Source organism: Saccostrea cucullata, unplaced genomic scaffold (genome assembly GCF_032062105.1).
Source record: "Saccostrea cucullata isolate Sc308-1 unplaced genomic scaffold, CSIRO_AGI_Scuc_v1 ctg468, whole genome shotgun sequence".
NCBI classification, from domain to species: Eukaryota; Metazoa; Mollusca; class Bivalvia; order Ostreida; family Ostreidae; genus Saccostrea; species Saccostrea cuccullata.
The window spans coordinates 217659-289747 of NW_026926068.1; the positions used below are offsets into that span (position 1 = coordinate 217659).

Below are 72089 nucleotides of genomic sequence, written 5' to 3' on the forward strand. Positions count from 1 at the left end.
CCTTAAAAGAAGATCATCCATATCTGTTCTTTTTATTAACAAAGAACAAGGATAATAAAACTTCCCCCCAAAAGATTTAAATTACCCAACATCCTATTCCTTAAAAAACACACGACCTACCGGTATACGACAGCTCAATTAAATACACGCCTTAAATTGCCTATCGTTTTCAATAATTGAATAGAAAAGATATGCTTAAAGTTCCGGAAAAGTGCTTCTACTGTTTAACAAGAACATTGTTCCAAGGGTTAATTTACAAAGACAGAAACTGTATTGTGTTAACAAGACTGATAGTTACGTACATTTGATATACTGTTGACAATCAATTTTCCTGTCAACTGCCATTTTAAGTAAAAAGTGATTAACAAAGCGTTTTCAAACAACATGTCTGGGACACCATTGATGCCAGTTCCACAGCAACAACCTGCCACAGACACGAGATCTCCTGTAACCTACCATACCCACAATAGAGGGCCTAAGCCCGAGTCCAGTTTGCCTTTTCTTAAAGAGGACCAATACACTGATACCATATTAGTGGTAGAGGGAAAGAAGTTGTTCATTAACAGATGCATTCTGGGATACGCTTCGCCTCATTTCCAAAAACTCCTAGACGCTGCCAATAAGGCAGCCCTGGCGGAGAAGAAGACCAAGGCGGAGGTGAAAATCAGTGACAAGAGTTACTCTGACTTTGTTGAGCTTCTGACTTATCTACATCCGTCAACCAGCAAAGAATTAACAGGTATTATTAATGTTCTATTGTTAATGTAAATCTTTCCAGAAATGCAATGTGCTGACAATGCATGAAAAGATGTGTGTTCTTAAGATAAAATTTGAAACAACGTCAAACTAGATTACTATGTTCAGTACATGCATCACTATGTATCTGATTACTTTGTAAAAAATATCAAAATAACGAGGACAAAAATCGAAGATACATTACAGGCCGTCTCTAAAATCAAAGCCTTATGAAATATTAAATCTATTTTTTTAATGCATTTGTTATGTGAAAAAATGATATATCACGATGTATGAATGTGTTATTTACTCATGGACATTCTTTCATTACAGAAAAGGCAGCTATAAAACTGTTACCTCTTGCAAATGAGTATGAAATGATTCAACTCAAAGAAAAATGTGAAAAGGTACTCATTGGAAGTCTTCGAAAATCACCTTCAAATCCTAAAGTCTCCAAAGGACCTCCAGCATTTAAACACCGGCGGGACAATGCCCCTGAAATTCTCCTAAAATGCATAAAATCTGCTGATGCCGGTTCATCGAAACCACTCTTGGAAGAGTGTGTTCGAATTTTCTCCAATCCTGAAATACCTCTAAAAGATCTCAAAGCCAGCACAGAAATTTCCGACCAAGTGAAGGCACGGATCTACGAAAACCGGATGGATAATACTTCTAATAAGATGTCAAAGTTAGCCAACGAGCTTGAGAAGGAGAGAAACGAAAAGGAAAAACTTCGGTCACAGTTGAACGACCGATACGCAACCAATACCAAGAGCCGAATGAGTCGTCTAACCAGGTTTGGTTCGGATCCCTCTCTGGATAAACCAAGTAATCAGATAATGAACCAAGTTCCGCCAACTCACCATCACCACCACTCACACCGGCCAAGTAACGTGAACAGTCAAGGACGCGAGAAGTTTTCGAGATTTACTACTGCAAAATAGCTATCGTACCAGGGGAAAATGGAGTTGTTTTGTTAAAAATATTAAGGTTATGGTTATATACGATATGGAAATGCATATGTAAACTCTTTTGTTTCATTTTTCAGAAACTGACTCTATTTCACTTAATCTGTTAGATATAAAGAAATCGTAAGTATGCTTTGCTGCTTAGATATGCGCCATTTGTCGTTTTATACAATTCTATACAAAATTTTGCACACATTTTTAACAGAGTCACAATCTTATAATATTCTGCCACTTTGCCTCGCAATCATTATTCATGTCACATATCTGAATATGGATCTATAAAATATTGCTGATTTCTAAAGAAAAACGACTGTTTTGTGTTATTTGTCCAAGTCATCGGTGTTCCTAGGAATCAATGTGACTGCTCCGTGTCCCCGATACTTGTTTCGGCCGATCAACTTCTTTCAGCCGACAAGAACAAAAAAATTTAGTCGCCCGACCGTCGGTTTAAATGTGACCTATGCATAACAATGATACAATAATAGTGCGCTTTGCTTTTTATAATTCTGCATCATTGCTCTTTTAAAGATCTGAATATGATTTGGAGTGTCTACATGATTCTGAAATTCCAATATTCACCATTATAGGACCGAAATAATTTTTCTCTTCTTACAACTCTAACAAGAAGTTGCCATGAAATCATATACTAGTAATAATAAGACAAGTTGCACTGCTAAGAGAAAGAAAGGTGTAAATATCATCATGAATTTTAATTCTTTTGAAGTATTTATATTATGTATACAGTGTACTCCTACCTCAGTAAAATCTTTTCAAACAAATCTTGGCAATATTTCTCGTTGTCAACAACAGTATGTGCCAAAAAAATACATAAGATACGTTTTGTCGCCCATTCTGAAAAGAGATGTCATATGTCGGCCAATATTGCTGTTTTCGTCTATAATACGTATTTATGACCTACAATATGTGCAAGGATAGTAAGATATCCTTGTTTCATCTACTTGTTAAATTTTTTCAAAAGTTTGTTTTGATCTAGAAATGGGTCGTACGTAGGTCATGTTCTTGAGTATGGAATCAAGAAGAAATCAAAACCTTTATATGCTGGCGATCGCGATCAGCGCATATTGCTGTATAAATAAGGAAATTAGACAGTAGAAAAGTTGAAATCATCAAGTTTATCAAAAGCTATTATTTACGATCTTGCCATTAACATTTTTGTTGTAAGATATCCAAATATGAAACAGATTTGCCAGACTCTGTGGTATCTTTATTTTTGCATTCATATCAAGCAGAATTTATACAAATTCCTCTACACTATAAGAAGAAAACACTTGCTGTGGCATTCAGTTCGACATTTAGATATATCGACGACATATTTTCAATAAACTATTAATATATCCATTAATATGTCGACACCACATTGCATAAATTCTAGTAAGCTTGAAATAGACGATGTCACAGAGTATGACACGTTTGTTTCATATTTGGATATTTTCCAATAAAACTACGTAACCAAACAACAAAGCTTTTTGATAAACGCGATGAGTTTATCTTTTCAGTTGTCATATTTCCCTAATTATGTGCACTTTATGTCCCTCACATGGTTCTATATCCAAGAACATGCTCAACATATGAGAAATTTCTATTACGAGGCAATTGACAAACAATTTGATGAAAGAAGAATATCAAATGGCTCATGTAAAGCCAATTGCAATATATCCTAAGTCCTATGGTAGATACCAGCACAATGATCTTGTCAGCAAATACAATCTATCATTACTAACTAAGTCATATTACTAACTTAAGTTTTCATACTAATTGTTAGACCATTTGCATTACTTACACTTCTTGTGATTTTCCGATCATTACAAGAAGCATATGAAGGTACGGTGTAACAAGTCGTTAGTGGATGCTCACTCCTCCATGGCACCTGATCCCACCTCTGATGCTTTAAAGGTCCATGTTTGCTCTGCCCATGCTATTTTTGAGTGGACTTTTAAGATTGAATACTGTTCATTATCTCTATAAATTTCATTTTATTTAAAGTACATTTGGATTCAATATCGATTTTTAGTCAGCGTATGAGTGAAAGTAAATAACTTTTGTTTATAATTCTATTGATAAAAATCACGTCGTCGATATATAAAAGAGAGTAATTTTTATCCTCATTTGTCATGTTTATAATATATTTCGCTTTTACTTAAATAAGAATACAAAAATAGGTTTGTTTATAAAATACAAATGGCAATTCAGACAATTGGTTGGAAGACCTGCAAATCTACACAGATATTGTCAATCAGAAACATTTTTGATATCAACTTCGGTATACTTTTGTGTATAATCAGTAAGTTTTTAACATTTTTTTTACAAAATAATTTTAAAATGACATGATAAGGTACATATGTAAGCACATGTAATAGGAAATTTACCACTTCATTTTTATTCACTATACAAACCTTTTCTCTTTTAGATCTCTAAAAGCCTTTTCAAATCACCGTGTACATGAAGTGATTATATTTAAGTTTTTTTTTCAGCCAGGAAAATACAAACTATAGGGAAAATTTTAAATTACGTAATTTACAAGAACAGTAAACAAGCTGATGTTATCAAGGAAAATAATTTTTTTAAGGATAAAACCGGTCTTAAATTAACTTCAATGTCTTTGTGTGTTCATAAACATCAATATCTTGTTTGGTTTTGGTGCTTACATGTAAATGTGAGAGGAAAAATAACCAACATCTTCGTAATTTCTAATTCCTTCACGCACAATTTGTTTTAACCTAACAATATTTTGAAAATACAAGTTGGGAAAACTGGATTTACTATGAACGATGTCTTTGGGACCAATATTCAACACAGACTTTTAAATCCAAGTTTCATATTTTGAATTTTCCCAAAAAAGCAGCAAAATAAATGATGTTTGATGTTTGAAGCACGCCAGAAAATAAAAAAAAGAATTAAAAAATCAAAAAAAAAAAATAATAAAAAAAAAATAAAAAAAAAAAACAAAAAAAAAAAACAACAAAAAACAAAAAAACAAAAAAAACAAAAACAACTAAAAGCTGATAATTGGAGAATAACAGAAACATTTTTACCTGGAAATAAAGAGCTGTAAATTGTATTAATTTCTATGATTGTTTTCTGTTTTTAATAAAATCCAAGTTTTGATAAACGCGATGAGTTTATCTTTTCAGTTGTCAATTTTCCCTAATTATGTGCACTTTATGTCCCTCACATGGTTCTATATCCAAGAACATGCTCAACATATGAGAAATTTCTATTACGAGGCAATTGACAAACAATTTGATGAAAGAAGAATATCAAATGGCTCATGTAAAGATAATTGCAATATATCCTAAGTCCTATGGTAGATACCAGCACAATGATCTTGTCAGCAAATACAATCTATCATTACTAACTAAGCCATATTACTAACTTAAGTTTTTCATACTAATTGTTAGACCATTATTTACACTTCTTGTGATTTTCCGATCATTACAAGAAGCATATGAAGGTACGATGTAACAAGTCGTTAGTGGATGCTCACTCCTCCATGGCACCTGATCCCACCTCTGATGCTTTAAAGGTCCATGTTTGCTCTGCCCATGCTATTTTTCAGTGAACTTTTAAAATTGAATACTGTTCAATATCTCTATAAATTTCATTTTATTTAAAGTACATTTGGATTCAATGTCGATTTTTAGTCAGCGTATGAGTGAAAGTAAATAACTTTTGTTTATAATTCTATTAGTAAAAATCACGTCGTCGATATATAAAAGAGAGTAATTTTTATCCTCATTTATAATATATTTCGCTTTTACTTAAATAAGAATACAAAAATAGGTTTGTTTATAAAACACAAATGGCAATTCAGACAATTGGTTGGAAGACCTGCAAATCTACACAGATATTGTCAATCAGAAACATTTTTGATATCAACTTCGGTATACTTTTGTGTATAATCAGTAAGTTTTTAACATTTTTTTTTTTTTACAAAATAATTTTAAAATGACATGATAAGGTACATATTTAAGCACATATAATAGGAAATTTACCACTTCATTTTTATTCACTATACAAACCTTTTCTCTTTTAGATCTCTAAAAGCCTTTTCAAATCACCGTGTACATGAAGTGATTATATTTAAGTTTTTTTCAGCCAGGAAAATAAAAACTATAGGGAAAATTTTAAATTACGTAATCTAAAGAACAGTAAACAAGCTGATGTTATCAAGGAAAATAATTTTTTTTGAGGATAAAACCGGTCTTAAATTAACTTCAATGTCTTTGTGTGTTCATAAACATCAATATCTTGTTTGGTTTTGGTGCTTACATGTAAATGTGAGAGGAAAAATAACCAACATCTTCGTAATTTCTAATTCCTTCACACACATTTTGTTTTAACCTAACAATATTTTGAAAATACAAGTTGGGAAAACTGGATTTACTAAGAACGATGTCTTTGGGACCAATATTCAACACAGACTTTTAAATCCAAGTTTCATATTTTGAGTTTTCGCAAAAAAGCAGGAAAATAAATGATGTTTGATGTTTGAAGCACGCCAGAAAAAAAAAGAATTAAAAAATAAAAAAAAAAAAAAAAAAAAAAAAAAAAAAAAAAAAAAAAAAAAAAAATATATATATATATATATAAAAAATAAAAGCTGATAATTGGAGAATAATAGAAACATCTTTACCTGGAAATAAAGAGCTGTAAATATATTAATTTTTATGATTGTTTTCTGTTTTTAATAAATGAAAATGTGCGTGCTTGCTATCAATATTACATATTTGTTGCATTTATTAAGTAAATCATTGTTTGTTAAAGCTCCAATAAAAAATACTATTATATAACATTTAATCGCTCTGTTTAAAATATAAAAAAAAAGCAACGGATGTTAAATTCGAAAAGTATTGTATAAACAAAACAGGCCAGTAGAATCTACAGTTCTTTTTAAAAGAAGAAAATTATTGAATTTCTTGATCAACGTAATCTCACACACCTATGACAACATGTAGCTTATTTATAGCCTTTGGTGAAAAAAAATGAGAAAAACTCTTTAAAATTTAAAAGGTTAAAATCATTAAAGCAAAACGAAATGCAGATCTGATTTATAACTCATCATATATTTATACCCTTAGATGCCTAAAACGAGCCTATCATTAAGTGGTGTTGTCATCTGGAATCTATGAAAAGGTTATTAATTTTTTACATGCAAGTACAATAGATATGAGAAGAATCCCTCGATCATTACATACATCTGACGAACTAAAAAAGTACTGAATTCTTAAATGTTTAGACAGGTTGGTAAATGTGACATTAAACAAGAGGCCCAGGGGCCACATCGCTCACCTGAGCAATTGGCTAGGAAAAAGAAAATATGAGATCAGAACTAAAAATTTACTGGGGGGGGGGGGGGGGCTTGAATTTTAACCCCCAGGGGTCATGATTTGAACAAACTAGAATCTACACTACCCGAGGATGATTCCCTATAAATGTCACTAAGCATGGCTTTGAAGTACTTGAAAAGAAGATTTTAAACGGTTTCCCTACATATTCCTATGTAAAACTTTGATCGGCCATTAGGCCCCACCCTACCCCCGGGGGTTATGATTTGAAAAAACTTGAATCTACACGACATGAGGATGATTCCACAGGAGTTTTATCTTGCATGTCTCAATGAGAAGATTTTTCCTATATATTCCAATGTAAAACTTTGATCTGCCATTGTGGCCCCACCCTACCCCCGGGATTCATGATTTGAACAAATTAGAATCTACACTTTCTGAGGATGATTCCACATGAGTTTCATCTTCCCTGGCCCAGTGGTTCTTGAGAAGAAGATTTTTAAAGAATTTTCCTATATATTCCTATATAAAAATTTGATCGGCCATTTTGGCCCCACCCTACCCCCGAGGTTCATGATTTGAACAAACTTGAATCTACACTACCTGAGGATGATTCCACATGAGTTTCATCTTTCCTGGCCCAGTGGTTCTTGAGAAGAAGATTTTTTAAAAATGTCATTAATTTTTCTCTAATTCATAATTATCTCCCCTTGGAAAAGGGCGTGGCTCTTCATTTGAACAAACTTGAATTCCCTTTACCCAAGGATACTTTGTAGCAAGTTTGGTTGAAATTGGCCCAGTGGTTCTTGAGAAGAAGATAAAAATGTGAAAAGTTTACAGACAACGGACAAATTTTGATCAGAAAAGCTCACTTGAGCCTTTAGCTCAGGTGAGCTAAAAAATAACATTTTCAAATAAGAAGTCTGTAGAATATCCTTCATTTTAAAATCTTTTATCATGAGTCCAACATGTATGTGTACATTTTGTATGAACAAATCGATTGCTGGTGTAAAGACTTTGAATATCGAGGTGGTAATTAATGCTTTATTTCTATTTTGACAAATACATGTATACAGTTTCGCCAGATATGTACTAATTTTTTTTTTAAATGTTAATGTAAAACATAGGCGTCGGTAGCAGATTAAAAGATTACGGGAAGGGTGCTAAACCAACAGAAATTTTCTAGACGAGCACAAACACTAGCTATTTTCAATGGAAATATTATGTCTATCTTTGCAAAACAAAAAAGGAGGCTAAATCTCCCCCCAGACCACAGATTCCGATGCCTTTGTAAAGTGTATAATTCTGTAAATATGCAATCTATGGAAAGGATTATGACCTCCCTCCAATCCTAGATAGCAATGTTTCGTACATGACATTGTTCCCCAGTTCCCGCCATTGATTGGTCACGTGATGCTGTAGCTAGCAGACGAAAGCTGCTGATATACAAGACAGAAGCATGATGGCCGATACCTAAAGTAAAATATATGATGTTCAAAACACAACGATGAGTTGGTGTCTGATGAATTTTATTTTTGGAATATTTATGTTCTCTCATCTCTATGTTGCAGGTAACTGTTTTTGTTTAATCTATTGTTGAAGAATTCTCTATCAATGCGGCATAAGCGTAGCAGTTTTTTTGCTTTTCACTAAGAATATGGCATGTGTTTGGCATAAAGTGCATCTTTTCAATGATGAGAAACCTCTCTTTCAGATTGAATGGGTAATTTTATGCCATATCTGTCATTTCTTCAATCTTTAAATAAAGATCAATGGAGCAATTTCCTTTGAATAACCGAGCAACTTCACTCTTTTAGCACTAAAACTATCTGTGCAAGCATTGCATACATACTAAAAATGTAATTATGTTTGATTCATATAAGAGCAGATAAAGCCGTTTTATCTATAGCTATTTGTAATCGACATATGGTTGTTTAAAAAATCATAGTCTAACTTATTAACTTAGTTAAGAATTAAAAATAAATCAAAGACGAAAACTTTTTTTTACGTTTGCATTATGGATGGTATTGGGATGCCACGTTTCAATTCTAAAATACTCCGTTTTTAAGCGTTCATGTATATAGATTTTACATCCTCGCATAATTATATAAAAGTAATACATATAAATCCCCGAACATATAAATTGTCTCAATACCAATGGCAACCGCGCTTTAATCAATTTATCATTGACACAAAAACCTTGCTATATTAAACAACTGTAGCGGCATGCCATAAGTACAAAGTAAACCTTGCTTGAGCATCGCCTGATTCCACAGGGGCCAAAATCAATTAAAACTTCACTACTTTTGTAATAATGAGATATAAATATTTAACTAAACCCACGGCAATGACATGCTATTGAACAATTTACAGCAGAGAAAGATCTTATTTAACACGCGTACGTATGTTTGCTCGATGTTTGCTCGATAATGATTTATCATTCATCTGTTAATGATATCTAGGAGTTTACAAGTGCATATGTAAATAATAAAAAAGGCTTGTATTTAATATATGGCCCCATTGGGTATCCCAAAATTTGCTACAAGGCAAGGTATCGTACGGTTAATTATATAGTCCATTGTTCAATGTGAAGCATTTATACTAAACACTGAACAGAAAATCAATGATTGAACTTGATTTGGATGATGTATTGTGTAAGCGCTGTGTCCAAAATATAAAATTTTATATTAAAATTAAAGAATGCTTTAATCAAATACTACCAATTTTTTTTTTTTTTTTTTTTTTTTTTTTGGTAGAAGAGCTCAATGACATATTACAAAATTATAAAATTCTGCATACATAAAAGAAATTAAATATCTTTATAGAAAGAGGATATACAATATTTCCATGATTCCTTTTATAAAAGTTACCTTGCATGTAATAATATTTCTTATTTTCTATGAAAAAAAAATGAATTATGATTATAAATGTTTTTCCTCTCTGATCTAAGACAGGGGAGCGCCATAGCTTAGTGAAATTTTAAATTTCACGAAGGGGAACAAAATAGTCTCATATCATGCTCCTCAATTCAGGAACTTGGCAAAGTTTTTCATGTTAAATGTCATTATACTAGTATAGTGTTCAGCACAGTGGAGTAATTGATAAAATTTTATTGATACACAATGCTTGCTGCCAATAATCTTTCTTGCAAGATATACTTAAAAAAGAAAATGAGAAAAATGAAAGAAGAAAACGAAATCAAAATCCATTTTTATTAGAAATTACCTTAGATATATAAAATAATCATACATTGGACTCTGTAATCGAACAAAGCACTCTTCTACAAAATCCAATATCTCATTCCCCGCTGAATTTTATATTCATGTTATTTTGATTGCACAAAGCTTAATTCTATTATTAGGTCGTTATACTTCTGTTCTAAATCGATTACCTCGAGCCGACAAACAGTCCCGCTTTCTGATTCTCTTCAAGCATGTTTCGCAAATTGTGTTTTTTCTTCTCCAGTTCGATCTCTTGTTTTGTGTACTGCTTGGTGTCTTTTGCAATAGACACATGACCGGAAGCATGCTCCAATGTCTTGTTATTGGGATGGTGACTTGATGTGAATCTATTGAAAATTTGCATGCGGAATGATCATTGATTACGTTTTTTCTTCTGAACTTATTCAGCATAATATTCTCTCACTGATAGATTTATAAAGCAAAAAATATTCCTTAAGAGTTCGATCCTTTTGTCGACCACCAATTCTTTGTTAGATTTCGACAAAAGTTATCTGAAGAAGATAATGCCTTTGATTATATTGTAAATGATTTGCATTTTGGAGATGAAGTTTAATTAGAGAAACAAATTTGAAAATTACGACCTTTGCTTGACCTTGCAGATATTATGAACAGAAGAAAAAATGTAACCTCTGAATTGAACAGCAGACATAAATGCCCACGATCAATCTCCCCATAACAGTTTAACAGTCTTGATGTTTTTTTTAAATGAAAACGTTTGCATTCTATAGAAAAGTTTTAAATGCATTGGATATAGCAGCATTGAATGTTTCTCTTATAATGAATTCTTAATTTTGTACAGTTGAAGCAATAAATTGCTACAAATGTTCCTCCAGAAACTTCAGCGATCCTTTTTGTCACGACCCCTTCCACCCAGCCTACAATAACGTAACAGTAGACTGTGGGGAGGGGCGAGAGGGGAGGGTCGGACTTTTCCCAGCGAGGTACTGCACCAAGATCAAAGGCACCAGTTGTAAGTATTTATTAAAATGGGTATTATCTTTTTCTTAAAAAATAATAGCATTTAAAACATTCTGTTAAAAAGCAGTTTTTGAGGACCTAATTTTTAATGTCATCGCCATCGTGGCGCAGTGGTTGGAGTGTCTGCTCTAAAATCTGAAGTAAGAAGTAACCGAGTTGATCCTTACGTCATGGGTTCGAATCCCACTGTGGGACATGGAGGCAGGTCCTTCGGATGAGACCATTTAAACTGTTTAAACCGACATCCCGTGTCGCAGTAGTTGTTGGTGCAAAGAAGATCACTCATTGCTCAATGGCGATGAGTGCAGAGTGTAAGACAAAATTTGTAGCTCTTCACCGGCAAATGTTTGTGTCTCTATGAGTAAAATAATTCTTGAGAGAGACACTTTTAACAAAAACAAGCAAATATTTCCATGTCTTGCATTGTTTACCACTGGTTTATTAGATTAACTAGAGAAATACCTGTAGTTAAATAAGGAGAATATTGAAATGATCAAGGAAATAATCCAAGGAGAATGTGACCTACATGTATCAGCATCCTTAGCGGTCAAACTTCCTCCTTTATGGCATGTGATCCTTTTCTGATTATTTGGAGAGTCCGTCTTTGTTCTACTCCAGATTTATTTTGTTCCAATTGACTGCGAATTTAATTGCCGTATTATACTATACGTTATCTTATTTCACTTTAGAAAGTCAAGAAAGATGAAAGTTTTTAGCAAAGTTTTAGGAAACTGAGTTTTTTTCCCCACTGGGGATGTACAGAGAAATCATCAGTATTTTAACCTGAACTCCATAGCTAACATATCTTTTTGAAAATCAGTGTTTTCAGTGCTATATCGCAATTTGCATTTTTTACTCGCATGTTTGTTTATTGGTGTAAATACAGAATAAAGGTGAGGCATTTTAAAACTTCGTTGGAGTTCATAACCAAATCCCATAACAGGCTTTTCTATAGATACGATGCCGCAGGTGGTTCAATCATTAGCCATCATCTTTGATTTAGATCTTTCTATATACGTGTATCTAATATTTTATTCATCATCTTTCCCCGGGTACCTAATTAAAGCCTGGTCTTCGCTTATAAATCGTGTACCGTAAGACTTAATAATAATTCTCAGCAAGTTTCGTATTAAGGTTTCCTTTTTGGTATGTAAACCATTGTACAGACAGTGTCTTACTGAAAGACAACATATTGATTCAAGCCTGGAAGGCAGAGACTTCTGTTTAAAAGACTGTCTGGAATTGACAAAGCAAGGTTCATTGAATCAAAAATATCGATGGAAGGAAAATGCAACACATCTTAAAACCATTCGCTTAAACAAATTGACTTTCACATGTGACTCATCTTCGCCAGAGTATGCTTTTGTTATTGATTATATTGATTACAAATTTAAAGGGGTCAAGCTTTTAACTGTACATTTAATCAAACATTAAATGGCACTTTAAATTTTCTCCGCTTTCAGCTATAGATGGGACGGAGACAATAATTCGTTCCTGCTCTATCGAGTCGCTGGACGCAAACTGTAATCAATTCAATTTGGAGAATGTTTTGTATGACGGATGTGTATCCTCGTGTGAGACGGATGCATGCAATCCTGGGAGCAGACCAATGACAGATACACTTCAAGTAATCACTGCTGCAATGATCTGTAAATGGTTGTATTACAGCTTTTAAAATGGATGCACGCGATGCTGGATATTAACAACCATCACATGTACGAGATGGTCATGTAATTACCAGTGGAATCATTGTATAATAAGCATGCAGTTTGAGGGAAAATTGAGTGCAAATAACATGATCAATTCCTGACATGACAATCTAATTTAAAGATATTTTTGTATCATACATAAATCAGTATTTAGGATAGAGAAAGAAACACCATTTAATTAAGCCACACATTTTACATTTTTTCAAGAGTTTTTTTTTTAATTAAATGTTTCTTATTTCACTTATTTTCCTCATATTTGATGAAAAAATAGAAAAGTAAAAACTATTGGAATCCACCTATTTTTATATTTTAAAAGCGACGAAAATAAAGATTGGTCTTGATTAAATCAATCTAACATTTTGAATTTGTTATCTAAAGCTGTACTAAACATTTAATATTCAATTACGTACTTACTTTAAGCTTTACAAAAATTGTAATGTAAAGTATTTGATTTCAAGTAGTTTATGTAAATCAAAGAATTTGTAATACGATTTTCCTACATTAGTTTCTAAGCTTGCCTTCAATCTTGCAATGCCATATGCATTGTATGAATGTCCACATTCTGTTTCTACAATGTGCATCAGTGGATTAGAATTAATATTAAATTTTGATACCCTAAATCTGAAAACTAGATCTAGAGATACTTTCAAAGCAAATCAAAATATTCACAATATATATAGTTCTCTATAGTGTATTTTTGTTAAGGTAATACAATTCTGTAATCATTTTCACTTTTATCTACATTTTTATTATTTATATATACTGTTCATGTCGGCTTTGCAGATAATTTCTAGTTAACGCTGTAAATTGAATAAGTCTACATGCTGAACACCTGTTGAATTCTACATTGAAATATTATATTATTTGATTATTTCACAAATTAATGTTTTCTTTTGATTTATTTTTACATACAAACCCTTAATTGTAGTGTGAAATATTGATTATTTTACAAATTGTTAAAATTATATTCCACAAACATGCAAAATTAATTCTATGTTTACATTTGATTTAAATATCTTTGTATGACAGTACATGTCGTGTTCAACAATACTTTCCTTTTTGACAATAAATTGAGGAAATTGATAATTACGAAAAATTACAATGAATTTGAATAGCTTTGATTCGAGATCAGTCTGTATGTTCATGATAGAATGAATTCTTGAAATCTTTCATCGTCCTCTTCATAAATCTGTTCCTCTATTCTTTTGCACAGACAAACAGACATTATCATTCCAATCAACTGAAAGAGAACACCGTCTTTTAAGGATGCTGTGGGCATCAAAAGCAAAATCTCAAGTCAAAATTACTTGGCTTCTGACATAATTTGTTAAATATTTACGTTATTCTGCTCAGGATTAAAGAGAAATAGTTTGGCTCTCTGCCATAAACTTAAGATTAAGCTAACGCTGGTCATTAAATCTAAATAATGAAATTGAAATCACTATCTCGTTTACATATTAATCTTCTTGCTCTACAGATAATCAATACTTGCTTTTACCAATTTTTATGCAACATCGAGAAAAGTTCACATTTAAGAAAGAAAAAACAAAATGCAGAATCTTGATTTTTCTTTAGAGTTCTCTCTCTCTCTCTCTCTCTCTCTCTCTCTCTCTCTCTCTCTCTCTCTCTCTCTCTCTCTCTCTCTCTCTCTCTCTCTCTCTCTCTCTCTCTTGTGAAGAAAGATAACTCACCAACAGAGAAGCTGAAACTGTTCCTAAAATCATGGCCAGCCAGAGTTTATTTTGTACAATGCTTAGCAGCACTGTCCAACATCCCTAAAATTACATTATTTTTGTATTAGTATTATTGATGTACAATTTAACATTTATTTTGTTTTCAAAAAAGTAAAGTATTTGAGATTATAGGTTTAAGAAGAATAACCAGATCATTCACTAGAAACTACATTTGAACTTGCACATGTGCTATGCAGAGAGGACGTCGGTATAGTGTATAAGGGTTATTTTCGCCTAATATTAATTTTCGCCATTTTGTACTTACGACCAACTCTACCCCGTTTAAAATTCGTTCAATCATAGTTTTGTTTAAAGACACTATACTGTATTCGTGATTCCGCCTCGTTTAAAAAAATTCACCCACCTATAATAAGGGCGAAAATAAAACAGGAGCAAAGACACCCCTGATAAACAGTATTTGTATTTACCTGAGTAAAAAGTTGGTCATTCTGCATTATTAATGAGACAGGAGGCCCCACCACAGGGGCTGTGTATCTGTTTTGTAGTCCTATACATTTGGTCACGTTGTTTGTATCATATGGATATTTACAGCAGCTCTCCGGTACATATTGTAGACGTCCTTAAAAATGAGAAAAAGTGAAAATCAACAATGTTTAATTATTGACAAGTAAGCAATCTGACTGACCTTGTCAATGCACCAGTACATATTTTTCTTTGTGTCAGTAAAATTCAATCACAGCCGAAGGCTCAAGAGAGCTTTTGTGATCAAAATTTGTCCGTTGTCTGTTGTCATCGTTTTAAAATTCTCATATTTTCACTTTCTTCTTAGGAACCACGTGGACATTTTTTACCAAACTTGCCATAAAGTTTCCTTAGGTAAGGGAAATCAAGTTTGTTCAATTGAAGGGCCACGTCCTCTTCCAAGGGGAGATAATTATGAATACTATTAAGTAAAAAATAAATGTCATTTAAAAGAATCTTCTTCTCAAGAACCACTGGGCCAGAAAAGATGAAACTCATTTGGAAGCATCCTCAGGTAGTGCATATTCAAGTTTGTTCAAATTATGACCATCGGGGGTAGGGCTGAGCCACAATGGACAGACTAGGGTTTTTTTTTTGTATATAGGAATGTATAAGGAAAATCTTTAAGAATTTTCTTCTCAAGACCAGCAAAGCCATGATTGGTCATTTTATATGTATGCATACTCAGGTGGTGTATAGTCAAGTTTCTTCATATAATTTACCCTGGGGTATAGGGTGGGGTAACAATGGTTGATCTAAGGTTTACATAGGAATATATAGGAAAGATGTTCGTCTCAAGAACAAGCTAGGATTAGTCTTTTTTATATCGAAGCATGATCAGGTGGTGTGTATTCAAGACTGTTCAAATCATGACCCTCAGGGGTAGGGGGGGTCACAATATATGGTGGGGCAAAGATTTTTTTGTTTTTTCCTAGCCAGTGCTCATGTGAGCGATGTGGCCCCTGGACCTCTTGTTAATCTTATTTACACATGCGTTCAATGTAAAAAATGTTTTCGCTCACTAAGACTTGAAAAGATTTTGATGTTTCACATGAAAGATTTCTGTGGCAAGCATGGATATTTATTGATGAACTCCCAAAAGACTGTCATTTCCATTAGTAAATTACTGTGATCTACGATCCCAGAATTTGCATAATTACGCTTATCCGTACGCAAAGTTTTTAATGCAATACTTTTTCATTTTCAATGAGACTTTATCATGAATATTGCAAATCGATTTTATCAAAATGTGTCTTAAGATATCAATTACTTCAGGCAATACTTACTGTGAAAAATCTTACAAGAATCTTCATCTAACAATTTTTATTGAAAGTACCGGGTTTGACCAAGAAGTGAAGAGTATCCTAATTAATCTTATTTACATGTAATTTTGATTACCTTATGACACAGACTTTTAGGTCTATTATGAAACTTTAGGGATAAAAATTCTTACCTACAGTCTGTACTTGGTTTTTATACCAGTCCGTAGATAGTTTATAAAAAGACCAGGAGTAAGTTGAGTTTTCATTTCCTTCTATTCCGCAACAGTGTAGCTGAAAATATTAATAATTAATGTTTAGAAATGTTCATAAGAGCAGTAGACAAATATACATACACCAGCGCTTCACCGTTTACAAGTATAAGAAATTAAGATTTTTTAAAATTAGAAAAGGTAGATTTTAATTATCTACATCTTAAAACATCCAGTTTACTTTTTTTTAATTTTTACTACGTAGAGTAAGTAAAAAAATATTTTGACTTCTAGTATTAAAATATTTTATAACATGCATCACAGGAAAATTTCACTTGCGGTGAAAGTTATATATTTAGTACATGCTAATGATCATACATATACAGTATCAAATAGAAATGCTTCTATAAAAAAATCACTGAACTTGAAAATAATGATACAAATGATACAGATGATAATGAAATGGTGATTTGCCTGTGTATTTGTGTATTACTGTGGATTGTAACTGGTCCCACGCATGCGTGACAAAGTTATCCACACCGTACGAGTTGTTAAGGGATGTCTCCATTTGTAACACGATAGAGGATTCTATCTAAAGGAAAAATATCATTATTAATTATAGAAATTCTTGAAGAAAACGTTTAATGAAAAGTGGAAGTTAATTGAAAAAAAAAATTGTAAACTTAAACCTTTCATAAATTTGACTTTTCTGTTGAACATTTCCTATCAAAGAAATTAAATGAGAAAGTAAATACAACCAAATTTAAAAAAAATACATATATAACTAGTTTAAGAAAAGAAATATTTTACACTTCTTTGAGGAGCAGACCGTCTCTGCATTCTTGAACCACAATACCCGTACCTAAATCTAGGATCACTCACCGTTTCTTTATATTGGTAACCAAGGACTCCTCCTACGAGTAATGCTAGGAACAAACCAAGAAGGAGAAGAAAGTGCTTAAAAAAACAAAATGAAAGGCAATTCAATTCAGAAGAAATATGCATATTTTGAAAGTAAATTATAATAACAGTATAATTAATTTCATTTGAAAGACAAATCAATTCAGAAGAAATATGCATATTTTGAAAGTAAATTATAATAACAGTATAATTAATTTTATTTGAAAGACAAATCAATTCAGAAGAAATATGCATATTTTGAAAGTAAATTATAATAACAGTATAATTAATTTCATTTGAAAGACAAATCAAATTAGAAGAAATATGCATATTTTGAAAGTAAATTATAATAACAGTATAATAAATTTCATTTGAAAGACAAATCAAATTAGAAGAAATATGCATATTTTGAAAGTAAATTATAATAACAGTATAATTAATTTTATTTGAAAGACAAATCAATTCAGAAGAAATATGCATTTTTTGAAAGTAAATCATAACAGTATAATTAATTTCCTTAAGTTATTCATCGCGTCGACAGTTTAAGGCTTATTTTGCCAAACTACAAGATGGACTCTACCTATCTAGATACAATTTTAAGGAATATGGATGCATTTCAAAAGTTTTATTGAATAAAATATGACGGTAACAAACAATATTCATGCTCACAAATCTACATTGATAATAAAATAAGACATAGAGCAAAAATAAATAATTATGTACAAATATTAGAGGTGGGATCAGATGCCATATGGGGGAGAAAAGGTTTCCAACATTAGGTTCATATGTTCCTTAAGGTATATGAGAATACATGTAATCTTATTAATTTAATAAAAAAAAATTGGTTGTTTACAGTAGATTGTATCATTGAGAAGATTTGTTCCAGGAAGAGAAATCTTACCATGGTCAACATGCCTCTTATTTTCTTGATGGCACCACAACAACCAAGAAAGGACACAATGATACAGACAATGGCTGTAATTATCAATATCCATGGAACGGAGAGATGTACATACTCTAGAACTACTGTCAATATACCAAACAGGGATATGTTGTTATCCTTTAAATAGCTCCCGTATCCAAGAAGTGCACAACCTCCCAGCTGAAAATTACGGAGAGTTTTGATGACTTTATATATACATGAATAGTTTATATACTTTAAATAGACATGTTAGAACTGATATAACGGTACATTTACTCTATAACTGTGAGGGAAAGCCCAGTGGGGACGTACTGTGTATTTTTTTTAGTGTAGGTTCTTTTTTCAACCTCTCTATAATGATGTTTTAAAAGATTGTACCATCATTTTCAGAAAAATAATAAAAGCGCTATAAATAATATACATTTACATAGGTATACCGGTGTAATAACAGCAATCAGACAGACTGAGTGATATACAGCAATCAGACAGACTGAGTGATATACATTTACTTACAAATGTCAGAAGGTTGAGAATAAACATCGTGTACTTTACAATTTTTCCACAGCGAGCTAGCCCCATTCTACAAATAAATTGGTTGAAGTATGTTACAAATAAATACATTAAAACATTTCATGTAGTAAAGATGAAATCGATGTATTTCTTGGAATAATTATATAATTTCACATCTAGTAATGTTTAACGGGTATACAAAGAAAGCAATAGAGAGATACGTCAAATTACTTTATTACAGGTTTCAATGAAGTTAACTTATTATGTGTTTACTTCGCAACAAAATTACTTGTTTTCAAAATAATGCATTTGATTTCACTTTTGCGAACTTTATCATGCTTATAGAGCCACAATTATAATGCAGATATTTATATAATTATATATGTGTTAAATAACATATATAACATTCATTTAATATTTCTTTCGATAATGTTCATCTAATAATTTGAAAAATGAAAGAAAGAAAATTAATTATATATAGTAACAAACACTGAACGTTTAACATACCTGTTTCAACCTCTGCATATCTATATTGCCCTGAAACCTCCAAAACCTCTCTGATTCGATACAGTGTTTAATAATGTAAAACAATTTTAAACAGCACGGCTGTAACAGTTTTTGATGCTAATTCTCTATAATAAGCTAAAACTCCCAGGGTCGTTGCCATGGAAACATTCGTCTGCAGCATCTTCACAATCAATGTTTATCTCTTATTTCGTGTTTTGAGTGCATCAATACTCACTTGCTTAGCCGAAAGGAGAGTATATTGTTTATGTTAGCGGTAGTGCCTGGACAATAGCGACTTTTGTTTTTGAAATTACCTCGGTAGATAATAGATACGGCTGATGTAATGAAATAATACGGCACTGAAACAAAACGCAGAGCCAATTTCGCTGCAATTATATTAATTCCGATATTGTGCAATTAATTAAATCTTCATGTAGGTGTATTTCTGCTACCTACATGAGAGATAATTAAATTAGGTAACACACAGGAAAAGTATGTAAATTGCAAAATAATTATGTCCTCATGTATGATATTGTAATAAAAATGCAAGTTACCAATATTTTTAAAGAATATGTATTTAATGTTGGTACATGTAAGCTTAATTACTGACTCTATAGTATAAGACGTAAAAGCAACATAACAAGATCTGATCTCGTTGTGACCAACGAGTGGGTCTACCGTCGAATAATTGATAAGATGTGATAAGATTTTAATTGAGATTTTTGTACAAATATAAAAAAAAACATAAAAAACTGACAAGACGAATAATTTTGCTTCAGTATTGCATGTGTAAAATATAAATATCATTTAGGAGATAAGATTTAATAAGATTTTTTGGCCCCTATTTTGAGAGGCCAGTCGGTTGCTCTTGACAGCAATTTTAAGTTCTCATGATTTTAATATTTTTTGTCCAACGACCGTTAAGCAATTTTTTTTTATGTTTTCTGTGATATTCTCATAGGAAATATTATGGGACCGGTGTAAAGACGAAAAGTGACCCCCGTAGAATATTGACCAGGGGGTCATTTAGAAAAATGACTTAGGATCAATATTCTACAAGTATATCATATTTTGACCGTAGAAAACCATTCCAGACCAGTAATTCTACGACTCCACACACGTTGAAAAATGACTCCCATGGAAATTTGACCCCCTACTTTTTCAGCTCACCAAGTCGTTGTTGTAGTCGTTGTCGTTGTCTTCGTTAACTTTTCAAATTTTCATCTTCTTCTCAAGAACCACTGGGACAATTTTGACCAAACTTGCCACAAAGTTTCCTTGAGTGAAGGGGATTCAAGTTTGTTCAAATGAAGGGCCACCCCTCTTCCAAGGGGAGATAATTATGAATTAGTGACAAATTAATATCATCTTTTAAAAATATTCTTCTCCAGAACCACTGAGCCAGGAAAGATGAAACTCATGTGGAATCATCCTCAGGTAGTGTTGATTCAAGTTTGTTCAAATTATGACAACCGGGGGTAGGGTGGGTCCACAATGGGGTATCAAATTAAAGTTCAACTTAGGAATACATAGGGAAAATCTTTTTTAAAAATTATCCTCTCCAGAACCACTAGGCCAGAAAAGATGAAACTCATGTGGAATCATCCCCAGGTAGCAAAGATTCAAGTTTGTTCAAATCATGACCCCCTGCGGTAGGGTGGGGCCACAATGGGGTATCAAAGTTTAACGTAAGAAGACATAGGAAAAATCTTTAAAAATTATCCTCTCCAGAACCACGGGCCGGGAAAGATGAAACTCATGAAGAATCATCCTCAGGTAGCAAAGATTCAAGTTTGTTCAAATCTTGACACCCAGGGGTAGGGTGGGGCCACAAAGTGGCATCAAATACAACAAAAGAATACATAGGGAAAATCTTTAAAAATTATCCTCTTTAAGACCACTGGGCCAGGAAAGATGAAACTCATATGGAATCATCTCCAGCTAGCAAGGATTCAAGTCTGTTCAAATCATGACCCCCTTGGCTAGGATGGGGCCACAACGGAGTATCAAAGTTTAACATAGGAATACATAGGAAAAATCTTTAAAAATCTTCTTCTCCAAAACCACTGAGCCAGGAAAGATGAAACTCATGCAGAATCATCACCTGTAAAGGAAGATTTAATTTTGTTCAAATTAGGACCCCTAGGGTGTGGCCGCAATGGGTGAATAAGGTTTTACGTAAGAATGCATGGTAAAAATAGTTAAAATTCTTCACAAAACCATCATGATGATTGATCATCAATTTAAAGGCATAAAAATGATAATTTAGATTTAAAATTTAGGAGAATAGAGGAGCCATAAAGTGGACAAGTGAATACAAAGGCTATATCAATGAAGATTTTTATCTTATAAACAAAAACCATAATGTTTAACAAAATCATTCTAAGGAAGTATAGATTTAATTTTGTTTAAATACCCCCTCCCCAGAACCCATTTTAAAAATATTTTAAACTTTTCAATACTGAACTAATTTTTGCTTTTACCTAGCCAGTTGCTCAGGTGAGCGATGTGGCCCCGGGGCCTTCTTTTTATACAATAAACCCTTATATCTGTGTTTCCTGATACATTTTTTTACACTTTCAAATGTAAAGAGGGGGAATGTCTTTTACTCCTTTCCAACATATATTTGATTGCATATCTTATTGGTTGTTTCATAATCCATGAATCGGATATGGATTTTTTTTGGCTTGCAAAATCCTCAAAAATATTAATTTATCGAGGAGCACAAATTAATGATTATATTTTCGGTTATTTCTCATTCAAAGGTTTTGATCCGAAAACGGCATGAAATGAAACTTCTGTTTACCATAAACTCGTAGGGGGCCCCCGAATTAAATTAGCACTTTTAACCATTTTAATTCATTTTTGAAAAATTTTACAAATCCCCAAACATTGCATCGAAGAAAGAAAAGCAACGCAATTTAACTGATATGAATTCAAATCCCTTAGCTCTTACATTTAAACTTAAGGGAAATGCCATACACACCGAGAACATTATTATAATGATATTTTAAAAAAAAAACCCAAAACGGGCAAAAAATTACATATGAGTGAATAATAGTTCAACCATCACAGATATCTATAAATTCATTAAAAAATCCTTATTTCAACACTTTTTAACCCACAGACACCTGCCATATGGTTGCTGTAACCTCTCCCTTTCTTCTGAGATTTTCTTAGACACTAACTTTGTAAATAAAAATGAAAGCTTGGTCTATCATGCCAATACTTCGATATCAAATGCCATTTTCCATTTCTGTTAATTTGTTCAGTTTCAGAATTCACCCTTTTAAAGTAGATAATACACAGGGTGCCCTCTTTCGAGGAAAAAATTTAACACGAATACAGAATTACCAATGAAATTAATGCAAAAGGCATATAAATGAGATTTTTGTTTTAGAAGCCTCTTATAAATTACGTTACACCCATTCATGAGAATTGCTATAGCTTGAACGTAAGGTCGTGGTTTCGAGCCCCGGTTACGGCTCTATTTCGTCGATAAAAAAATATTAGCAACTGCATCTTTCACAGGTGATTAGCACTTTGAAGTGAAAGTTGGGGGTCCTTTGGATAAGACCTTATAACTGAAGTCACATGTAATGGCAGGTCTTAGCATGATAGAGATTTCACTGCTTAATGGGCCTGAGTGTCGATAAAGGTCTAAATTTGAAGCCCTTCACCGATCATATGGCGATATCTCTGTAAGAGTGACAAATTCTCAAACAGGACATAAACCAACATCAATCAATCATCATTTGATGAAGTTCCCAATGCTCTTACACAGTCCAATTGAATATATTTATGAATCAAAGAAAAACTTTCAGCGACAGGAGTTTTAACATCGAACAAAAACTGTGAAACAATCTACCTTTAATTTGCATATTAAACAATCAAATTTTATTGGATTTCAAAACAACTTGAAATATTACTGTGTACAGGGTTATTTTCGCCCCGGGTTATTTTCGTCCTTTCACACTTGCAAACAATTTTGCCCTGTTTTAAATTCGCCCAATCATTGTTTTGTTTATTAAATTATACTGTATGATTTGAGTTCGCCCCGTTTTAAATTCGACCAAATGAGGATTGGGCGAAAGGGGCGAAAATAAAGCTGGGGCGAAAATTTCCCTGTATACAGTACTTCTCTAAGGATTTTGATGCTTTAGTTTAATTATTACTCTCCATGTTTATCTGTATATATTATTGGATTTTTTTCTTTTCAGTTTTACTGTACAATGCCATTGAATACGATTATGTAAAAGAGGGATTTAATCAAATCAGTTTCAGTAAGTTTGTGGCCGATTAAGTGTAAAACAGAATGACAGAAGAGACTAAAAATGTGTCCTCAATCTCAGATGAAGGATCTAAGGGCATAAAAGTACCAATATATTACGTGTTTAACGTTATGATCACCATAGATACACGTAGAATCTTTGTCACCATGCGCATACATATACGCATTATGAAATACTGTGTAAACTCAGGAAGATATTTCGTTGAATCATCCCTATTTTTGAGGTTTGAAACTTCATTCATAGAAAACAAATCATTTAAGAAACCAAAGATCTAATTTTCTAAGCAAACGTTAAAGTTTTGAAAAATGAAAATATATTTGATTATTGTAAATTATATATCCAGGGTAAAATCATAAAGATCTAATTATGAAAAGTTTTGAAGTGTCTTTTCTGACGCCAGTTAGAAAATGACCTTTTTAGGTCACCCATGTCAATAGGGTGACCTATTTCTCTCTGTTTTTGTCAGTCGTCGTCCGTCGTACTCGTCAATCGTTCGTAAACTTTTGAACATTTTCAGCTTCTTCTCTAGAACCACTAAGCCCAATTTCAACCAATTTTGGCATAAAATATCTATGGGTGAAGGGGAACAACAACAACAACAACAATGATGATAATAGTAATAATAATATACGAAGCATATTAACTTCAAATCTGTGTCTATGCATCTTTTTATTATCTATATGATAATTTCCTTTGATGGGAATAAAACCGTTTGTATTATTAATGTTAGGTAATGTATGACTTTGATTTCGTAATTTAAGCTTAAAAGCTTTCATAAATGAACATTTCATATGATAAGTCTACTTGATAATAACCATATGCATTTGCCTATCAAGAATATCCCTACCTAATCGAATGTTTCTGCATCAAAAATGACAAGGGGTCATTATTCTACGGGGTCATTTTTCTACAATACACATGTAGAAAAACGACCCCAAGACCATAATTTCTACAAAAAGGTGGGTCATTTTTCTTCGTAGAAAATTGACCAGGGGGTCAAATTTCTACGTAGAAGAATGATCCCCGGTCAATTTTCTACGGAGGTGACGTTTAGCAAACGTTGAAATATCGCATAATTATTGTTAATAAACATTATTTTTAAATACATGTATTTAATAGAGTATGGCACCTGATCGTACCTCTGATGTTTCGGAGGTCTGTGTTTGCTCTGCTCCTATTTTGTATTGTTTTATGGACTTTGATATTGAATACTGTTCGTTATCTCCATATCGTTTACCTACAACTATTTTTCTCCTTTTCGAGATTAATTGTGTCAAGGTTTTGGCAATCTGATGACCCCTTTTAACCTTTTATTATATAGTCTATTTATAGTCCCCATGTAATCTATACAAACGCAAACAGTTCATAACATTACATATTCACCGGATTTGAGACCGTATTCACTGGAGCGTCAATGTGCTTGCAACGGCATTGTGACGTCACAATCAACGCAACACCTCAAACAACGTTGTAAATAATATTGCAACGGCCATATTTCGCTTTATCCTGTCTCTCATTAAAATCTAGAAATTTCATTGGCTGGGAGCAATACTGTATTTAACGATGTTATACTGTCTACCCACCTTACATTGCTAATGTGCCTCCTCCACGTGACCTATCCACCATTTATTAAAATTTACCAACAACACATCATCAATATATCCTGTTTTCACGTGACCCCACATGGAGCTTCATAACTCACGTTACAATGCGTCTGACGACAACAGTGGATTTGCAACGATTTGCTTCCCTCGGTGAAAGCGTTATATCGATACTATAAATATTTAGTCTTTTAGAGAACCATCGGCAGGTTAAATTCGTTATGAAGACACTTAGAGGGGTAATACGGAAATATGTGGGGTCCCTGAAAAAATACATATTGAGCGAGGCTTACTCCTCGCCCAATATGCATATGAGATCCTTGAAAAAATACATATTGCATTTTTTCAAGGACCCCACATATTTCTGTATTACCCCTCCAAGTGTTTACATAACTAATAATGTATGTAGCAGGAAACTATTAAACAAACGGTGAAGCATCGCAGAATTATTTTTAACATTTGAACGTCTTACAACATGTACAAATGGCGAAACTCGGAAAGGAAAACACGGAGGTTACAAACTTTGATCTAGACTTTTTTTAATTTGCATCAATGGAAGATCGCATATGAAAATGGTGTCGTTATGCAGCCTTCAATGTATTGTTTATTCATATCCCGACTATGTAATAAAACAGTTACCGGTATGGACTCTTTTGGTGTATATGTTTTTTTATTCACCAGAAAAATATCAATATTGACCTCGGCTTCGCCTCGGTCAATATTGATATCTTTCTGGTGAATAAAAAACCATATACAACACCATTTATTATATAGTCCGGATTTGAAAATATAAGACATTGAAGGCCGCATACAACACTATTTTCATTTACGACTTTCCATTTAAAATAGTTCAAGATCGCAGTTTGTAACCTCAATGTTTTCCTTTTCGAGTTTATAAGATGTGTAAGATGTCAAAATGTTTTAAAATAATTTTAGCTAGTCTTACATTTTTCCTACTCAGCTTCTTGTGGCAGTTGCATTCATTGTTTACATCATTGTTTGAGGTACGGAGTGTGACGACGCAATGCCGCTGCACGCGCACTGTCCCTTTTGTGAATACGGCCTAAAATTTGGTGAATATTATACAATTATGGACTTTTTTGGTGTTGAATATGGTTTGTTATTCACCAGAAAAATATTCAAATTGACTGAGGCGAAGCCAAAGTCAATATGAAAATTTTTCTGGTGAATAACAAACTATATTCAACACCAAAAAAGTCCATAATTGTTTTATTATATAGTCCTAATATGAATAAATAAGACATTGAAGGCTAAATGATGACACCATTTTCATTAACGAACTTCTGTCGCTGAAAAAAAAAAATGTCCATATTATTTGTCACTTCCGTGTTTTCCTTTGAGTTTTTTGTGCAAGACGTCCAAATGTTAAAAATAATCCTGCAAATAGACTATATGATAATATACATTTATTGCATGATAGTGAGGGAAAAATGAAGATTGATTCAGCCAAGAAAAATCATATTCCCAGAAGGTTTCACCCTCACTATCAGGCATTGAGTTGTTCATTATACCGGAACCGAAACATGCAATATTTTTTTTTATTAAATAAACATATATTTTTTAATTCGGCACCGCTCTCAAATTCAGTAAATGTAAAGTTGTTGAAACCCTTTGACACATCACTAATCAGCAATTTTGTGAGGTAAATAGGGCTATTATGATGTATTCTACTCTCGGGAGTTTTCTTTCAACGAACGTGTATTATATTGCAGTAAAATGCACTAGATATCCTAAGACTTAGAATATGCAAAGTCTGCCGACGACTATGAAATCTAGAACCAATAAGATAACGCGTTGTGTAGAATGATTACTGTAAATGTATTATATTTGGCGTGTACGATATTTTGCGGAAATTCAATTTGCAACGTTAGCGTGAATTTGAATTAGCGCTGTCTGAATTTACTAGTTATAAAAGTTAATATACAAGACATTTAGCTATGTACTTGAATTAGCAGACTCTGCTTTCCGCCAGAATCGCTAAATAGAATACACCGCTAAGTGTATTACGTTTACAGTATAATGAGGTATGATAAAGAATTTTATAAACTCTATGTTCAACAAGTATTTAGAAAACTGCAAGCAAATTTAATCCATTTCAGTGTTAAACAATGAGTAAACATTCGTTAAACCTAATAAAATATGTATGAAAAAACAAGCAAAATGTCACATTTTCCAGAGCAAATATCACATATGTTTATTTTAAACTGTCACCAAAAATGAAAAGGTTTAAGCATAAATTTGTGATTTGTGTTCTTTAAAATTAAAATTCAAAGTTAATGTACATATGTTTTCAGAGTATGTTTTCGCAAATTTATAAGCGACGGCAGGGGAACATTTCATAACTTAGCTTAAATGTAAAGATGTCTTGTTGCGCACAAAGTAGACATTTATACTTTTGATTTTAATATATTTGCTTTAGCTGGTAAAATCTTTTCCAAAAGTGTAAAAAAAAAATTTTTTTCTTCTTTTCAGCACATGATATTTGTGCTGCAAGTCTTTATAAGATTTTTTAAAGCCAAATGATTGTTTGCTTGCACATGATTGAAAAAAAAATATTTTTGCTTAAAAGCCGTTTTACCCACATAACCTTAAATAAACCTTTTGACTTTACTTTTTATATCAACAACTCAACAACTGGTGCACAGACGGAGTGAAAATAAAATAAAAAAAAACCTTATGATCGTGTGTAACATCTGTATCGTGCAAGGGAGGTCACTGCCTGTGAACCCCCGCGGGCTCGTACCCGTGATAGAAACGGATAGCCCTGAGATGGTGCAAATATGTACAATGCGCAGTCTTAATCACCTGGTACTGCGTTATAAAAGGTCTTTACTGGTAGCGAACAAGTGACACTGGCAGGGAAGTCCACACACCAGCGCACTTCCACAAGAGATAAGCAGGGATGACCGCACACTTGCCCTTGCGCAGTGACAAGCAGGGATGACCGCACACTTGACACTAAGACACGTTCTAGACTAGAAACACTGGTAGGGATGTCCGCACACCAATGCTCAACCACAAGATGCAGGCAGGGATGTTCACACACCTAATCTTGCACAGCAACAAGCAGCGATGTCCGCAAACTTGCTGCTAAGAGATGCTAATTACAGAGTAGGGATGACCACACATTCTGTCAAGCAATCAGAATGGATGACCACACACACCTACTACTTAGAACAGTCCAAATTAAGCAGGGAAGTCCGCATACTTACATGTACATGTACACGCAGAGTCGGTCAAGGACGACCTCTAGAAGCTCAAACGTACAGTGCCAGTAAAAAAAAAAATTTTCTGATACCATATAAAATACTAAGTGATTATTTATTTACAAACAAATTAAAATAACAATTAAGCCTTCAATTAATAAACTTTTATCAATCACACAAAAAAACATACAATGATTATAATTGATAATTTTAATTTGGATTCACAGTAATAAGTTTTTATTTTTAATACATACAGTAAGTAATTAAAAATAACAAGGGCGATAAGTTTCGCTATGATTAAAATATAAGGAAAAAACATCTTTCCGCTTCACATCCAAAATATCTTTATCGATAGAACCGAACTGAATTTGCTTTCATGAATTTCATTTTACAATCAATTCACTTTGTTTTGAAAAATACCGTATAAGCAGAATTTTTAGCGAGGATTTAGTTTTGGCGTTATTAGCGAGGTTGCTGAGATCGCTGAAATTGAATCTCGCTAACAATTATTGCATATAATCAGTAATAGGTTTTGTTATGGACATCACATGTATGAAATCACTAAAATTAGTTATCGCTAAAAATTAATACTAATTAAGACTAAATATCTGAATTTGCCTCTCGCTAAAATTTCCACTTATACCGTACTTGCAAACTGCTGAAATAGGTTGCTCTTAGACTACTCGCACATTCGAGGCAAAAGCATAATCAGGTCAATCGAAATGTCACCCCTATAGGATTTACCCCTCGTAGCTTCGATCAAAATCTGTCAAAATATAAATAAATATATAATCTTTATGAAAAAAAATCAATAAAGCACTTTCAAAAGGATGAGATACATCAGGGACTCATTTTCATTTCTCATCTTTACAACGTTAAATTTGCATTGCATTTTATGTTTCATGACACAAGTAATCATATCCTCCATGGTTAATTTGAATTTTAATTACCATGGAACCTGATCCCACCACTGATGTTTAGGAGGCCCGTGTTTGCTCTGCTCCTATTTTGTATTGTTTTATGGACTTTGATATTGAATACTGTTCGTTATCTCCATATCGTTCTGTAAAATCATTTATTATTTGAGGTCAAATTTTCAAAATGAATTTTTTGGGAATAATTAAATTCCATGGAAGAAGGAGAGTTTACTTCTTATGTGGATTTTCTATATTTTGTGGGGTATATAAATTGTAAGAATCGTCATGCCAAGATAGCAGCACAAATTAAAATCCTTAAAGAAAAGCGATTTGAAAGAAGATAAGTGTTGAAATAAATTATCCTTTACCTTGGTATCTTTTTTTAAAAGGATATCAAAACTGTTCATCTTTTTCCACTTCATTCCTTGCTCACCAGATAATTGTTTTAAGACAACAGGTTTCTTAGAGCTTTCCTTGGTTTTGATGGTAAGATTTCCAATATTTGATCCATGCATGTGATAAAAGAGATAAAGACAGTACCATCTCTCTGGAAAAAAAAAGTATACAGCAGCTTGTTAGAATTTACTTAATACTCTTTTCGTTTTATGTACACTGTAATCCAGGTAGTAAAGTCTGAAACTCATACTTATATTAAAACATAACGGAAGAAAAAAGATCAGCATAGAGTGGTGATAAACGTACCGATTTACGTGAACGTTTTATATTTATTTTTAAAGCAGTTGCAAAAATGGATATTTCAATCTTCTGAACTGTTTTTAGGGGTATTTTTTAAATACTCAATACACAGCAGTAGCACATATAACAGATTAGTAAAATAAGTAAAACTGAATGCATGCTTTATACTTTATTATTTATGCTTTATCTATTATTTAAGACCTATCATCACCAAGAAATGGCCGATTGTTTTGCCGTGTTTCCTCTCCAGCTTTCATTCAATAACTTATATTATATAAAGCGTTTTTGATAAAAAATGTGATTGTATCTATTGTATTAATTATAAGCAAAATCACGTTAAGGAGTTTCTTTCTGTCGTAATTTCAAAATCGTGGTTGTATATCCTTCAAACCTCATTGATAGACTCTACATAGTCTGGATGGATATTGATAAACGATGGATAATAAAAATCAAAGTATTGAAAGAACTGAAAGCCGGGCTTTAATTGCTCGAGTATGTTGTCTGTTCCGGAATTAGTACATAGCTATTTTTTTTGGCCATGGTTTTTTTTTTTGTATGATTATGATTGAAAACAATATCCCATATACCAGTAATTAAAATTAACAGTCCAGACCCCAAAATATGTTATGATTTTAAAATTTAAAAAATAATATTTCCAAGAAATTCTCGCATATTTTCTATTCGATAAGCACTTTTTTTCTCATAATTTAAAAATTCAGTCTTGCAAAAGTTAAAATAATGCACATGTGTATTTTATAAACTTTCTTTTAGTTTAAAAAAAACAGTACTTTTATCGCCAATAAAATATAGAAAAACATACAGGTACATTGTCAAGCGACTTCACTCAATTTAATTCCAATTCACTACATTATTAATTTGCTAAAAAATCAAAACAGAATATAACCGCTATCATAACATCGACGAAAACGATATTAAACATGAAAATCTTCAACAATTGCAACATTTCTGCAATAAAAGCCCCCACTATTGAAAATTTTTCGCTTACAATCAGCAGCGTATGTGCACAAATTGTTAAATCACGATTATCCTGATAAAGCAAATATCTTACTTCTCTTTCAATTTAATTTTAAAGCAAAAATATTGATTATTAACTTTTCCAACGATTGAGATGTTAAAATATTTGTTTGAATATCGTCTGGCAGTGGGACTATTTTGTTTATCGGAAGTGTCTGCTTCGATGCTGCTTGTTTTTTTTTATTTGGTTACCTTGCTATTTATAGTTAGATAGACGATCATTATGACTAGAGCCAAAGCCCGGCTAAAAACCCAATCACCTGCAATAAAAAAAGGTTACACATAACAAGTGTTGCTACGGTAATTATGAGAAATAAATATACCTTGAAATATTTTGTTGCTCTCCAGGATTGCATTATCTCCTAACTTTCGCGGACTAGAGGTTTCAATATACGTATAAAATTTTCCATGATACGCTGAACTTGGTCCCGTATTAGTAGAACTTGTAGACCCCTAGTAAAAAATATCACAAATGAAACATCATGACATCTTGAGACCAGATGAGGCATATTTCTCAAAACAGCATTCAAGAAACGACCATGGATTTAACAAATGCTGACTTGGAACAAAGTTGTTGCAAACCCTGTTACATTTCAATACGAGGGTCATTCAATAAGAAATGCAATATACAGTATATGATAATAATTGATGGTACATTTAACTTTCTTTTTTTTCAGATTTGAAAAGTTCGTTTAAAGAGGTACTAAACACAGAAACCCCCATGAATTTTGTTATTAATATTATATTCTACCACGATTATTGAAAACATCAAAGGAAACCGCCGGACTTTATTCTCCAATGAATCACGAACGTCATCAAAAAATTATCAGATCAGAAACACGTATCAAATTAAAACAATTCAAATGCATGTTTGGCTGAAGAATGAAATACTTGTTTAGACCGCATCGATGTGTCGTCTTTGTAAGAAATAAACACTGTAAATTTCATAAAGTTGCTGATGAAGTCGGTTTTTATAGCTAAGCGGGGCTATTCCACGGACCTCCCTACACATTAAACAACGTGATTTTAGCAGTAAAAAAGGAACATGATTTTGTTATTGTATATTCGTTTTAACTGATCAATACAGATAACGAACAAATTTGTAATTTAAAAAAGGCTATTTTTAATGTAACGAAAGCTCAGATCGTCTGCATTCCATACACAGGTAAGCAAACAAATTTTACCTCTAGTGTTAAATGGAACAGCGTAATCGAGACATGGTGACCTAATTCGTTTCTCTATAGAGGAAGCGATCAGCCGTATTTATCGATCTTGGTAGAATAGAAATAATGTCCTTGTTGTCGTGAATGATGCAGAATAACCTCCTCGGTCTCGAAATGTTGTTTGAAATATAAAAGCCTCGGCTAACGCCTCGGCTTTTATCTTTCAAACAACATTTCTCGACCTCGGAGGTTATTCTGCAACATTCACGAAAACGCGGACTTTATTTCTTAAATAAAATTCACTTTTAAATTAAGCATAGTCACTACACTGAGCAGAAAACTTTTCATAAACAATCTCTCCTAAAAAGATGGAAAAAACAGCGTATTTGAAAACTGCTTTTTACATAAATAGCCAAAGAACTCCTATTAAAGATATGATTTTTATATGTATAAAGAAATGATCTTTATCAATGTATACTTTTCGGATGGATTTAATAATCCAGAAGAAAAAAATGAAAGATTAAATATAACTGTCAATCTGGTTGATTGAAAATTATGGGGTTACCAGTGGATATGATGTTATGTGCCATATGAAGATGCAACATTTACATGACATCGTTAAGATTCTAAACGTTTAACCATCACAGCATTTTTTTTAGAATTATGACAAAGGGGAAAAACTATATCATAATTTCTAGAAGATAGGTGTCTTTTTTTTTTTTTTTTTTTTTTTTTTTTTTTTTTACAAATGCCTTAGAGAAAGCAAGCGTTAAATATACAAATGGCCTTTTAAAAACGAAAGTTTTTAAAAGATAGAAGATTATATTAACTTTCTTGATAAATGACGATACAAAGGTACACTTTTTTAGCCGGAAAATAAGATTAGTAATAAATAAGAAAAGAGGTATCAAAGAAAGTATTTAATTTTATCATGTTACAATGTTTAAGTAGTTTTATTGTATTTAGAGAGATCAGTTAGTACCATATACATACATCAAACCAAAGGACGAGCAAGGTAACTTTCATTTCGAATTGCATCGAGTAAAGTAAAACAGATTTCCTGCAACGGTAGTCCGAATTTCGGTAACCAGGGTATTTTACCTGTGCCTGACAACGCAGTTGAATATTAGTTTAAAGAGTTTGAAGAATTAAAAATAAATAAAACCTTTCCATCTCTTCTATTAGTTAGATCTAAGCCACTGAGAGGTCATTTTATTCCCAAAACACATGAAAACTATCAAATGAAGATTGTCAATGTCAGATATATCATTGGAAATTATATTCATCAGTGTCTTTTGGCCATTCCTAAAGATGAGTATGCTGATGTTTTCTGATCATGGGTACACTGAAACCTAAGGCATGTGTAAAGGGTAACAGGGAATGCCTTGAAGGAACGAAACTATTAAGAATATGTATTACGTGCTTGTCTTATTTTTAGATGACATGTTGCATTTATTGAATGGCCCACGTGTCTGTATGAAACCAGCCTCGGTTTGAAATTTGATCGCACTTGCATCATGCTCATGAGTATCAAAATAGTCTGGAGATTTAAACACAACATGCAGGTGATATCAGAATGTTACTACGTAAATATGGAAAGTTCACTCCTAGTTTGTTTTTATTCAAAGATCGAAAAGGCATCTCAAATGATAGAGTTAATGTTCGAGGTTTTTTATTGTTTAAGCGTGCAGGATATGGAGATAACGAACAAGATTCAATGTCAAAGTCCATAAAACAATACAAAATAGGGGCAGAGCAAACAAAGACCTCCAAAACATCAGAGGTGGGATCAGATGCCATGGACGAGTGAGCATCCCCTGCCGACCGGTCACACCCGCCGTGTGCTCCTTGTCATGATCTGTAAATAACGCAAAAATCCGTCGTCAATTCGGTGTATAAATAATGGATTAACAATTGTAGTTGCTGACAAGTTCATGGTATCGACCATCGACCATAAAACTTATGAAATGATGCTTTTCAACGAGACTGCTGTCAGTCTTCTTTCATCGACTTGTTTGTCAGTAATTTACCTCGTTTAAGAAATTGTTCATACGTACAGCATGCTCTAGCGTATCGAATCTACTGAGATATGTAAACTCCGTATGCAGGTGATGAAGGTATATTACTACATAGGTAAGGGAAGCTGACGATAGAAAAGTGAAAGTCATCACGTTTATCATAGAGCTGGGTTGTCAGATTGCCATTAGTGTCTTTTTCAAGTAAAATTTGTGATATCTCTTATCTCAAGCTCACCAGGATATATCGTATCGACATAGGAATGGATATTACCATTGTTAATTGACAATACGTCGTCGATATATCTAAATGTCGAGTTGAAGGCCACAGTTAGTGTTCTCTTCAACCCACCGGTCACGGTAGTCTAATGGTAGAAGCGTTCGCTTCGTGATCGGAAGGCCCGGTGCAATTCTCGTTGTCGGCGCTGCGTCATACTTAAGACGTAAATACGGAGAGTGACAGTCCTTCGCTAAGCGCTCGGCACTAGAAGTGAAAGTCACGGGTCTTTCGGATATGACCTTAAAGACGCAGGTCCCGGGTCACGGTAGGCGTTGGCACGATAAAGAACCCTTACTGCTTAATGGCCCTTAGCGCCGAGTATGGGACTGGTCTAAATTTGAAGCCTTTCACCGGGATACGGTGACGTCTCCATAGAAGTGAAAAATTCTCGAGATGGATGTTAAACAATATACAATCAATCAATCTCTTCAACCCATGCAATCATTTTACATTTTTTCCCTTTTCTTTCCTCTTCCACCATCATCACAGATAATTTTAATAATACTTGCAATAAATGTACAAATAACTTCAAACTATACGTTGATCGAAGTCACAGCAATACTGAGTATGCTCGAACAATTTGCACGAGAAAATATAAAAGCTTGAAAGTTTTGATTAAGTAAAATATAGGAAAACTTTGTTGTCTGTATTGAAAATCCGGCGAATAGAAAACAAAAGGAAATGTCGTAGGAATTAGCAACAGATTGTAGACTAGAAATACTAAACGGTCAGTTAGTATTTTTGACCAGTATACAGTAACATATATGTATTGATGAAATTCTTTAAAGATATCTAAAGAAGTGTTTCACCAGATTGAATGTAATGTACAATCTTCCGAAACATAGACTGCGCTATGATTTCGGGATACATTTAGAACAAAGTTGCCTAGAGATATCAACAAAGATCTCCCAAATAAGCTCATATATTCGTTGAAAAAATAGAGATATATAAAGACAATGATAATGTTTAGAGAAAACTCTTTTTTTTAAATTTTAAATTGTATTGTAAATTGTATTACGTCCCATTCGAACATTCGGAAATTTTTCACTCATATACAGTGGTCACCATATACCGGTTTAGGGCTTCAAATGTTCACTTTCACAAAGCCATTGGCAATGAGATATCTTTATCATGCCAACGCCTGCCGTTACAAGGGGACTTGATTTTTAAGGTCACATGCGAAGGACCCGCGACTTTCACTTCAAAGTTTCCGGTTCCTGGCGAAGGAACAATTACTACCTATATTTTTTATTTACCTAGGTCCGTCGCGGCCGAGATTCGAACTAATGATTTTCTAATTGCGGTGTAAACGCTCTACCGACTGAGCTTCCGTCACAGTAACGTTACTTTAAGAAAACTATGACATTGATAAAAGTTTGGTGTCTCTACGGTAAATTTTTCTATTATTATTTGAGGGACCGTGACCTCTCATCTTGACCAAAAGACGATCCTAATGCAGTTGGTTTCATGTCTTTATGATTAATTTAAGAAATAAGGTATCATTTTTTTAGTTTAATTGGGATGTAAAACGGGTTGCTCACATGATCAAATCCCATAAAGCCCGGGCTTTATGAAACATTTGATTATGTGCCAATCCGTTTTACATCCCAATAAAACTAAAAAAAAAAATGATATTTTATTACTTATATTTACATTTGCGACTGATTTACTACAAATACTACAGTACTAAAGATTGAAATCCATAAAGGAGTTTTTTTTTATTCAAATTTCAACGGTATAAATTGAATTTGTTGAACACGTCCATCACTTGTGACGTCACTATGAAATTACTTAGATCGCGTTTGACTAAACAATTATTATATATGGACACATGTTGAACGTGTTTTACAGAGATGTAAAAACGCATTGTTCAAATAGTGTCATATATGGGCAAACATGTGCAAAAATGTAAATATATATATTTTTGAACAAGAAAAAAAAACGGATAACAACATATTATACTTTTTAAAGTAAAGATCATATCCTTTCACAATGAGTAGAGACTGCCACTTTCGTATTTCTGTGGTTTACGGTTTTATAGGAAGTAGCTTTGAAAAGGTTTAGCATACAAAGGGACCGAAAAGGGTCATATTTCAAGGTCATTAGGTCAAAAATTTTCATTATTTCTAACAATATTTTCAAATAAGAAAGAAAATCAGTGGAAGATGAATGATAATAGGAAACGAAAAAAAATAATAAAAAGCTATTTTCACGGGACAAAAAACGAACAGTTTATGGAGACGTTCATCGCTTTGAATAATATTTGATGATTTCAAACTGCCAACTATTCCACTATGTAAGAAGAGATTATTTTCATAATAAATTTAAAATAGTTCGGTATTACAAAGAATTATCAGTAGATGTGTATATATTGATAACGTACATTTTTCCTAGTCCAATCAAATGTATCAGATTTTGAATTCTCCAGAAAGCAATTGGGCTCATCAAGCGCTTCAAAGTCGCACATATCTGTTTTTTTAAAGAAAGAAGAAAAATTGTAATTTTTTTATCATTCCAGTCCACAAAAACCCAAGACAGCATGATAGAAATAAACACAATTACATCTTTTTAACAGTGTTGAAATATTACTAAACCAATTTGTTCATTTTACTTACATCCGTCTGGTATAGCCCTAGAGCCACAGATAACAGTGCTTGGATCTTGACACGTCATGCTTATGTCAGAAAACATTTCAGGAGCTGGACAGCGTTGAAGATAAGAATTGTTTTGGCTGAAGTTGTAATAAAAGGGACAAAGTTCCATGTCTTCGAAAACAAAGTGTTTGATGTTCCTACACAGATCCTGCACAGCCCAAGAAAGGAATCCTTAAGTAGAAGGCGAAAAAGTAAACATTTAAAATGTAGGGAAAAATCCATAAAATTTCCATTTATGCATGAAGTTTTAAAATAAGTGCATAAATATATAATTTTTTGATAATCAGCTAAAGCACAAACAATAAAATTTACCTGTGTGTACAACTTTCAGTTCCATTAGCTTAGATTTATATTCTGATAATTCCTTTGACATGTTTTCTTGCAAAATTTGGCTTTGATGTAATCGCTTTTCACAATTTTGCACATTCTCTGTACATACTGATGATTTCAAAGTCTTTGTAAATGTTCCCTGGAACGTACTTTCGTCGTCATAAATTGCTTGGGGATAAACAAAGTGCACGCTATAAAACAGAAAAGGAAGTAGGCAATAAAGAAATAACATAACTGTGCTCACCATCGTGTAGAAATTATCATTTTCCAGGAAGAGAAGCAAGTTAGTAGTATATATTCCTTTTTATATTTAAAGTAGTCATGTGATTTAATTTTCATATTTGAAATAAGGAAGTAAAAGGCATTGTTATAATATTTACGTCAAAAACTTTTTAATGGTCACGGTAGCTCAGCAGGTTGATCAGAAGGTCATGGGTTCCGAACCACGGTAGCTACTGGAATAAAATTTATTTGAAAAATAGGTAGCAACTGTCCCTTTGCCAAGTGCTTGGCACTATGAGTCTGCATCCTGTTCTAGTGTTTTTGACAGCGTATTTTTGCCCAGTTTCAGATTGGTATCGTTATAATTTCTTTAAGTTCGTGTAAATCACAAGCCCGTAAAGGGCCGTTTAAAAAGTAATTTTTGAAAAAGGATTTTATCAATTAAAACATTTTGGGGAAAATTCGTAATAACTGTTGAATGTTTTCTTTTAAAACAGATTTGATAAAATTTGTATAGCAAACTGAATCAATTTCATAACAAATTAACTTTATTCAAACCATAGTTTTCCTTTTAACTAATATCAAATATACAAATTTATTAAGAATTTGAGGTATTTTGCATTCATTGAATGATCCACGTGGAAAGAACAACATAAAAACCTAAAATCTAAATAAAACTGAGTATAGAAATTATGTATGTACAGTGTATTTTGATTTTGTATCGCACTTATGTGATTTTCTGTTTACACCAACTTTAAAACCAAAGTAAGAAATTGTAAATATTTTGCATTAATTTTAATACAATTATATCGAAGTTTGCATCCTCACTAATTATTACATCAAGACGGTTAAATATCATGCACTTATGTCGTCCTTGTCAATTCTGTGCCAGTCGTTGCTTTAAATGTAAGTGGTACTTTTAAAATATGATAAACAAGTAATCTCAAGAGTCCAGAGGGCTTGCGTGCCGGATATTTGGGTATCTATACGAGTAATAGCACAAGGGCTATTGAGGGCTGTTAAAAGTACTTGGACACAGATTTGAAGTTAATATTTTCTCATTTTTTCTGTATAATATCACGAATTATATATTTTAATAGCATTTCACACAAAAATTAATTAAAAACCTTATTTCATTTAAAAGTTATTAAAACTTTAATTTTTTTGGCGGGTTTGATTGACACACCATTGCACTTTCACAAATTTTATCTTTATTCTTAATCCTTAGGAAAAGTGGCAATTTTGATGTGTTTTAATGAGAAATATTTGAATTTTTATCAAGAAAAATAATTTTATTCAGAGTAGAAATGTTAGAAAGCAAAACACCTTCACAAGTATCGTCATTCCGAACTAAGAGATGCGTACAGAATTTAGCAAATCGAGCACACTCGTGTTATGTACACAGTTTTTGTAAACAGGACTCGAGTTCTGTTATTACCGTCTTCCTTGGAAGACGGTATTGTATAGTTGAAGTTTTTTACAGTCTTCGGACTATGCACTTCCTCTCTTTTGTGATTGGTAGAAATTGCCTGATGAGAAAATTTTCAATTATTTCATTGGTAGAAATGTTGTTCAAGGCAAGGGAGATAACTTTCTGATGATCTATTTTTCGTACGACTTAACAATTTTGCAAGATTTCCAATCTTAAAAAAATGACAAAAGGAACAACAAAATAAGCAGTAATTATTTCTTAATAACATGATATTTTTTATAGCAATAAATAAAAAGGTCTCTTTAATTTCATTATAAATAAAATTTGATAGTTATTGCTTGCAGGCTTTACAATTTGTTATTATTCTTTTCCCCTTTCTTGTTTGAAGAGTGAATGGGAATCAGCCGAGGTTTGCCGAAAGCTCTCGGCCAATCAAAGTTTACGGAGATGACCGAGCGACAACCGTGGTAGGGCTAATGCCCGTAAAAAGCTAATTTAGAAATACAAAATCAAGAGATTCGAAAGAATTATACGGCATGTTAAGTGTAGATCTGTTTACTGTTTAAAATTGTTGCTATAGACGGTAAGCTTTTTTGAAAAGCTCTACTTGTTGTTTATATTTAGAATTCACCGGGCGCGTTCAATCGTCACAGTCTGCTTACTACAACTGCACGGACTGACAATATATTGTGTGTTTGTTTTTCTTTCGAACGTGTCTACTCTGAATTTTCTGGATTATAGTATTAATATTTTTCATTCATACAAAACGAGATTGCTACTTTTCCTAAGGATTAAGAATAAAATCAAATTTGTGAGAGTACAACAATATGTCAATCAAACCCGCCGAAAAATTTGAAATTTCAATATCTTTTAAACGAAATAAGATTTTTAATTATTTTTTGTGTGAAATGCTATTAAAATATATAAGTCGTTATATTATATCGAAAATAATAACTTAAAATCTGTGTCCAAGTACCTTTAAATATGAATACAAAAACAACAGGGGTTTAAAATAAAATAGGTTTATAATATGTAAGCATTTCTTTTTGAATAATTTATGGACTTTAATCAATATTTCTTCTATGAATATGCATAGTTTTAAATTGGATGATAGAGTCTAAACCTTTGTAAAGAGAAATAATTTTGCATGCAGATTATTTTTTCTCCAAAGTTTTACAGGTTTAACGCAGGATCGATTTTGTTCAATATTTGTAACCAAAGTGGTCTGCATTAAAATACTCGAGAGCACTTTTCTAGTTAAAGTGCAATATCATATCAAAGAATATTCGAGAAACAAAAAGAAGGGTAAAGGATAAATTTGTGCACAGATGTATGTTATATAATTAATTGAACAACTGTGATTTATACCTTAAAATCGCTTTCATCCTACGACGAATATGTGCAAGATATTAAGAGGTCTTTAATTGTACGTAAATCAAAAAAATCTGATCTAGAACTCGCATCACAAGGATTCAAAAAGTTCAAAACGATAAAATTATTGATAATGCATAAATTCAAGATTTGCAGCGGCATTTTGCCATTTCAAATAACGCTGTAATAGGTATTTTGAGTATAATTGATAGGATAGTCGAAAGTTTTGAACCGAATATTCTTTCAAATTTTAAATCTCTTTTTTGTCTCTTCCATAGAGATTTTTCCATAATTATCTGATAGAGAAAGTGAAAATTTAAATGTCAATAGAAGCAATAAACATTAATTGCCATATTTTTACAAAAATATTTGTCAATACAATACGTAATATCGCGAGTACTTCGCAGTTATCTAACTTACTATCGCTCTTTTGCGGGAGAGTCGAGAAAGCTCTAGATTTTGGGGACACATGACATTGTTTACAGTAGTAACAATCAGATGATTCGATCAATTTAATGCCGAAAGTACACTGTATTGCCAAGAATTGAACTCCAAATCGTAGATTGTCAACTAAGGAAAGTTTAGAATATTTTATCAGCTTTAAAATCAGACGATTTTTTAATGAAATTTTAACGAGAAATGTTCGCTTAGATAAAAATATCGTTAAAAATATAACATTTTAGGATTAGCTCGTCTAAAAAATTAATTAGGCTGGTTCAGCGATTTTCAAGCAAGGTATTCCACCAGGAATTTTTACTTATCTATCCTTATATAAACTCTACAATGACCGATCTTGCATTGTATTCAATAGCACATTTGTCCCCATCCAACAGATGTTTCCTACCTCCATCGCGAAAGAGTTCCGCTAAGTTGAGTAATCGCGATATCAACTATTCTGTTGAAAGTTTGTATCCACTAAATATTATGTACTTTAAGAGGTTATATACCATGCACTTATGTTGTCTCTGTCAGTTTTCTACCAATCGATTTTGTTAAATGTTAGTGGTATTTATGAAAAAAGTAATTTCAAGAGTCCAAAGAATTTGCATGGGAATTTATATGAGTATTAGCACAATATATAAGTTAAATATTCACTGCAAAAAAGGGGTTAAGAATGAAGTAGGTTTATACATATAATAAATATGCACTGTTTTTAAAATAAATAAGTGGACTTCGGTTAATATTTTTTTCTATTAATATGCATTGTTTTAATTTTGATAGAGAGACTTACCCTTTGTAAAGAGAAATGATTTTGCATATTAATTTCTTTTACAAAGTTTAACAGGTTTAACAAAGGATGGATTTTGTACACGTAGAAGTTCAATATTTGCATCCAAAAATGTTTGCATTTAGATACGCACGATCAACTGCCTAGTTAAAGTGTTAAACCATGTCAAAAAATACCTGAGAAACAAGATATTTTAATACTTATAATTGTGAGTATATCAAACAAAAAAATTCTGACTTAGAACATATATCACAAGGATCTAAAAAGTTCGGGACGATAACAGTTATTGATAATGCATAAAATACAGATTTACAGCGGCATTTTGCATCTTTAAATAACACAGAACATGTTATACATGTATGATAAGTTATTTAAGTATAACCGATAGGATAGTCAAAAGTTTTGAACCTACTATTCTTTCAAATTTCATTTTTGCTCATATATTCCATATAGATTTTTCCATAATAACGTGATAGAGCAAGTGAAAATTTAATTAAATATCATTAGAAGTAATAAAGATTATATATGCTAATAAAACATATTTGTACAAAAAAAGTCAGACACAGATTACAGTATATATCACTCATTAGTATTTTTAAAAATATTTTTTAGAAGATTACTTTTTATTAGAGTTAGCTATGCAACATATTTGATGTAAACAATGTAAATTATAAAAATCCAAATTAAAAATTGCTCTCAGAATCATTAAGAAGCAGTTTTAATGCGGAACATTTCTTTGTGATGAAAGAATGTTGCGCATAAATTTATAAACATTGCCAAAGTAATGTTTGTTTGCAACAGGGGAGATACCGTTGCCAAATTTATTGTTCTTTGTACTCAGGAAATATCCCGGTGATCTCCCCTTAACTTTATCGTTGTTATATACTTATTGTCATTTAATAAATGACAATTCTCACTCAGTATACATTGTTTGTTATATTTCAACTATTGCAGTAGTCTAGCCAGATCACTAGGGTTACATAATACAGCATTATTGTAAATAATAGCCTTTATGTAATCTATGATGTAAAGTAGTTCAACTTTCATGTTTGTTTGAGTCTTATTGTGTTATTAGCTGTCTCCTTGAGAAAAAATTGTTATTATCCAATCGTAATGTTTATTCAAATCACGTGACACAAGATAGCGTCTTTTCATTGATTTAGAAGTGTCAAGAAATTCACAGAATTGTTTGAGAAATTTACCCACCCTCCGTCCCCCTTCATACTCCATGATAAAACATTGTAGTCTCAAAATTAAGTTTTGTAATTTATTTATCATAATACATACCTTGTGCCATCTTACTTGCCATTGTGCAACTTTTGTCTTGTCATCTTTATTAATTTTTTTCCTTTTTAAATACTTTGTTTGTTTATAAATATTGGCAGCTTTTTGTTTTGACAACTTTGTGCTTTATATACTTTTTATTTGTCAAAATATTTTTGCCAAAGTAATGTTTGTTTGCAACAAGGGAGATATCGTTGCTTAATTTATTGTTCTTTGTACTCAGGAAATATCGCGGTGATCTCCCCTTAACTTTATTTTTAAGGTCTTCCGTCTTAACGGAAGACCTTATAGCGATTCTATTGTTTTTTATTAAGGTCTTCCGTCTTCACGGAAGACCTTATAGTTATTCTATTGTTTCTTCTTATTAAGGTCTTCCGTCTTAACGGAAGGCCTTATAGTTATTGTACTGTTTCTTATTATTATTAAGGTCTTCCGTCTTCACGGAAGACCTTATAGTGATTCTACTGTTTCTTATTTTTATTAAGGTCTTCCGACTTCCTTCGGAAGACCTTACTGTTTTTCGTATGTTTCCTATTATTATTATTATTCCCTTTTCATAGTACACGTGATTTCTCGGAAACTACTTGACCGATTTCAACGATTTTTTCAGGAACGATGCATTGTTATAATATCTCTAGACCATTTTTCTATTTTTTGTAAAATCACTTCCGGTCCCATTTTTTGTACGATTTCCTTTTTTTAAATTGCCATTTTGTCCAAGCAACTCCTTCTTAACCACTCAAGATTTAATCACGATATTTTCGGGGATTATAAAACATATCTTTCAGTTATGCATGGCATCTTTTGATTTTTCATCCGTCACTTCCGGTCGACACAGGAAGTGACATTAATTTTCGAGATTTTTTGAAAAATTTAACCGTTTTGAATAATGGCAAGTAAAACTTATGTTCACATGAACAATCGTCAACAAAACGCATCCATTTGAATAACTTCCGGTGTAAAACGGAAGTAGTCGAAAAATTAAACTTTCTCTCTTGCGTCAAAGTAAATAGAATAAATGGTTTTATGTGAGTTTTTTCAAAGTTTTTTTTGTATTTTTGACTTTGACGTCAGCCGGAAATGATGCCAAAATTGTCCAAACTCGTCAAATGAGGTCACTTCCGGTCAAACCGGAAGTAGCCAAAATAGCTTATTTTGAAGGTTTTGACGTAAAATTAAAAACTTTTAAATTTTAGACACACTGAAGGCGTCTCAACTCATTCCTTTCTCTTGTTGACGTCACTTCCGGTCAAAACTGGACGGAAGACCTACTCTTTGCTTTGCAACGAGCTTTGCTCTAGTTATTATTATTATTATTTTCCTGACCATCTAATTTTGTGCACGCGATTTCTCGAAGACTACTGGATGGAATGACGTGAAATTTTCAGAAAGGATGTGTCGTAAAATGAATTTTGTATATCCGAGAGAAAATTTGTAAACTCACTTCCGGTGCCAAGTTACGGACAATTTCCTGAAATTAAAATGACATTTTGTCCACGATTAAACTCAAAAACGGTAAGAGATATCAACATGAAACTTTCAGGGATTATAGATAGTGATATATACTATCCAGGACGCGACTTTATGTTCGTCGTCGGTACTTCCTGTCGTTAGGTGAAGGGGATTGAAAAAATCGCATTTTCTAACTTTTTTGTTTTTCAATATATTTTATTTATTTTTGGAATATTAATAGAGATCTTTCTATTGATGCTTACTATATAAGTTGTTTGAATATTGGTTAATCTGAACTCTAGATATTAATATTTGAAAATCTGAAGCGGGTCCAAGATGGCGTCTGCCTCTGTCAACTCCGCCATTTCGCGAGTAGGGGTTTATGGAGGCAGCTGAGCGTTTGATTAAACCATTCTGACATAATGATACATGAAATGTAAAAAAACTACTTGGACTTTCACGTAGTAGTACGTTGTAATTACGTGTCAATCTTAAAGCTTAATTTCCGTTTCACTGCTTTAGTTTAACTGGGCTAGATACGATACGTAATGTGTACAATGTGTTAAATATACTTTCTTAACGTCGAAATAAAATAAAGGCGATAAGAACGTTTTATTTATTTAATTTCATTGAAGCTATGACACCTATTTAATAGATCAGTCCAAAGAAAAGGCGCAAATATTTACTCATGGCGTTTGGCGCGAAATTATGAATAGTGGCCGGCCTTTTATAATTCTTAGACAGGTGTACTGTTGCAAATGTATACACAAGTATATTTAGAGCAGTGCTCCCAATAGCTTAATGGTTTTCGTGTTAATAGATCACGTAGTAATTACGTTACAATTCTGTGTCAAACTAAAGATTTATTCCAGGGTCTTCTCAAACGTCTTCTGTAACTGGTTTTGGTTGGTTCTCAAAGTAGAAAAAGAAAAGACTAAATGTGTAAATGAGAGATACCTATCATCATTTGCTTTGCAAGACGGAAAAACAGATCTTAAATCATAGTTAAAAGTTATAGTTTTTTCAAGAAACAGTATCGATGCATGTATATAGTAAGTATAAAACGTATAACCACTTTTTTTTCCCATGCACACTTGTGTGATATTAAACGAATAGAAAAGACAAAAATAAGAAAACCATTTTAATAAGATCGTCTAATGTAGTTTAAATTAACATTCTTTTCTCAAAGATCTGAATCAAGTTATTGAACATAAATGGTATCTGATTCCTTAACTGTCGTAGAGCGAGGCATGTTTTTTGGCGAAACATTTCAACCTTTTTATGAAAGTGTAACTAATCGGTATAGTTCACTTCTGAGACGGAAATAAAAAAAATTAAATTATAGTCATTTCACTGCTTTTGTGTTACTTTTCTATAGAATGTGTACAGTGTGTTAAATATATTTTCTAAACCTCGAAATGTAGGCTATGAGAACGTTCTTTTTTCTTAATTTCATTGAAGCTATCACACCTATTTAATAGATCAGTCCAAAGAAAAGGCGCGAAGATTTAACGTGGCGTTTGGCGCGAAATTATGAATAATGGCCCGTCTTTTATAATTCTTAGACAGGTGTACTGTAGCAAAAGTATACACATTGTCAAGTACATTTAGAGCAGTACTCTCAATAGCGTAATGGTTAGCGCGTTGGGGATAAAAGGGGAAAAAAGCGTATTGGATTTTCACGCTGGCGACCTGGATTCAATTTGTGATCAAAATTTTTTATCACTTCTCATCTCGAGTTTTTTTTTTTTCCAGAATCGGATGGAAGACCTCTCGTTGCTCGCAACGAGATCGTTTCTAGTTTCTTATTATTATTAAGGTCTACCGTCTTAACGGAAGACGTTATAGCGATTGTATTGTTTCTTCTTCTTATTAAGGTCTTCCGTCTTCACGGAAGACCTTATAGTGATTCTACTGTTTCTTATTATTATTAGGGTCTTCCGTCTTCAGCGGAAGACCCTTCTATTATTCTATTGTTTCTTTTTCACTTTTATTATTCTTTTTTTTTTCTTTACAAATTTTGTGCAGAGGATTTCTCGGAGATGGCTCGTTCGATTTTGTTCAAATTTTCAGGGTTGATGCATCTCTTTTTGAAGTTAATTCCGGCAATCTCGTTTTTGATGAATCACTTCCGGTAAGAAGTTATCGCCCTTTTATCGAATTTTAGTGACCATTTTGTCGACACAAAAACTCAAAAACCACAAAAGCTAGAGTGCTGAAATTTTTAGTGATAGTAGAGGACATGTTGTAGTTGTGCACCTGGGTTTTCAATTTTTCCGAAAGTGCCTAGTATGGAAGCTCGGTAGGGGTCAAAATTTAGGACACAAATCATGAGTGAATTTTCGAGACCTTTTGTATCATATCTTCTAAAATATAAATATTTTGTGAAAACATATTGAACAATATTGACCAAAGTCTTTGATATAATATCAAGAAAAAAGTGCTGACTCATCATATTAATGTCTGAGAGGGGCCAAAAGTCTTTATTTAATTACTTTTCAACAGTCAATATTTTGTTATACATTACTGAAGAAAAAACGCTTATCTCAACACTCTACAACTCTATTTTATGATTTTTATGTCATATGATACATAAATAGGGGCCACAAGGGGCCAGAATGCTCAATCTTTGACGCTTTATATCTCGAAAGTGAGAAATATTTTGACAAGTAATATTGAACAGAAGATGTTCAAAATCATGTTCTGAACAATATGCAACCTTTCATTTTTCGCTAAAAGTCCCCATTAGGGAGTTGAAGGGTTGGCCCCTAAATATTTCTTTTGCAAATAACTCGAAAACGAAAAAGAATCTCTAAATAGTTGTTGAACAAAAAGTGTTCAAAATCTTAAGAGCTTCAAGATGAAATCAAGAAAAAGGGGCTGGGCACTCAAATTAGGGGCCAAAAGGGGCTAAAGGTCTTTTTTTTTTTGATAACTCTTTTACAGTCAATATTTTGTTATACATTACAGAAGCAAAAATCTTTAACCCAACAATCTTCAACTGTATATTATGATTTTAATGTCATATATAACATAATTAGGGGCCACAAGGGGCCCGAATGCTAAATCTTTGACGCTTTATATCTCGAAAGTGAGAAATATTTTGACAAGTAATATTGAACAGAAGATGTTCAAAATCATGTTCTGAACAATATGCAACCTTTCATTTTTCGCTAAAAGTCCCCATTAGGGAGTTGAAGGGTTGGCCCCTAAAAATTTCTTTTGCAAATAACTCGAAAACGAAAAAGAATCTCTGAATAGTTATTGAACAAAAAGTGTTCAAAATCTTAAGAGCTTCAAGATGAAATCAAGAAAAAGGGGCTGGGCACTCAAATTAGGGGCCAAAAGGGGCTTAAAGTCTTTTTTTGATAACTCTTTAACAGTCAATATTTTATTATACATTACTGAAGCAAAAATGTTTATCTCAACAATCTACCACTGTATATTATGATTTTAATGTCGTATGTTACATGATTAGGGGCCAAAAGGGGCCAGAATGCTAAATCTTTGACGCTTTACATCTCGAAAGTGAGAAATATTTTGACAAGTAATATTGAACAAAAGATATTCAAAATCATGTTCTGAACAATATGCAACCTTTCATTTTTCGCTAAACGTCCCCATTAGGGAGTTGAAGGGTTAGCCCCTAAATATTTCTTTTGCAAATAACTCGAAAACAAAAAAAATCTCTGAATAGTTATTGAACAAAAAGTGTTCAAAATCTTAAGAGCTTCAAGATGAAATCAAGAAAAAGGGGCTGGGCACTCAAATTAGGGGCCAAAAGGGGCTTAAAGTCTTTTTTTGATAACTCTTTAACAGTCAATATTTTGTTATACATTACTGAAGCAAAAATGTTTATCTCAACAATCTACCACTGTATATTATGATTTTAATGTCGTATGTTACATGATTAGGGGCCACAAGGGGCCAGAATGCTAAATCTTTGACGCTTTATATCTCGAAAGTGAGAAATATTTTGACAAGTAATATTGAACAAAAGATATTCAAAATCATGTTCTGAACAATATGCAACCTTTCATTTTTCGCTAAAAGTCCCCATTGGGGAGTTGAAGGGTTGGCCACTAAATGTGTCTTTTGCTAATAACCCGAAAACGAAAAAGAATCTCTGAATAGTTGTTGAACAAAAAGTGTTAAAAATTCTAAGAGCTTTCAGATGAAATCACAAAAAGGGCCTGGGCGCTTAAATTAGGGGCCAAGAGGGGCCAAAAGTTTTCAATCGATAACTCTCTAGTTGTTAATATTTTGTAATACATTACTACGCAAAGTTGTTTATCTCAACTTTTTACGACTATTTATCATGATTTTCATGTCGTATGGTACATAATTAGAGGCCAAAAGGGGCTAGAATGCTAAATCTTCGACGCTTTATATCTGGAAAATGAGAAATATATTGATAAGTACTATTGAACAAAAGATGTTCAAAATCATGTTCTGAACAATATGCAATCTTTTATTTTTCGCTAAACGTCCCCATTAAGGGGTTGAAGGGCTGGTCCCTAACTATTTCTTATGTGAATAACTCAAAAACGAAAAAAAAAAAAATCTCTGAATAGTTGTTGAACAAAAAGTCATAAAAATCATGAGAGCTTTCAGATGATATGAAGGGAAAAGGGCTGATCCCTAATGTTTGGGGCAGTGAGGGGCCAAAAGTTGATTTTTTAAAAAGTCTTTAATGTGCAATGTCTTTTTACAGATTATGGAAAATCATTATTTTAGAATGAAAATCTCAATCAAAATCTTATCTCATCTTATCAAGAATCGGACGGAAGACCCACTCGTTGCTCGCAACGAGATCGTATCTAGTTATTCTTTTTATTATTTTTTTGACTTTCTAATTTTGTGCACGCGATTTCTCAAAGACTACTGGATGGAATTACATGAAATTTTCAGAACAGATGTGTCGTTACATGAGTTTTGTATATCTGGGAGATTTTTTGAAAATGCCTATCTGGTGCCAAGTTACGGGACATTTCCTGAAATGAAAATGACATTTTGTCCACGATTAAACTCAAAAACGGTAAGAGATATCAACATGAAACTTTCAGGGATTATAGATCGTGATATATACTATCCAGGACGCGACCTTTTGTTCGTTGTCGCTGCTTCCTGTCGTTAGGAGAAACGAATTGAAAAAATGGACCATTTTCCTGATTTTAAAACGACATTTTGTCCACAATTAAACTCAAAAACGGTAAAAGATATCAATGTGAAACTTTCAAAGTTTATAGATGATGATCAATACTTTCCAGGACGCGACTTTTCGTTCGTACTCAGTACTTCCCGTCGCTACCGGAAGCCAATTCAAAAAGTCCAATTTTTCAACTTTCTTTGTTTTTCAATACTTTTCATTTATTTTTGGAAATTTAATAGAGACCCTTCTATTGATGCTTACTATATAAGTTGTTTTAATATTGGTTAATCTGAACTCTAGATATTTATATTTGAAAATCTGAAGCGGGCTCAAGATTGCGGCTGTCTCTGTCAACTCCGCCATTTCGCGAGTATGGGCTTATGGAGGCAGCTGAGCGTTTGATTAAACCATTCTGACATAAGGTACATGAAATGTTAAAAACTACTTGGACTCTCACGTAATAGTACGTTGCAATTTAGTGTCAATCTTAAAACTTATTAATTTCCGTTTCACTTCTTTAGTGTTACTGGGCTAGGTACGATATGTAATGTGTACAATGTGTTAAATATACTTTCCTAACGTCGAAATAAAACAAAGGTGATAAGAACGTTTTATTTAATTAATTTCATTGAAGCTATTGCACCTATTTAATAGATCAGTACAAAGAATAGGCGCGAATATTTACGCGTGGCGTTTGACACGAAATTATAAATAGTGACCCGCCTTTTATGATTCTTAAACAGGTGTACTGTTGCAAAAGTATACACAAGTATATTTAAAGCAGTATTCCCAATAGCTAAATGGTTTGTGCGTTGGGGAGAAAAGAGAAAAAAGGCGCATTCACGTTGGCGACCTGGATTCAATCCTCTTTGTGACCAAAATTTTGAATCACTTTTCAGCTCGATTTTACAAGGTTTTTTTTTCCTGAATCGGACGGAAGACCTCTCGTTGCTCGCAACGAGATCGTATCTAGTTATTATTATTCTTTTTATTATTTTTTTCCAAAATTTTGTGCACGCGATTTCTCGAAGACTACTGGATGGAATTACATTTTTTTTTTTTTTTTTTTTAAATTTTAATAATTTTATTAATCATTATGCAAACCCGTTTACAATTCCTAACTAACCCGGGCCAGGATAGTTAGTATAACAAAAAAATAGAGTAACATATATTTAGTTAAAGCATTTCTACAAATGTCACCATCTTATTTTTATACATGTGAGTTTTTGTTGAATTCAGTAAAATGTTCATATTGTTTATAATATTTGTTTTTACATAGGAATATAACAAATCTTCTGTTTCAGTTTTGTTCTGAACTCTACAAAACATTTTAAATTTATATATCTTGTATGCTAAAAAAGAAACAAAAGTATTTAAAAATTGTATTTTGGAATTCCGTTCAAAATAAAAACCTAGGACGACATGTTTCCACTGTACATCAAAATTTAACACAGAACTCAGATTTTTCCATAGTATATGAACATGATCACAATCAAAAAGTAAATGTTTAATATCTTCAATTTCATCACACATATTACATAAAGCAGAAGTTCTATATTTGCATTTAAAAAGAAAACTGTTACAACACAATATATTATTCAACAATTTATAGTTAAATTCACATATTCTTTTGTCATAGATGTCTTTAACCTTATTTCTATATATATCCTTCCAACTCTCTTGAGCAACAGAAAATAATTTTTTATACATTAATTGATGGCTTGGGGCTTTAAATTTCTTACAGAGTAAATTATCGTAAAAAAATTTACATTTTTTATCTTCAATGCAATATACACCATTTACAAAATCAAAATAACGCTCCCCTATATTCTGTATGTATGCACAGCAAGTCATATTGAATCTTAAAGATTTTTTATAGATCGCTGTTTTTAATATTTTGTATTCACACATCCAATTTGATTTTTGTTTTAAATCATCGGACAATTCTTGTAGAGTTTTAAATTTTCCATTTTTATTAAAAAGGTCTTTAACATGTATTATCCCACTTTTGATCCAATTTTTAAAACATAGTGTTTTGTTTTCATATTTAAACATATTATTATTCCATATTGGTTGCTGAGCAAAACTTACATTAGACAATTTAGTTTCATCGATGTATCTTTTACAATCATTAAAACTGCAAAATACTTCTTTATAAAAAACCGACATGTTTGAAATGATTTTAAAGTCTGAGGATTTTGTCTCCGATAATGATAATAGATAGTTGATATCAATATTAAGACTATTTAAATATCCTCTTATTATTTCGCCTATTATACACTTTTTATCTATCAAGTATCTAGCCCATGCCGCCTTTAAGGCCTTGAACTTCAATTCAATATCTATCACACCTATACCTCCATCTTCTTGTTTTCCGATCACAGTATCTCTTTTAATTCTATCGCGCTTATTCTATATGAAGTTAAATATGCTTCTCTTAATTTGTCGAATATGTTCGGGATCGGGCATTGGTAATATTGAACCCATGTATATAAGTTTTGACGTAGCTAAAGAGTTAACGACACATGATTTCCCAAAAATAGTCAATTTTCTTTTTTTCCACGATTCAAAGAGTTTTTCCATGTTTTGAAAAGTCTTTAGCCAGTTCAATTCATAACATTGAATTTTATTATGGCCAATGTGTATACCTAAACATCGAACAGCATCATTTGTTACATGTATGCCGTCTATGTTAGTGTATTTATCTTTTAGACTGCCCAATAATATACATTGTGTTTTGCTTATATTGACCTTTGAACCAGCGTGTTTACAAAAATCATTAACAGTCTTAACTGCAACATTCAAAGAAGATATATCTTTTAAAGCCAATGTGATATCGTCTGCATGCTGAATATTTTTAATATCCCTTTTCATGTTTAAAACATTAATACCCTGTATTTCATTGTTATTTTTAATTTTTAAGGCCAGTATTTCTGCCACAAATAGATACAATAGAGCTGAAATAGGACATCCTTGTCTGATACCTCTATTCATGCTACATGTTTTAGAAATCCAACCATTATTTTTAATTTTGAATATTGGTTTATTATATAGAATTTGGATCCATTGAAGAAAATTATCACCGAAGTTAAATTTTTTTAGAACTTGAAAAAGAAAATTCCACTCGACTGAATCAAAAGCTTTTTCAAAATCTAAAAATAGTAATATTCCGTCTTTTTCATTATCCATGCAATATTCATAAATGTCTAAAATCAATCTTGCATTAATACCTATGTAACGACCTTTGATATATGCTGATTGTTCATTACTAATTAATTTATCTATGACGCTTTGTAATTTTTTGGCTAGAACAAAAGCTATAATCTTGTAATCGGTATTTGTTAAACTCAGTGGTCTATAGTTTTTAAGATTATTCTTGTCGCCCTTTTTAAATAAAAGAGTGATAAGTGCCAATCGCTGAGAATATGGTAATTCGTCTTTTTCAAATATAGTTAATATTACATCGTAAAAGAGAGGACCAATCTTATTCCAAAAACATTTATAAAATTCCCCTGGTAATCCATCTAATCCGGGAGATTTGTTACTTTTTAAATTGTATACCACATCAGAGCATTCATCAAATGTTGGAAATGTGTCACAAAACTTTCTATCGCGATCACTGAGTTTTGGACATTCAATGTCTTGTAGATATGAAGAAATATTGTTACCATCAACAGATTTGCTTGTATATAAGTTTTCGTAAAAAAGACACATTTCTTGTAAAATTTCACTATTACTTGCAATGGTTTTATTATTCTTTTTTAATTCAGTTATTGTATTATTCGTTTGATGTTTCTTTTCCAAACCTAGAAAGAAACTGGTATTTCGCTCTCCTTCGCTTATCCATTGCGCTTTTGATCTTATTTGAGCTCCTTTAGCAATTTCATCATACATTGCATCTAATTCTTTCTCTAGTTTTCGCTTTTCATTCATATCAATTTCTAGACTAGGCAAACATTCAATTTTATCGATTTTTTCCTCAAGTAATTTTACTTTATATTTTATATTATGTTTGGATTGTTTCGCGTATTTAATAGAATAATCACGTACACTTATTTTAAACGTTTCCCATTTAAAAATTGGATCTAGCGTTTCATCAATGTTGTTAAATATTTCCTCTATACCGTGTTTGTAATCATCATTGTCAAGGTGAGATACATTCAATTTCCAGTAACCTGCACCTCTATCTAATTTACTAAGATTTAAAGTACATTTAAGATATCTGTGGTCACTTAACCGAGTGCCATTATTGTGAGTACCAGGAATTCGTCTGACAATGATATTTTTTACACTTTCTATAAAGTCTTTATTTACAAAAATATAATCAATCCTACTTTTTGGACAATTTTCTGCATCACACCAGGTATAACCGTTAATATTAGGATTTTTATTAAGCCATACGTCGACTAAGTCGAATTTATTTAATAGTTTATTTAACTTTTTATTGGATTTATCATTTTCTTTATCAAAATTGCAATTAAAATCACCTCCTATTATGATTGTACTATTTTGCGCAGAAAACGAAGAAATATATGTATTAAGAGTTGTTAAGAAGGCTAATCTATCTGACTCTTTATTAGGTGCGTAAACGTTAATAATTGTAAATGAGTCATCGTCTATTTTTGCATTAACAAGTATTTTCCTACCATCATTAGACTTATGAACATTTAAAATATCTACATTACATTCTCGTCTAAAAAGAATAGAAACTCCTCTACTAAAAGGAGAATCTGAAAAAGCATGAACTATTTTCCCATTCCATTTTCTATTATAGTTTTCTACATGTTTTTCAACAAAATGAGTTTCTTGTAAAAGTATTATATCTATTTTACACTGTTCTAACCATGTAAAGATTTTTGCTCTTTTTTCCGGCGAATTAAGACCTCTTACATTCACCGAAAGTAAACTTAAATTGTTCATTTGTATGGTTGATATAAATGTGTAATAATGTTATAAAAAGGGAGGGGGGATAAATTAGGTCTTATCACTTAACAAGTAAAAATAGAACATACCAATTCATTACAGCATTTTTAAAGTATGCCAAAATTGTCTGTAAATAGATATAACTGAGCACATACCGAAGTTCATGAAATGCTGCATCAGTCTGACCGGAGATAATACAGTTACTTACACGTATCATCATCACAACTCTCCGTGCTAGGTTCATCACTGTCGGACATTTCTCTCAGCTGATTAAGCATTTGCGGTATTGTTTTTTGTTTCGAATGATCTTTTTGTTTTTGTTTTCTTTCGTTTTTTGCTGAATCACTCAGCTTTCGCTTTCGAACTTTTCTTGCGATTTTTTTCATCAGGACTCCAAGAATATTTTTTCCTGGCCACTGTTCGGGTTTGGTGTTGCATGTACCATCCCGGTCAAGCCCTGAGCCCCATTCGTTGTTGTATGTTGCTTCAACGAATACTGTCGATTGCTTTGAAGTACACAACTTATCGCGGAAAACAGGGACCTGGACACATTTATTTTCCAAGATCTCCTCCATCACTGCCTCTTTGGTAGAATCCCACTGCTCGTTAGATTTTACTTTTTTGCCTAAGCGTAGAGCGGTAAGGGCATCATCGGCATCTTTGATGATATTGGCCGAATCTGGGTCACCGCATCTTACTGCCTTAATGTACTGAAAGGCATGTTCAGCCGACTTGTGTTTCATTCCAAAGATATCCAAATCGCAAGGGTAAAAATTGGATAGAACATCCTCTGCACCGCAGAAAGGGGTCAAATTCTTTTGTGGCTGGTAATGAGGGCATGCTTCATTCCCGGGGGAATGACCAGGTTGTTTGCATACCTTACAACAGGTTTCGAAGGAACAGTTAGAGCGGGTGTGGTCGGTTTTCCAGCAGTTTGTACATAAAAGGTGAATGTCCTTTTTGGGTTGACCATAGTGAAAAATCTTACACTGTATACCACCGCAGTAGTTAATTCTCGGAAGATATTTTCCGTCTGGAAGAGGTTCAATATACATGAACCTTGTTCCATTTAGGATACTTGTCATCCGGTTTGTCTCTGGATGGCGGATCTTTTCGTACAGAATTTTACTTGTTAATTTGACGTTCAGTTTGTTAAGTAATTCCTGTACCGCGGAATCTGCCACAGAGAGGGGGAGACCACATATCCTAAGTTTAAGGGTTCTTTGAGATACGGATGTAGCACCAGAGGTGTACGGGTTAGTATCATAGAATTGGTATGCTACACTATTGATGTCAATACCCTGTGTTAGGAGCTTATGTCGGCATTCTGTACTTTTGAGATAAATTCTCCACAGATTGCGGTCGAGTTGCACGCAAAGTAGATCATCACTGATTACCTTTTTTATTGGATCAATAAGATCAAAGTCAGTGATCTGTTTTTTTAAGGAAACCCGAAGATCATTGTTCTTTAAGTATAACGGCTTTGATGTTCTGTCAACCGAATCGAAATCACTCTCTGCCATCGCCAGGTGAAGTGTACAGGTAAACAGGTGAGTTGATATCACAGAAGAAATCAATAAACATATGTACAAGAAATCAAACTTTTTTACAATTTGGTTTTGCTGATAAATCCCAAAACCTAACATTCACAAACTCCCACAAGACTTCCGAAATTGAAAATTCAACAATCAGAATCTTGAATCCGGAAGAAATAGTCAAAAAAACACGGAGCGACAAAAAGCACGTCCAGTATCGTCCATGTCACGTGACCTTTTCTTCATGGATGGAATTACATGAAATTTTCAGAAAAAATGTGTCGTAACATGAACTTGATCTCTCTGAGCGATTTTTTGAAAATTCCTGTCTGGTGCCAAGTTACGGGATATTTCCTGATTTTAAAATGACATTTTTGTCTTCGGTTAATCTCAAGAACGGTATAAGATATCAATGTGAAACTTTCAGGGATTAAAGATCGTGATAGATACTATCCAGGACGCGACTTTTCGTTCGTTTTCAGTACTTCCTGTTGTTAGGAGATGCGAATTGAAAAAATCGTATTTTATACCTTTTTTGTTTTTCAATATTTTTTTATTTATTTTGGGAATGTTAATAGAGATTCTTTTATTGATGCTTACTATGTAATTTGTTTGAATATTGATGCATCAAAACTCTAGATATTAACATTTTAAAATCTGAATCGGTACCAAAATGGCAGCCGTCTCTTTCAAGTCCGACATTTCGCGAGTAGGGGGTTAAAGAGGCAGCTGAGCGTTTGCTTGAACAAAAGATATGTATGGGATAATTAAAAGTAAATGAATACGTTGATTTTCACGTAGTAGTTACGTTGCAATTCTGTGTTAAACTAAAGTGTTTGTACAAGGTTCTTAAACGTCTACCATAATTGGTTTTGGCGTGTCATCAAAGTAAACAAAAGAAAAGACTACATGTACAAATGAAATGGGATATCTACAACCTTTTGATGTGCACCACGGAAAACAGATCTTAAAGCATAGTTATAAGTAAAAATTTTTACAAGAAACAATTTACATAGAGAGTATAAAACTTAACCATTGTTTTCCCATATTAAACTAACAGGAAAGACAGAAATAAGAATACTTTTTTTAAAGGAGCGTTTAACGGAGTTAATATACACTTTTTTCTCACATATATGATGCAAGTCATTGAACATAAATTGACTGTCATAGGGCAAGGCATGTTTTCGGCGAAACATTTCAACCCTTTCTTAAAGTGTAACTTATCGGGAATGTCCGCTTTGGGGATAAACAGGAAATATACAAAAGTTACAAATTATAGTCGTTTCAATGCTTTAGTGTTATTTACATAGATACGATATTGAATGTGTAGAATGTGTTAATACTTTCTAAACCTCGAAATTTATGCAATAAGAACGTTCTATTTTTTATTTCATTGAAGCTATCACGCCTATTTAATAGACCATACCAAAGAGAAGGCACAAAGATTTACTCATGGCGTTTGGCGCATAGTTATGAATGGTGACTCGCCTTTCATAATTCTAAGACAGATGAACTGTTGCAAAATTACATATACATACAATAAAATTTAGAGTAGGGGTTCAAATAGCGTAATAGATAGCGTGTTGAATTTTCACGGTGGTGACCCGTTTCAATAACCAGTGTGTCCAAAAATATTTTAATGAATTTTCAGCTCGATTTTACTGGGTTTTTTTTCGGAATCGGACGGAAGACCTCTCGTTGCTCGCAACGAGATCGTTTCTAGTTATTATTATTATTATTATTTTTCTGACGCAATTTCTCAGAGACTACTGGATGGAATTACATGAAATTTTCAGAAAAGATGTGTTGTTAAATGGATTTGGTACCTCTGAGAGATTTTATGGAAAATCGCTTCCGGTGCCAAGTTATAGACCTTTTTCTGGATTTTTTTTAATGACATTTTGTCCACAGATTTTCTCAAAAACGGTAAAAGATATCAAGCTGAAACTTTCAGAGATTATATAGATGATGATAAGTACTCTTCAGGACGTCACTTGTCGTCCGTCGTCATAACTTTCGGTTGCTACCGGAAGCCAATTTAAAAAGTCCAATTTTTCAACTTTTTTTGTTTTTCAATATTTTTCATTTATTTTTGGTATGTTAATAGAAACCCTTTTTATAATGCTAACTATAAAATTTGTTGGAATATTGATAAAGCTTAACTGTAGATATTAGTAAGATCCAAGATGGCCGCTCTCTCTGTCAACTCCGACATTTCGCAATAGCGGTTTATGGAGGCAGTCGAGCGTTTGCTTAAACGAAAGTAACATAAGGACAAATGAAATGTAAAGGAATGCTTGGATTGTCACTTCGTAGTTACGTTGCAATTCTGTGTCAAACTAAGTTCTTCCTAAACGTATTCTACAATTGGTTTTGGCTGGTCTCAAAGTAGAAAAAGAAAAGACTAAATGTGCAAATGAAATTTGATGCCTAATGTCTTTTAATTTGCACCACGGAAAAAACAGATTTTTAATAATTGTTATAAGTAAGTTTTTCAAGAAAGAATATCAATGAATACAGTAAGTATAAAACTTACCCACTTTTTTCCCATGCACATTTTTGCCATATTAAACTAATAGAAAAGACAAAATAAGGTAACTATTTCTTTATTAAAGATTGTTTCATGGAGTTTATATTAACATTATTGTCTCAAAGATCTTATTCACGTTTTTCAGCACAAATGGTATCCAATTCCTTGATTGTCGTAAGGGAAGCCATGTTTTTCGGCGATACATTTCAACCTCTTATGAATGTTTAACTAACTGGGATAGTTTACTTTGGCGATAAACAGGAAATTTGAAAAAAAAAGAAAGATAAAATTCATAGCCGTTTCACTCCTATAGTGTTACTAGCTTACATACTATATAGCATTGTAAAATGTGTTAAATATACTTTCTAATCGTCAAAGTTTAGGCTATATGAATGTTTTTTTATTTCATTGAAGCTATCACCGCTATTAAATAGAAAATTCCAAAGAAAAGGCGCAAAGTTTAACTCGTGGCGTTTGGCGCGAAATTATGAATAGTAACTAGCCTTTCATAATTCTAAGACAAAAGCACTGTTATACAGAGGTATATACAAGAAGATTAAGAGCAGAGGTCCGAATAGTGTAATATTTAGCGAATTGGATTTTCATGCTCGCGACTTGGATTCAATCCCCCTTGTGTGCAATATATTTTTTTTCCCTTTTACAGCTCGAATTTTCGTTTTTTCCGGGAATCGGACGGATTGTCATTTAATGAATGACAATTCTCACTCAGTATACATTGTTTGTTATATTTCAACTATTGCGGTAGTCTAGCCAGATCACTAGGGTTACATAAACATAATTGTTAAACGTAATATCCTGGATCTCCAGGACTGTGATAATAAAATATTAAGTTCTAATGTCTTTCAAAATAAATCTGGCTTTCATAGATACATGATACATCTATCATGATGCTCACAGACTAGACATTTTTATAATTTGATTTCCTAAAAAAATTGATCGACCAAGTCATCTACGATCTTCATGCTTTTAATTTTGAGACTCTTAAATCCATACAAAATATTACTTCGTGAAAGGCATGTCTTTCCAGATATCAAAACCACTCAAACTGAATCTTCATTTTTTTTTTAATAATTAAGCGCAGTTTTTACACACGTCCTCATTTCTTCTTTATTTTCTAAGCAGAGACATTTTTAAAGCGATTTTCAGATCAGTCTAGTCACCACGCTTAAATTACTTTCAGATTAATTTGTAAAAAGAGGACTACATTAATGTAAATTTAGATCATAAGTAGGTGTCTTCCAAAGGAAGACAGATGGTGTCGATTAAATCATTAAAATTAAAATAGATGCAAAATATATAAAAAATCTTATTTGTATCCTTAATTTCTGCATCCGTCCTATAACGGAAATTACACGGATACATGTGTAAGAAAGGGGAAGATAGTGGAGGAAAACATTCCAAATCATTTAAAAAAAACAAGGAAGTGTACATAATAATAGATAATCTTATTTAAAAGGGGCATGGACACAATTGCAACTCATTTATTTTTTGTTTGCAAATGATTATGTTTACAATTATTAACCAAGGCAAATATAATGGTCAGGAAAAATGTGAACATTATTTGTTGATTAACAAACTCCGGAGATACAGAAACTTTTAATTCTGCATATAGAAACAAGACTTGTTCTTTGTTTTTGTTTACATATAGAAAATAAAAATTCTATAACAGCAAATCATCAGAAACTGTCTAATTTTATTAAGAATTAACTTCTTTAATGAAAACAGATCTGCTTTGAAGAAACGAATACCGGGTATTTCATATTGCCCATCAATCTTTTAATACGCGACTTAAACATGGATATGATACATTTACTCCATTTTGACAAGGTGTCATCGTCTTCTGTTTCATATCTGGCCCATCGTCTGGCATGTTTTTCCACAGAATCCATAATATTTATGAAATTCCGACGCCAGTTGCAGAATCGGGATTCCATATATTTAGGACATTTTAAAATAAGTGATCTAAAGGCCTTATTAATTATTAATTATATTAACGTCACCTGTAAAAATGTGTCCAGCAGGACTATAGTTAAAGGGCAAAGAAGAAGATGAACACGATGGAGGATTGTGTTTCGGATACTCAGTGTAGCTGCATTTTCTTCCGTGCGGGTTAAAAAAAGCCTATGATTTGCAATATCCATAATCATTGAACTGAGCCTATATATTCTGGTGTCGACGAATTAAAAAATGGACTTCCCTTGGCCTTTTCAAGAAGACTATTGAAAAGTTTCAAAGGGAGAGAATAAAGGTTGGAGCGAATATGATGTTGACATAAATGTGGATTTATATGTACATTAGGTAGCAATGAATCAAAGGAAAAATCGTGTTTCGCAGGTTTATTGTACGACCGATGCCCATGACTACGCTTACGTCTCTGTGTATGGTTAAAAAGTCCCATCACATTAACATTGTTACATTGTGGACACGAAAGATTTCCAACACTATCAAGATTGTCATTACATCCATAGGGAAAGGCTGTCCCTAGTTTTCTAATCCAAAATCCTTCTCCTTGTCTACGGAAGACGTACTCAGCGACTGACTATTTGTGTGGTGATAAATCCTTTCGAAAATTCTACATTTCATTGACAAAATAGAATGATCAGTTAAATAAAAAGTTTTGTACAAAATCTGCTGACCACCATGATTTATTTGAAATCGATGACCTGACATTCTTTTATGAAGTAATCCCTTGGTTTCACCAACCTAAACAAGTCAACACAGATTACATTTTATTCCATAGAAATCATTAGAAGATTTGCAGTTCAGATTTTCCAAAATTTTGGTATATAAGCTCTTTCCAGTAAGATAACTGGTGAAAGAAGTGTTAGTTATCAAGTACATCTTAATAGAAACTTTACATTCTTTCAATTTTTGTATGATGCATTGGTTTTATATCAAAACTGGGAATCTGAAGACTGTACACATAACATATGTTAAATATCCCTGACGATTATCCGAGAGGCACCAAATGAACTCCTTAGTCTGTGTCACATATAGACTCAAAGGAGTGACGCCTTCTTATGCTGGGCGACGCGCCTGCCAGTATCATTTCGTTATTCTGTGTACCCATGAATGAATAGAAACAGAACGACAAGTATCCTGTTTAATCTGTATGTAATCTGAACCCTTATGATCAATAAAACCAAAATAAAGTTTAAAAAATGTTTCATTAGAAATATTTCTGTACAACTGAATATATAGTATTATATAAGAAATCATTATTGTACAGGACGACAATAATTCAATTTTGCTTTAATCAAAGCGTATAAAACGTTCTTTCATTGCAAATATGAACAAAAGAAGTTTATAAATGTTCTATTTTTCTGGCATTGAAATAGCTAATAACAGATTTGCAATTTTTTTTCTGATGACAAACATGCAGCTCATATTGCTTTAAAAAAAACCCTCTGCCTGAACGGTGTTGTTACTTGTGTCTCTTAAATTGTGCATGGTCATCACGAACAGAGGAAACCAAAGACTTTCCGCCAGGACTACGTAACCTACAAAAATGTTTGTCGGGAAATGGGCTGGGTGCCAAAGTGTGATTGTCATAAGAAAACCAAGGAAGGTAACCGATTTTTAAAAAAATATATATATATCGTAGTTCACTGTTTAGGCATATCCGCGATGCTAAACAACACTGCAGTAGAGCATTTCAATTATTTTTTAAACTTTTGCTTAATAATATGTTAACTATGTGACCGTAAGCATGAACACAAATACTATATCAAATGTATTTAGAACATTCTCTTGAAACTGCTCTAGAGTCGCGAAGTACATACGAAGTCGATCCTTACGTCGCGGGTTTAAATCCCACAGTGGGGATTGGAGACTGGTCCTTCGGATGGGACAATATAAACTGAGGTATAGGATAAGATTTGCAACTCTCCATGGGCAAATGGTGGCTCTCCATAAAAGTGAAAAATGTTTGAGAGTGATTTTAATCAGCATACAATCATGAAACTACACACGCCACATTCGGTGCGCTGTAACGTCACTTGTAAGATGCATTATACATACAAACTAAGCGAAGCCTGGAAATCCTTTTTTATGTAGAACTTTTTTTATCAATTATTCAAGGTGAGTTTAATTTTTTTATTGAAATTTGTTTGTTTTCCCTAGAGAAAGTAGCTTTACAAGCAATGTATTGGGTATAGAACTTGTAAAGAATCATTTGCATCAATGTGCAATTACGAGTTTTCTCTTTGTTCAGGTCAGCACTAGAGCTCGCTGTGCTTGTTATTCAAAAGTTCGCAATATTCATGCTCACAGACTAAGTGCTGTCCGTTATTGTCGTATGTCCCTCTCGACAATCAAACATGGTACACATTTGACCTATTTAATTTTTTTCTGGAAACAGTTTCAACATTTATTGAAAAGTATCTAGACAGAATATTAAACATTTAACAGTGCATGCTTCAATACAATATCATTGGAACTTTTGATCTATATATGGATTCATATACAGAGTGATTGTTTGTTTGTTCGTTGTTAAACGTTTCTCGAGAAATTATCAGTCATATGGTAAGCTTGTATGCTAAGGGCTACAGTCCGCACTCACCTGCGGCAATTGAACATGAGGGATCTTTTTTTCTTTCCCTCGCCTACTGCAGCACGAAACTTCGGTTTATACGGTCTCATCTGAAAGTCAGACCTTCCATATAAAGAATACTAATACCACACCATTAGCAGTCAATCGAAAGAATGAAATGAGGTGATATATTTTACTGTTTAAACCAAACAAGAAATTAATATTTTATTTTTTTTATTTTTAGGTTGTCGGGAAAAGGTTGTTGTATTTCATGCTATACTTCCGAAAGGACTGAATAATATACCTGTGAAACAATCCTCGAATTCAACAACGTACTGATGACCAATGATGGAGAAGGTTACGATCCATCAACTGGTAAATTTACAACACCGGATGACGGGACTACGCCTTTGCATGGAGTTATTGTACAGACAAAGGATCTCATTTGTATGTAGTTGGAGTTGTGGATGGCTCAAATCGCGCATATACATTGTCCCAGTCCAGGCAAATGACTGGCAAAACACCTAAAGGCATCTTGTCATGAAACCGAAGAAAGGAAGCCAATATAGGATTAAAACACTTGGCAGACCTTCGAGAAATATATATCAAAATTATACTTTTCCTTCGGGTTATAAGCTGTCTGGCTGTTAATGTATTCATTTTGAATAAAATACCTTGGGATTTTTGTAATTTTATTATGTTATAATACTTCAGTTTTTAAGATTTACTGCGCCTTTTATTATATATGCATTGAAAAAAAAAATAAATGAACCATGTGCATGTCAGGACTTATCTTGGTGTCGTATTATGTTGCCCATGGCAAACTGTCAAATAAAGGGAAAGATGTGGTAAGGTCCTAATAATACTCCTATAAAACAATAAGAAAAGGCAAAAATCGTAACAGTTTGTTACCACCGTGAAAACGTGTAATGATACTTATTTTATAAGCCAGTTTTTTTCAGAGATTAACAATAAACACTGGGGTTAAAAAGAATAGCAAGGAAAAGCTTTCCACCATATTTGGTGACATTCAGCAAATACAAAACACAGGAATAGGGCTGAAAAACGCAATGACACAATCGTCAGTTCAAAATCTGAACAGAAGAGGACATCAATGGATGTGAAGAGTTACAACTGTCTAGGGCCATCAAGTATCAAATCGCTAGACGTAATACAGGAAAATCGGTCATCAACAAACTTCCAGAAGCGCCCCTTAAAGACTGCAAAAAACAGACGTATGCAACACAACAACAAGGAACCAGTCAAGGTGATATATTTTTTTAAAAATCGAAGTAGAAGAGTTAGAGGTTTAAGACAAAAGAACAAAAGCCATCATCGAATATGATTCACTAAAACCTGCAACCAGTGAGATTCAGATTTTTGGAAATAATTTAGCAAAATTGACTCAGAATAAAAACCTTGAATATGCTCAGCTCATATTAACGAAGACTCTGCCACAATTAATCCTTTGCAACACAAGAACAAAATACCATTGGAATTCCGTTCCCTGGACATAAATCACGGAAGAATCAGACAGCAAATGAGAAGTTAAAGAAATGTCTTTAATGAATTCAAATAATGCGCCTAATGTATCACTACAATATAGAACCAGCCAAATTCAAAAGTGTGGAAGTAAAACAGTACCTGAATGATTGGTCAGTGAAGAAGTTAGAGCAAGGTCAAACAAAGACTCCAACAAAAAGCCGTTTGTTTTAAAACAACCTGCAATCAGCTATGGGCAAAATGTTGCATCTTCAAAAAAAGAGAGAAAATAGCATAAAAGAAGACGCTGAACAATTTCAGTAAAGGGGGTTGGTCTTACGGTTTAAAGAGAGTGCTTATCATTTTTTTTATTTTCTAAAATAAATACAAGACAAATACTTTCTGTAATAATAGGAGTACAGACTTTAATTTTGATAATTTTGTGTGTAATCCACTATTAATAAGACTCATGTTTATGATAAATATTATACTTTTATTTTCTTCTGGACAGTTTGGCACGTTGAATCGCAAAAAATCAGATATATCATTTGACTATTATTTAAATGTTTTTGGTACGAGTAAACCATGTCGTAGTAAAACACACAATTTAAAAAAAGATTCTATCTAGATACCATGTGCGCCACCGTTTTGCCCTTGATGGTGGTGTTTATTTTTTTTTACTGCTTTTAAGAACATTCCATGAAAATGTTAGAAAAAAAAAGAGAAAGGCTTTTAATTTTTATGTCAATGCATATGTACATATTAAACCTTTCAAAAAATATTTTTATATTTAACCATGTGTTACCTTTTCGGGTATCAATTATGCTCATTTTACTTTTTCCATATTTTTTTTTTCATTTACACGTACACTTGCTATGGCATTTTATAAATTCTATTTTACACATCAAATTTTTGGTCACACTTCCTCTTTCATGTGATGAAAAAAGGAAAAAGAGGAAAAGTCCTCTAACGATGACAAGAAAGAAAAGGAGCGAAAAAAAAAGAAAGATACCAATTCAACGGTGGACTCATGAAAAAAAACTTTTGAATTTCTAAGTTGTTGCTTTAGAATTGATTAAATATCTTTTTCAAATGAAGAAAAATGACGATCCAATACTCGTACCAAATGTCAATGATTATTTTACAAGTTTGTCTTTGTTTATTATCTGTAAAATTTCTTGATTGGTCAGGAATATTTTCACAATCTTATTCAACTTAAGAATTTTTTAGATATGATATCTTTAGCTGTCTACTATCATTTGGTAAAGGAAAAATAAAAATTCATACATTCTAGTGTTCAAATTTGATCATTTTTGTATATCTTCTTCTACAGGAGGTCAAAACAGTCTGAAAATGGACACAACCCCAGCCCCTTTAATACGTTATTAAATGAATAAACAAATAGTTACATAGAAAAAAGAGATAATTTCTGTCAAGATGCTCTTCGTATAAAGATGAAGACTTAATTTTTTTTGGCAGCTCTTATATTATAGTTTTCATTTTCTGATGTCAATCTTACATTTGCATATCGCGTTTAATTTTCATTGAGAAATCTCGTATAGAACGACCGGACAAAATTATCTTTAATACCTTTTTTGCATTAAATTTAGAAGTCTAAATTTGTATCTTAGTTGCACTACCTGCAGGATATTTAAGATTTAAATGATATCGTTTTTAATTAAGTCAGTTTACGAGGGTTGTTCCAGAAAAACGCAAACATTTTTAATATCTTTATTTTCACTGGTACTGTAAAGTTAAAAATTTGCACAATTCATGATCTACATTTTTTGAATGATAAAGTAAAACTTCAGTGACATATCACTATAAATAAAATGTTCCTCTCATGTAAACGAATCTATCAAATCAGTTGTCGGCGCAACACTGACGACGTCAAAACGTATCTCGTAGTGTTTACGAATTTGTTCTGGAAACTGTATTCTATAAATATTCATATTTAAGCACACATTGGCAATGCATTTAATTTTGTTTTAGTTACCAAGTTATACATCTCAAATACTATTGTTACTGAAAGATTGGGGAGTTAAATCTTTCAATAACGAATTTCCTATCACCGATTATAAACCTTCTTGATCGAATTATCTAACAGCGGTCTTCACATAGTTCTATGACGTCCCGCCGTTAAATTGTCTTTTCAGTTCGTATTTATTTATATGGTCTGTTCTCTTCTGTTGAAGAACCAGTCAAGTCAACAAAACACCTCCTCTACTATATATAAACCTGTTTCTTATAGTTATGTTTGTGTTTTTCATTGTAAACAGTTTTTTCGTTATTTACAAGAGTCATACCCCGCTCAACATAGTGTTGCTTAATAATAAGATGCTCCACATTACCGCTGAACTTCACCATTTTGACAATGTCTTATCCAAAGCGCTTTGGTATATACCATCATATATCTGTCATTGATGATGTCAAATAAATGAAATTTTAAACACACGCCGAATCATATAGTATTTATGCAAGTAAAATTTTAGACATTATATTGCCTTATCTTTAGCCCGATAACAACAAAAACTTAAATCACCATGCTATTTGTAAAAGTCTAAAAATTGTCGTACGCCAGACCACCGATATTTTACAACATTCAAATGCTGTTTTTATATGCATATGACATTACAAGCCAATGATATTTTGTCAGAATATCTAAAAAATGATTTCCCAACAGCAAGCCAAAAATTATAAGCTTTTGTTGAATATTATTTGAAATATTTAAATAATTTAGTGTATAATTTACCATCAATCAGACTCATGAATGCTCATGATAAAAAATCTAATTTTATTTCTCTTTAGAATTTTCTCATTTTCATCGCAATAAAATATATCTGATATATTATTTAACGATCATTAATATGTTATTGGAATAAAAGAACCATTTCGTCGTAAAACACACAATTGAAAAATAATTTTCTTTTGAGATAAAGTGAACCATGTGCCTAACCATTTTTCCCTTGATTGTGTAGGAATTTTTTTTTTTTTTTTGCACTGCTTTAATACAACCATTTTATGAAAATGTTAGAAAACAAAGAGAAAAGCTTCTCACAGGGAATTACTATTTATTTCACTGCACACATTAAACATTTCAAAAATATTGTTTAACCAAATGTTCCCTTTGATGTTTTCAATTATTGTCAATTTCCTTTAGGTGTGAATGAAAAGATGAGGACGAAAATGAAAATTTCAATCCTCTTAAAATTTAAAGCATAGAAATTTGAAAATTTTTCCATCATTTTTGTGATTTTTTTCTTTCAATCCTTTAATATTTGTCATATTTTGTAGTACACTAAAACAGGAAAATTCGTTGTTTTGGCATTTTTAAATAAGACGATAGAATTTTGTGGTTTTTATTTATAATTTTACATAACATATAACGTGCAATATCCAGGTTCCCCATTATTGGAAATTTACCCGTTTTGCAGAGCTTACGCAAAGCGTTGAAATTTTGTGGTATTTTTCGCGATCAAACTTGCAACTGAATTATTATTCATTATAATTACAAAAACAATACACATACAAAACTTTATAAAATATCACTTATTGATTACACAAATGATATGGTCGAACATATTGATAAAAGTTAAAAACGTGTTCTGAAAACCATAGAAAATTCTGGTCGATACAGTCGAGCTGCTTAACAACCAATTTTTAAAGTAAATTTTCCGTGATTTTGTCAGTTTTTTGATTGAATTACGGAATACAACAAGAAACTTCAATATAGTAAATTACTTTTATGGATGTCTAGAAGATTTAAAACATTTTATTTAAATCAATTTGTATATTTTTATCTGTATTTTGAGATGGTCCCTTGAAAACACCTAAATTGTAGTTTTCACACAATAAAACCCAAGTTGACACCCTTAAACCGTTTAATTGAAATTCTTATATATATATATATATATATATATATATATATATATATATATATATATATATATATATTGTGAACCTATTAATATATATAATATATATATATATATATATATATATATATATTGTTACGTTTCACGTTAAGTGTACCTGTGAAATTCGGGTTAACTCTTGTTTACAAGTTTGGAATAAATGTTATCAACAAGTGTTATTTGAACCCATTTCGATGTGTATAAACGGAAGTGACCAGAAAAACCAATAGCGGCCCAGAGTTTATTACACGACATAAACCCTCGTTATATACGTAAATATTTGTCAATGAACAGTTAACATAAGAAATGAACAATAATTAACTGAATTGTACTTTATTAATTTAACTTGTGTAATTTAATGACAAAGTGATGTATTTTGTATGTTTTATATGGGTACAACGCTATTAATTTATTAGGTAATTTTAATGGTTAGACCAAATCCCGCTAACTTATTGATTGCATTGATTGTGACGTAATAAATATAGGCCTTGCAAACTGAGTTGTTTTGATTACGTAAAGACAACTCAGATATTTATTACGTCACCAGGTGACCTCAATAGCAATCAATAACGTACAACCATATAATCGACTTTGTCATTGAATGATTGTTCATATTCGAGAGACTGTACCGTTGGTGACCAGATAACGAAAGACAACTTAGAGGAAAACCGGGTCAATGTAATAAACTCGTGGGCCGCTATTGGTTTTTCTGGTCACTTCCGTTGGTCACAGTTTATATAATGGTTAATAACCAATTTTTGGTCACTTAATTGGTTAACAGAATGACCAACTTTTGGTCACTTATTTGGTTGACGAAATGACCAAATTTTGGTCACTTTAAACAATGTTACTTAAGAATAACACTTGTTAAAAGTTGATAACATTTATTAAGACGATCAAATGGTTCACTTATAAACACACAAAATGGTACACTGTAACTTGGTTGGTACGACGTTACCGTATATACTCGCCTATAAGTCGATCCGCCTATAAGTCGGTTTTATTTAATAATCTTGCATATCAGATGGACTAACCTCATATAAAACTATACTTTTTATAGCTCGCCTATAGGTCGGACAAAGAGTTTTAGACCAGAGATTAACTCCCAAAAAACCGACTTATAGGCGAGTATATACGGTATTTGGTTAACAAAATGCTGTATGCTCCGAGTCGCTCCCCACAGCCGACTGAAGTCTAAACCCAAAACAGCTGGTTTATATAGACAAAAGTTGTTATGATGACGTTAGAGACAGATATTTATTACGTCACAATCAATGCAATCAATAAGTTAGCGGGATTTGACCATTAAAATTACCTAATAAATTAATAGCGTTGTACCCATATAAAACATACAAAATACATCACTTTGTCATTAAATTACACAAGTTAAATTAATAAAGTACAATTCAGTTAATTATTGTTCATTTCTTATGTTAACTGTTCATTGACAAATATTTACGTAGTTTATACACATCGGGTTCAACGTCCATTTATTCCAAACTTGTAAACAAGAGTTAACCCGAATTTCACAGGTACACTTCGTGAAACGTAACAATATATATATATATATATATATATATATATATATATATATATATATATATATATATATATATATATATATATATATATATATATATATATATATATATATATAAGAATTTCAATTAAACGGTTTAAGGGTGTCAACTTGGGTTTTATTGTGTGAAAACTACAATTTAGGTGTTTTCAAGGGACCATCTCAAAATACAGATAAAAATATACAAATTGATTTAAATAAAATGTTTTAAATCTTCAAGACATCCATAAAAGTAATTTACTATATTGGAGTTTCTTGTTGTATTCCGTAATTCAATCAAAAAACTGACAAAATCACGGAAAATTTACTTTAAAAATTGGTTGTTAAGCAGCTCGACTGTATCGACCAGAATTTTCTATGGTTTTCAGAACACGTTTTTAACTTTTATCAATATGTTCGACCATATCATTTGTGTAATCAATAAGTGATATTCTATAAAGTTTTGTATGTGTATTGTTTTTGTAATTATAATGAATAATAATTCAGTTGCAAGTTTGATCGCGAAAAATACCACAAAATTTCAACGCTTTGCGTAGGCTCGCAAAACGGGTAAATTTCCAATAATGGGGAACCTGGATATTGCACGTTATATGTTATGTAAAATTATAAATAAAAACCACAAAATTCTATCGTCTTATTTAAAAATGCCAAAACAACGAATTTTCCTGTTTTAGTGTACTACAAAATATGACAAATATTAAAGGATTGAAAGAAAAAAATCACAAAAATGATGGAAAAATTTTCAAATTTCTATGCTTTAAATTTTAAGTGGATTGAAACAAAAAAATCACACAAATGATGGAGAGATTTTCAAATTTCTATGCTTTAAATTTAAAGAGCAAATGATTATTATTACTATTACTAGTACTATTATGTTTCGTAATACATGTAGTACCCCTTCTTGTAGAGCTACACGTTATCACAACGTCCAAAACACACTGTAACGACGTCAATCTAACCATTAGTTGAAAAATTGTTTTGTTTTCATTTAGTGAAAAAATTGCTTTGAAACAATAAATACGCCTCATTTTACTATGAAACGAAAAATATTTCGTAATGGGAACCCCAGTCGGTCCCTTTAAAAAGGTTTTAAAAATGTCGTGCATAGAAACTGAAAGTAAAAAAAATGTTGATATATTTAACGCAAGTAATACTTTCCAGACAATAACTTTCTATGGGAAAAAAAAGTCACATTTTGTTTTCCTTTTCAGATGATTCGACCCAGAATGACTGCAAAATGCTAGGAGAAATCTGGTTTAGATGTTTACTTGCATTTATTCTTTGTATCTTTTTCTTTTTGGGGTTACTGATGGGGATATTTGTTGTAATATTTTTAATGATTTCTTTGTGTTTCCCCATTTTTTGGTTTATGTGTTACCCAATGTTTAATCTTTGTCAAGATAGAAATTCGTGTTGCGCAAACTGCACTATTTCTAGACCGTGTATATCTAGATTGATATTTTTAATTTCTTTCTTCCCGTGTCTTTTTCTAGGTCAAAGGGTAATAGTGGCATCAATCACATTCCTTCTGAGTCTTATGACATATTTCATTTTTGTAGCTTTACCTGCAAGAATTAATATTTTTCGATATTTTTTGATTTTTGTTACTGCTTTTGCGTACATTTGGAAATATCATTCTGAACTAGTAAGGATGGCTACAGAAGTTTTAGACGAGATCTTCAAGAGACAAAAACAATTGCGAGGTGAAAATACAAATATTAGTGTAAATGGTAGTTCCGAAGCAAGAGGTACAGACAGT

General features: G+C 32.4%; 4 protein-coding genes across 5 annotated transcripts; 2 read left to right on the plus strand and 2 right to left on the minus strand.

Moving 5' to 3' along the window:
• Positions 1-278: 278 nt before the first annotated feature.
• On the plus strand, positions 279-1987 carry LOC134270637 (uncharacterized). The gene is made up of 2 exons (XM_062752876.1): positions 279-739; positions 1069-1987. Exons 1-2 carry the CDS (start codon positions 385-387, stop codon positions 1677-1679), a joined length of 966 nt encoding a protein of 321 aa, XP_062608860.1. The 5' UTR covers positions 279-384; the 3' UTR covers positions 1680-1987.
• A 6419-nt stretch (positions 1988-8406) lies between these two features.
• LOC134270638 (U-scoloptoxin(05)-Cw1a-like) lies at positions 8407-13341 on the plus strand. The gene is made up of 3 exons (XM_062752877.1): positions 8407-8580; positions 11051-11221; positions 12693-13341. The coding sequence occupies exons 1-3, from the start codon at positions 8517-8519 to the stop codon at positions 12902-12904; spliced, it is 447 nt and encodes a 148-aa protein (XP_062608861.1). The 5' UTR covers positions 8407-8516; the 3' UTR covers positions 12905-13341.
• A 519-nt stretch (positions 13342-13860) lies between these two features.
• On the minus strand, positions 13861-19857 carry LOC134270639 (leukocyte surface antigen CD53-like). Of its 2 annotated transcripts, XM_062752879.1 has the most exons (9): positions 19465-19857; positions 18961-19027; positions 18427-18627; positions 17508-17582; positions 17119-17217; positions 16608-16707; positions 15100-15251; positions 14630-14713; positions 13861-14178 (listed from the first exon to the last, which is right to left on the minus strand). In XM_062752879.1, the coding sequence occupies exons 2-9, from the start codon at positions 19024-19026 to the stop codon at positions 14080-14082; spliced, it is 876 nt and encodes a 291-aa protein (XP_062608863.1). In that variant the 5' UTR covers position 19027; positions 19465-19857; the 3' UTR covers positions 13861-14079. The 2 variants fall into 2 exon arrangements, with proteins under 2 accessions (XP_062608863.1, XP_062608862.1); XM_062752878.1 differs by lacking the exon at positions 19465-19857 and having other exon boundaries at positions 18961-19074.
• Positions 19858-28707: 8850 nt separating this feature from the next.
• LOC134270640 (MAM and LDL-receptor class A domain-containing protein 2-like) lies at positions 28708-37962 on the minus strand. Its single transcript, XM_062752881.1, has 6 exons — positions 37657-37962; positions 37306-37515; positions 37074-37159; positions 31556-31685; positions 29870-30048; positions 28708-29350 (listed from the first exon to the last, which is right to left on the minus strand). Exons 1-6 carry the CDS (start codon positions 37919-37921, stop codon positions 29264-29266), a joined length of 957 nt encoding a protein of 318 aa, XP_062608865.1. The 5' UTR covers positions 37922-37962; the 3' UTR covers positions 28708-29263.
• Positions 37963-72089: the final 34127 nt, after the last annotated feature.

What these genes read in the sequence shown, in the direction of transcription:
- LOC134270640 (XM_062752881.1), bottom strand. Translation starts at nt 37,921, where the DNA reads ATGGTGAGCACAGTTATGTTATTTCTTTATTGCCTACTTCCTTTTCTG. An exon ending in GAGCAACAAAATATTTCAAG is followed by an intron (nt 30,049 to 31,555) that starts GTATATTTATTT and finishes TTTTTTTTCCAG; the next exon opens with AGAGATGGTACTGTCTTTAT. An exon ending in TTTTAAAAAAAGATACCAAG is followed by an intron (nt 29,351 to 29,869) that starts GTAAAGGATAAT and finishes ATATTTTGACAG; the next exon opens with ATTTTGATCGAAGCTACGAG.
- LOC134270637 (XM_062752876.1), top strand. Translation starts at nt 385, where the DNA reads ATGTCTGGGACACCATTGATGCCAGTTCCACAGCAACAACCTGCCACA. An exon ending in AACCAGCAAAGAATTAACAG is followed by an intron (nt 740 to 1,068) that starts GTATTATTAATG and finishes CTTTCATTACAG; the next exon opens with AAAAGGCAGCTATAAAACTG.
- LOC134270639 (XM_062752878.1), bottom strand. Translation starts at nt 19,068, where the DNA reads ATGTATTTATTTGTAACATACTTCAACCAATTTATTTGTAGAATGGGG. An exon ending in AAACCAAGTACAGACTGTAG is followed by an intron (nt 15,252 to 16,607) that starts GTAAGAATTTTT and finishes CTCATTTTTAAG; the next exon opens with GACGTCTACAATATGTACCG. An exon ending in ATGACCAACTTTTTACTCAG is followed by an intron (nt 14,714 to 15,099) that starts GTAAATACAAAT and finishes ATGTAATTTTAG; the next exon opens with GGATGTTGGACAGTGCTGCT.
- LOC134270638 (XM_062752877.1), top strand. Translation starts at nt 8,517, where the DNA reads ATGAGTTGGTGTCTGATGAATTTTATTTTTGGAATATTTATGTTCTCT. An exon ending in CTCTCATCTCTATGTTGCAG is followed by an intron (nt 8,581 to 11,050) that starts GTAACTGTTTTT and finishes AATTTTGTACAG; the next exon opens with TTGAAGCAATAAATTGCTAC. An exon ending in CAAGATCAAAGGCACCAGTT is followed by an intron (nt 11,222 to 12,692) that starts GTAAGTATTTAT and finishes CTCCGCTTTCAG; the next exon opens with CTATAGATGGGACGGAGACA.